This window comes from Moschus berezovskii, chromosome 24 (assembly GCF_049115385.1).
Source record: "Moschus berezovskii isolate FMDL1 chromosome 24, NW_MosBer_1.0, whole genome shotgun sequence".
Taxonomy (NCBI): Eukaryota; Metazoa; Chordata; class Mammalia; order Artiodactyla; family Moschidae; genus Moschus; species Moschus berezovskii.
This window is the reverse complement of record NC_142483.1, coordinates 14,883,361-14,954,819: the sequence shown is the minus strand read 5'-3', so window position 1 is coordinate 14,954,819 and position 71,459 is coordinate 14,883,361. Positions and strand designations below refer to the sequence as shown.

General features: G+C 47.0%; 1 protein-coding gene across 3 annotated transcripts; it reads left to right on the top strand.

Annotated features, from left to right (window-relative positions):
• The first annotated feature begins 33,354 nt into the window (after positions 1–33,354).
• On the top strand, positions 33,355–53,043 carry WNT5A (Wnt family member 5A). 3 transcript variants are annotated; one of them, XM_055414099.2, is made up of 5 exons: positions 33,355–34,790; positions 40,680–40,813; positions 42,083–42,333; positions 46,496–46,788; positions 50,155–53,043. In XM_055414099.2, the coding sequence occupies exons 1-5, from the start codon at positions 34,785–34,787 to the stop codon at positions 50,611–50,613; spliced, it is 1,143 nt and encodes a 380-aa protein (XP_055270074.1). In that variant the 5' UTR covers positions 33,355–34,784; the 3' UTR covers positions 50,614–53,043. The 3 variants fall into 3 exon arrangements, with proteins under 3 accessions (XP_055270074.1, XP_055270075.1, XP_055270076.1); XM_055414100.2 differs by lacking the exon at positions 33,355–34,790 and adding an exon at positions 38,715–39,720; XM_055414101.2 differs by lacking the exon at positions 33,355–34,790 and adding an exon at positions 40,196–40,270.
• Positions 53,044–71,459: the final 18,416 nt, after the last annotated feature.

Here is a 71,459-nt window from a genome sequence, read left to right as displayed (position 1 = left end):
TAGAGTCCCCTGCCTCTCTTTGTATATGAAAGTTTGCTAAGTAGCGTTTGCACCACGACTGTGGTCCCTTTGCAACACACCGAGGCCTTCAGCCCTTCCTGAGAAACGAGACCAATTGTCTCTGTCTCCGGGCAGCTGAATGGAGCCCTGGGTTGCAGAACCTTGGCAGTGAAGAGGTTAAGTCGCTCACCCGGTGGCAGGATCTGTGTTTTCCTGCCCGCACTTGCTCCTGGCCTCAGGCAGTGCCTGCTGTGTGGGGAGGGGGAGAGGGAGGTCTCGCCTGGACCCAGGTGGCCGGCAGGCCAACCATGTTATTAAGAAACAGGGATCGCAAAACCTTGATCTTCAAAAGAGACCCCTAATTAGTCGCCAGCCCCAAGAGTAAATGGCATTCCACCTCAGCCTGGCGATGCGGGAAGGGCGCCTTCCAATCCAGGGGACTAATTGCCATTATTGGCTCTGCGAAGATCCTGCTGTAAACACTTGTCATCCGAGCCACTTCTGGCCTGCAGACCTGAGATAGCAAACTGTTCCTTCGTGCTTCAGACTCCCTCAAATGCCTCTTCAGTTCCTTTCTCTAGGTGGGCCATCTCATTCCCGCCCCTCCCTCTTGCCCTGATGAGATTTTCCAAGATTTTCCTAAAGCTGAATCCTTGTCAAGAAGGGATTTGAAAACATGTTTTCCTTTAGTCTCATCTGAATGTGAAAACATATTCTCAAAAATAAATTTTAATTGCAAGCAGAAGAGATTTATCACGAAACTAACAGGGCATAAGCTTCTGGCCCCTCAAGTACACAGATCTTTCTCCAGGTCCTTGGAGAGGCCTTAACGGTGTGTTCTTGTGACCATGTCATTTTGTCAAGTTTGAACCAGTCAGTTATCAATCTTTTTCTCAATGAGAGCCCACCAAACGTATAAAACCAAGGTGTGCTCTGCAATACTCAGTGTGTCTCTTTTATCTCATGCACTCTGGTTGCTCTAGATAAGTATGTTTTCCCTGTTCCTAGACTTTTTGCTTCTTGGTCCTGTTTGGCATCTGTGAAGGGCAACTTCTTCAGGCTCTATGCAGGATACCAGGTTTTGTCTGAGTTTACTCTTGAACTTAGGGACTGTTTCAAGACCCTGGATCCATCCCCTTCAGGGGTAGCCCAGATAACACCAAACTCAGAGGGCGAAAGAGGCCAACCTAGAGAGAGGTTTGGGGGCCACAGGAATTTGGGGGTGTGGTTCCCATATGTCAGAGAGAGAGAGAGAGAGACGGAGGAGGATGGCAGTGAATGCTTTCTGAATGTCCTTGTGAAACTTGAGTTTTCTTCTTTAAGTTTTATCTGTTTATTTGGCTGCCTCCATTCTTGTTCTGGCCAGGGCCCCTGTAGCTGTGGAATGCGGGCTTAGTTTCTCCATGGCATGGGAATCTTAGTTCCCCAACCAGGTTTACACCTGTATCTCCTGCATTGCAAGGCAGAGTCTTAACCACTCGGCCACCAGGGAAGTCCCAGTACGTGAGTTTTCTATTCACCTTTAGGATTGGCTTTTATCAAGCATCTCGGGGCCCTGAGATGTGTATGTGTGCCACACATACGTTCATAGCAAGCTATGTGACAGGACCAAATGTCATGTAATGTCAGAGAGCCAGTTTCCTCAAAAGCTGAGCTTCAGAACTGTTTCAGGAGAGAGATAAGGAGTCACCCTTACTCAGCAATATCTCCTTTGTGTGAACAGTGCAGGGTGCGACAGGAAGGTGCAAGTTCTATATGCAAGGCTTAGGATATTTGCTCATAGGATTCCATTGTCTCCATGATGGAGCTGATGGTTTTCCTTCTGCAGGTAACCCAATAACCTCAGAAAACCGTGAGGACCCAGAGGTGCTGTATTCCCAAGATGTGGGGTTCCCCAGATGACAGGGCCATTTTCCTCCCCCTCCAGGGGCAGGGAGGGGGGGTATTGTATTTGTCGAATCATCTCCAAAAAGATTTCCAAAGCATGATTTGAACCTATACGTTTCACTGATTTGAAATGTTAGAAATTGTATGCCAAACTTTTGGTTATTTTAACTAGTTCAGAGAAGAAAGACTAACATGGGTTTTGACAACAAACAAAACCAGTTTTTGTTCTATCAGTAATGTTTAAAAGATTCCAATTTCAAACTAAACACAATGTGTGGTTATTCTGTCAGCGATTTATACAGCCACCAGGGCGCCACAGCTACACACTGCATACATCATTGTATTTTTAAAATGTACTTAATGAACTTTTTTTTTCTTTTCTAGTAACTACTTCATTGCCTTAAATGAATGCATTCCAATAGAATTTGTAACAAATGACCACTTTGTGTTTGCATTAATGCCAAACACGTTTAACAAATTTTTAACAAGGAACCCTGGCAAAATGCCAAACTCCTAGAGGGACACTGAAGGAATGCTATAAATTTAAACTAGATTTTACCTTTTCACTTAGCTCAGCAAGTGTCTTAGGTGTCTTACTATCTCAGGATTGTGGCATTTCTATTTTATGTCAGATAAGTAGTACATTTTCATTACTTTTACGACTTAGTTTGTACCTATTTCCACAGGACTTTTAAATCTATACAGCCATGTCTGAAATAATATGATGGCAGCTTTGAAATAGATCTTTACTTCTGCAAAATTTGTATCTTTTAAGGGTTGGTGGATGCATGTCTGTATATATATTTCTTACCAAAATATCTTATATAGTGGGCAATTATCTTACAAATTTTACAATGTTTATCTTATACTGGCAAGCAGTTAAATGTAAAAGCAATTGATTATACCTGTGGTTCTCAAGTGGGGGTCATTTTGCCTACCCCTACCCCAGGGGAGTTTGGCAATATTTAGAGACATTTTTTGTTGTCAAGATTGAGAGAAGGAGTGATGTTACTGGCTCCTAATGGGCAATGGCTCAGGATGCTGCTAATAAGCACCCCATAATGCACCAGACAGTCCTCACTAGTACCCGGCCCACAGTAAATGTCCTCTGGTAAATGTCCACAGTGCCAAGACTGAGAAATTGTGGAGTAGAATGACAAAGGCATTTAGCTGGTAGGCAGTCTCTTGAGTTCAGGACGGTATTATTTTAAGGAAAAAAATTACAACTAAAGCAAACTCAACCAATGTTTTCTCTTTTTTTTTTTGAAAAAATTACGTAGAGTAACTAACACTGATGTGTGGCAGATTTCTGACTTGTACTTCTTCTGCCATCTGACCACTGAGAACCAAAGCGGGCCCATGGTAGCTGGGCCTAAAGTGTCGGTGCTGGGGGTGGCTGGTGGCCCGAATGTGGCACCTGCTCAAGCCGGCCAACGCAGGCTGGGAGCTGCTGTGCCGAAGGCCACCAAAGGCAGTGGGAATGGTCTCCAGGACACACCTGGGGCAGGCAGGGGATTCTGTACCCACGAGAAGATAGTTTTAGATGTTTCACGGGCAAGCACTTTCATTTTAATAGCTATGAAATTATTATAAGATATATTAAACAAATCGTGACTCTACTGGGATAGTACAGCAAATCTTTCCTTAGAAGGAAATTTGTTTTTAAAAAAGGTTTTTGAAGAAAAATATTAGTTTACAGTGGCAGGCATTATAGAAAGATCACAAAAACTGGGACGGTAGAGCATAAAAGACCAAGCTTGAGGAAGTCCTAGCCTTAGGGTGAAGAGACTGTGCTCTGGAGTCAAGATGATGTGATTTCAAATCAAGCCCCAAGAAGCTGGGAATCTAACCAAAAGCATGTATTGCTTCTCTGGTAACTCAGATGGTAAAAGAATCTGCCTGCAGTGTGGGAGACTCAGGTTTGATCCCTGGGTCGAGAATATCCCCTGGAGAGGGAATGGCTACCCACTCTAGTATTCTTGCCTGGAGAATTCCCTGGACAGAGGAGCCTGGTGGGTTACAATCTATGTGGTCACAAAGAGTCTGAAACGACTGAGCAACTAATACACACACACACACACACACATTTCCCTTAAGCTTCTGTTTCTTCACTGCTAAGGGAGTGTCAACTAGGTCAATGTCATAGATCCGTCCAGTTTGTCAGAGATAGTTCTCTCAAAAGCACAGAGCACCCTTGCTGGCAGACAGTGTGCACACAATGTTAGTTATGAATAATTCTGACCACAATAATAATGGCAAAAATAAAATCTCAGGCACATCAGCCTATGCTGCCATTTTGTCGTACACATCTGAATTCATCCAAATCCCTTCACTTAAAGCCTTGTGGATGAGTTGCACCCCACAGCACAGAAATGGAAGGAAAAAATTAAATCTGGGGACTCTCAAGGCCCCCATCCCACCCAGCAGGCTCTACCATCCCAACAGCAGTTATCAATTCTGAGCTAAGGTCTTGCTGGGCCCACCCCCAGCCCCAGCCCTTTGGGGTCTCAAGTGTTACATTTTATTGCCCTGTGGAGCCTTAGGAGGCCACTCACAAGGTTGCATGTTACTCTCCACTCATATTTTTGAATTACGGCTTCAAGGTGGTTGCTCCTATCAAGAAAATTAAATGATTTAACATAATTTGTTGCCACTTTGATCACAACAATAATAAATAAATCTTCATGAGGAAAAGGAGAAACCCATTCCACCCCCGTTTTAAAAGATGTTAAGTAATAACACAGATGTAGTTATAGATTTTTTTTCTTTCTTTTTTTTCCGAGCAGAAACAACTCTATTGGGTTTTCCTGGGAACAGAGTTGCTGGGTGGAGTTGTCCTTCGGGATGCCCGCTACCCCAAGAATGAACAGTTCTTCTCTTCAGACTGTTGTTCACTAGCCTATCAGGCACTGGCTTTTATGTGGGCACCATGTGTGATGTCGGGGGCATCCAAAGCTGTTGTGAATGGGTGTCTGTTTTTGTACCTGGGGGCACTCTGCACACATTTGGAAAGCACATGGAGCATAATGGACATTAACCCAGATGTCAAGAATAGCCTGCGTTTTACTACTGTTATTAAACAGTTTCCCCTTTAACCCCTCCGTGTTTACCAAAGACCCCTTTCTCCCAGCCTGTTTCTGCAAATCACTACTGAAAGGGCAGGAGAAGAAAGCCATAATCCGGCAGGTGTCTTTATTCCAAAGAAAAACACTCTGAAGGGATATTTGTGAGACACCACACGTTTATAGCCTGCTCTCCTGGGGGCGCCTGTCCTGGGGCAAAATCGACTGCTGCGCTCAGCTCACCAGCATCCCCCCCACCGCTGACACCCCACCCCTGCACACCAACTGCAGGATTCCCTTAGAAAAAACCAAGTCAAGAGCATTGATCCCATTCAGTACGGATTTTTTCACAATAGAAATAGCCTTCTTTTCTGCTCTGATACTCATTACACATTCTCTGGTTTAAAAAATCCAAAAAGTGTAACCCCCCCCAAAAAAAAATCAAAAGAAGAAAATTTTAAAGTACCACCCAGAAAAGATAATTATTAACAATATTCTGGCATATGCATTTGTGAGCATGGGTATGGTGATGCAAAAATGAGATTGAACTATATGTATGGAATTATAAGTTTTTTAAAATTTATTTTGGCTTTGTTGGGTCTCTGTTGCAGCGCGTGAACTTCTCTAGTTGTGGCACGTGGGCTCAGTAGTTGGGGCACGTGGACTTCATTGCCTTGCCGCATGTAGGATCTCAGTTCCCCCAACAGGGATTGGTTGCTTGCCCCCTGCACTGGAAGGCAGATTCTTAATCACTGGGCCACCAGGGATGTCCCCTGTAATCTGCTTTTTTCATTGAAAAAATATGGACATCTTTCCATATTACAAAAATTAGAATAAAATTGTCATGTAGTCAATAAATCTTAAGCATGACTGTTACAGCTCCCTGTTACATTCCTTTCAAGCACAAAATTTTCTTATTTACTTATAACAAATAAGAAATGGATAATTTCTAATTTATTATTTGATCATTCTCTTATTTATATATCTATTTGTTTTTTCTCTTACTCTTGAAAATACTGGCTCTGTGAGGGCGCAGATGTTGTCTGTTATTTTTACTGTTGTATCCTTGGCAGCAAGCACACCATCTGGCACAGAAAGGAGGTATATTAGTTTTCTGTGCTGCATAACAAATCACCACAAACTTAGTGGCTTAAAACAATACTCATTTATTATCTCAAAGTTCTATAAGTCAGACGACCATTCATGCTGCACTGAATTCTATTCTTAGACTTATAAGGCCAAAGTCAAGATTTTGGCTAGATTTAACCTGGAGGGTCTGGGGAAGTACCCACATCTGAGCTCATTTAGGTTTTGGCAGAAATTAGTTCCTTGTGGTTGTAGGACTGAGGTTCCTATTTTCTTGTTTGCTATTAGCTACTGGCTTCTCTTGGATCTGGCAGGACACTACCAGGTCCTTGCCCTGTGGCCCCCTCCATCTCAGCACAGCAATTCCCTCTTTATGTTCCAAATTTCCCTGAGTTTCTTCTCCTACCAGCAAGAGGAAAGTTTATGCTATTAAAGGGCTCCCATGATTAAATTAAGCCCACTCATTTTCTCAAGTCAAGTGGATTAGTAACCTTAATTATATCTGTAAAGTTGTAATCATGGTGTGAGATATTCAGAGTCCCAGTGCCAGGGATTGCAGCAGGAAATCTTTGGGGTTTGGGGAACTTTAGGATTCTGCCTGTTCCAGGTGCCCTCTAATACCTATAGAAAGAGTGAGTGAAACAACTTGTTCATTGAAGCACATGGCATAGAGGATGCTAAGTGAACAAGACTGGCCTGACCCTGCTCTCATAGAGCTTGCAGCCTCGACCAATGTTGTACAGTAGAAATATATTGCAAGCCACACCTGTAGTTTTAAGTTTTCTAGTAGCCACATCGAAAAGAGTAATACGATACAGATGAAATGAACTCTAAAAATATATTTAATTTTATCCAGTATGTCCATAGCATCACCGGTGCACACTTTACACTTGCAGTACATCTCAAGTTGGACTCACCCCACTTCAAGTGCGGAGTAGACACGCGTGTCCAGTGGCTGCCATATTGGACAGTGCAAGTCTAGGGATGTCACAGAAGAGGGGCAGTGCAGCGTGTGACTTCCTGTGCACCATCCCACACTCAGGAGGGTCAGGAAAGACCTCCAGGGAAGAAGTGAAATCTAAACTGAGACTGAAGAATAAGTAGGAATCAGTCAGGTCAAGGGTTCATGTGAGTGCATGTCAGAAAGACAGGTCTGTGCAATGAGAAGGAAAGAAAGCTTTAGGACTGCAGAAGCCAGTTCAGCTTAGGGGGAACTTGAAGTGTGGAGCCGGAAAGAGAGGCCAGCAAGCCAGGAGTCCACCCTCCATCCTGACAGCCATGGGATTGTAAATGGCGGCTTAACAGGGAGCGCAGGATGAGCAGCTGCTGTTGAAATAGCACTGTTGCCTGTGCCGGTGAGAATGCAGAGTGGGTGCTGAAGGAGAGGACGCTGGGTGTGTGTGGGAGGGGTTGGGGGTTGGGGCCGCTGCGACCATCCAGGGCAGGGAGGTCAGGCCAAAGATTATCTCACTGTGGGTGGCTGCCCAGATTGCCTCCTTGGTAGAAGCCAGGATTCCTTTTTAAAAGATTTTTTAAAAGTATATGCTTCTTTGCTCCTCAATGAAGGTTCATTTGCCTTTGCAACTCCTGGCAGTGTCACCTGAGATTTCTTTTTTCCCTCAAATCCATTTAGGCCTCCTGGCAAATGGATTGTCTGATGGAAGGAGCAGTGACACTTTTTGAGAGTTCCCTTTCCCGCAGCATAAACCTTACCCTGAGGCAGTGCGTTGCAGTCTCGAGGCACTGTATTCTGCCTTGTGACCTGCTACCCAGCTGGAAATCTTTGTCTCGACTGAATAAATGATTGTTCTTTGCTACTTTATCTTGGAAAAACATCAAGGACATGGGACATTCGCTGTAATTGTTTTTCACTCATTTCCCCGATCTGTAAAATATGACCGGCGCATTTTAGTACTACTTTGGGTTTCTCTTTACCTTTTAATCATGTGGCCTTTTAATATATTGGTCAGCCCCTTAAAAGGACGATTAAGAAATGCTTAATGCACAAAAGAATTAGAGCTATGCACAGCTCATGAAGCAGAAAGCGTGCTCTGACTTAGAATTTTCATACGAAGTTCACCAAGATTTTATGTGCCAGAATGAGTAATATGATCCGCTCTAGGAACTCCCTAGCTCTCTGGCTCTGCAAAAGTCATTTTTTGCCCCGATTCAAGTTTCTTAACCAGAAGGGTTACACCAAACTCCTCAGAGTATGAATTAGCCGAGTTCATCCAAGCCACATATTTCATTTGCACTGCTTAACGAGGGTTCGAAATAACTGCCTACCTGTGCAGACGCTGGGATCTTTGGTTGGCTCATTAGTCAGTGTGACTTGAGAAATGCTATGTATCAGCCACCAAATCAGAAAGCTCAGGCTGTATATAAAAACTGGCTCACACGTGTGTGAGTTATGTGTGTGTGTGTGTGTGTCTGTGTTTGATCTTCCCCCTCCCCGCCTTCTTCCCCAGATAGCTGCACTATTGCCACGTGCCCGGAAACTCCCAACGTATTCCAAGGCAATATGTGAATGATAACCATGGAGGCACACAGCCTCCAGCATCAGTAGGGAAGAAAGTCATCATCTGAGGGTTCGACGTGGGATGGTCCTCTCTTCTTACCCATTCTACTGTTGCTTCGCAGGCAGCAGTGGTGTGCCACACCCCGGGACCCTTAATGGGGACCATGAGAAAACTTGAGGTGCTTCCGGATAGCTCTTCCCCAGGGCCTGAAATATGCACACGGCTGACTGTTGCACTTATGTTTAGGGAACATATACACACAAGTCACAGGATGGTCGGGATGATAGCCAGCTTCATTTCACTCTGCTCTGTTTAAAGAGATACCAATATTCTTTTTTAAGTTATGCTTTTATTGTGGGAAGATACACACTAAAAATTACCACTGTAACCAGTTTAAGTATACAGTTCAGTGGCATTTAATACATCCATGGCATAATTCTACCAACACCACTATCCATTTCCAGAATTTATTACCACAAACCAAAATTCTGTGCCCATTCCCCTCTCCCCTCAGCCCCTGTAATCTCTTATTTTGTGCATCTTTGAATCTGTCTATTCTAGATGTTCCATGTAAGTGGAATCATATAGTATTTGTCCTTTAGTGAATGATTTATTTCACTTATCATGATGTCTTCAGGGTTCATCCATGTGGTAGCATGAATCAGAACTTTATTTGTTTTGAGGGTTGAGTAACACTCTGTGGTGCATATATACTACCTTTTGGTTATTGTCAGTAAGGCTTCTGTGAGCATTTGTGTGCAAGCAGTCTGTGTAAGTCCCTATTTTTCATTTTTCCAGGTATATACCTTGGAATGAAATTTTCTGTGTTCTTTTTTTTTAATTTTTTTAAAAATTTTATTGGAGGCAAATTACATTAATATATTGGTTGATTTTGCCATACATTGACAGGAATCCGCCCCGGGTATACATGTGTTCCCCTCTTGAACCCCCCTCCCACCTCCCTCTTCCCCATATCTTCCCTCCAGCTCATCCCCGTGCACCAGCCCCAAGCATCCTGTATCATGCGTCGAACCTGGACTGGTGATTCATTTCACATATGATAATATACATGCTACAATGCCATTCTCCCAAATCATCCCACCTTTGCCCTCTCCCACAGAGTCCCAAAGACTGTTCTATACACCTATGTCTCTTTTGCTGTCTCGTATACCGGGTTAAGGTTACCATCTTTCTAAATTCCATATATATGCATTAGTATTGTGTTCTTTTAAGTTCTTTCTCTTACAAGGTCTGTAAGTGAATGCTAAGTTTTCTGGTGTCTCGGCCATCTTTAATTCTCTAATATCTAAAAAGTCAAGTTTAAAAATAATTTAAAAACCGTACTCATGGTAGAAAACCATGGAGAGGAAAAAATGTTGACACATGATCTGGTCACATAGAAGTAATCTCTGTAACATTTGGGCATATTTCTGTTCCCTTTCTTCTTGCTTATCAAGAGACATCTCTGTTTCTAGGGGAACTATTTTTAAAAAGGCATCTTCTTCCGATGTGTTTGCAGGACATAATTTAACTTCCTGTTCACCTCCTCACTCTATATTCTTCCTCTGCATCACCACCCTCCCTGATCCCCATTAGCCCTGATCAAAGAGAGGGGTGGCGGGTGGGCCCAGGGGTAGGGAGTGTTTGCCTGTAGTACCTCCCGTCTCACCGCCGGTTCCTCTCCCTGCTAAACTCTGTGCTTTCTTGTTGCAGCTATCAGAAGGGCTGACTAAAGGGCACGCGCAGCTCTGCAGCAATATTCTGATAATCTATTGCAGTGCAGCTCAGATCACTGTTCACCACCACCTGGAACGCTCACGGAGACCGAAGAGGAGCTTTCACTTTCATCACTGAGCACGGTTCTGTTCGACTCAGTGTTCCCTTCATCATCTCATGTCCTTTCCCATGGATCCAGACACGTTGGAGAGGAGAATGTGGAGGAGGAGGAGACAATGGCAGGTCCTCCATTTTTTGGTCGGGATTCGGGCATTTAAAATGTGTTCATCTCTTCTGAATGTCATTGATAACATTTTACTTCTGTTACTTAAACATCACTGGATGAATCTGAACTCCATGGGATCGTAACTGTGGATTCAGCTTCTGTTGGACAACTAGCTTCATCTCCCGTCTCTCTGCTGGTTCAGTCTAAGTGATCATCTCTAATGCATTAGATTATCAAACAGTGTGAATTCTGTGGGTGAGTGAGTGGCACTCGTAGCGTTTGTATACCGAGATGCATGGAGTGTTTGACAGAGAAACCAAAGCACCAAAAATGGTGAGCCTTTACCCTCCTCTATTTCTTTAATCTGCGGTTTGAAGAACCACGTTTTGATGGTGGAACCAGTCGTTACCTCTGGGCCAGGTTGGAAATGAAATCAATTTTTTAAACCACTAATACTTGCCAAGAAATCGCCTTATGAGAACATGGTGTGTGTCTCTGACAATGCATGGCGCATCTAAATTGATCATTCATAATTCTATTGACCCTGTGTTTGTACTAGGGAGTGGCTGGAGCCTGAGGCACCTGCGTATTTCTGTCCCGTGTGTGTCACACGTCCCCCACGGTGGGGCCACAGCCGAGCCTCAGACTCTCGCCATCCCCACACGTGCAGGTCTCCACGAAGAAGCTGGGACTCATTCATACTCAAAATCCAAACGCTGTCCAAGCGGCGAGTGTGCGCTTAGATCTTCTGTAAATGAAAGGTCATTTCTCATTTTTCTTTTTGAAGTAAAGTCTCCAACGTGGATTCCAAAACATTTTCAGCATCAAACATGAAAACATTGATGAGTGACGAATAATCACAAAAGCTGTGTATCTGTATATAGCTGTACACAACATGTTTGTGGTACAGAGTCATTATTTAAAGCACATGCCAGGGAGAGAGGCCACATTTTCAGGTCTTTTACATACAGTGACATGGTCCTGAGGATAATTAAACTCCTCCTACTTCCTCTGAGATTAAAAAAAAAAAAGAAATAAAGTTGTTGCAACTTCATAAAACTTGTGACCAAGTCTGGAAAACATGTGCAACTCTTGTATTGATCCATTTCCTTGTCAATGAAAGAAACCCTTCTATGTGTATGCAAGTGGGGGATGAAAATCTGCATTTCTAAAGGACAAACAGTGAATTTAAGCATGAGTGGCCTTAATAAATATAGTTGTCTTTCTTTCCTGCTGTGGAAAGGATTCTAAGCAGATGTTCCTGAAGTCTTGCATTGAATTTAGTTGTTACTATTACTTCTTAAAATGTTGGTGCAATTAACTCTGGACCTCTCTTGTGAGCCATAGAGATATTTAAAAGTCAGACACCTTATTTATCTATCTGAGAAGACAAAACTGTGTCTGGGTTGCGCTGTTCATCCTTGGTGCATTAAGAGTAGTATATTCGAGCAGGTTTCTCGCTTCTAGCTTTGTTCTTGTCCTAAGTATTGCGAATTGTGTAAAGCTTTCATGTTGCACAAGCAATCCAAATACATTCATGTTTAATAAGTTTGTCCTTTAACTATCAAGGCAATCTAGGTCTTGACTGGAGAAATGAGCAGAGTTCTTTGCAAAAGTTATTTTGCACATTTTGACATAATGTCGCCTTGAAAACCCAGGCCTCCTCCAACTCGTGGCTGTGAACAGTTTGAACATCCTAAACAGGCGGCCTCACTGCCTCCTACAGCCAGATCCTGATCTGAACTCTGCCACTGAATACTTGAAGTAGGAAAGCCACTAGGCAGTGAGTGTCCTAGAAGCAGAGAAAGCAACCGACCATGAATAGTTAGCGATTTCCCAGTGTGTGCCAATTCTGTCCCAGCTGTTGTTTTGAGGGCTCATTTTTGCCCCACTTTTGTTTGCCTAAAGTATTACAGATGTTCCTTTTATGGGACAATTATCATTTAGTCCCTTAAAAATTAAATTATGTCTAATATAGCATCTTTCCATTATGTATCATGTAATATTCTCTGATGTTGAGAGGCTACCAAAAAATTCCCTTTTCACATATTAAAAATGGTTTGTGTTTACAGCAAACAGCTGTGCTGTTGGGAAGACATTTCCTTTGCACAGACTTTAGCAGGTTTCCCCGTTGATCATAATCAAGTTGAGAAAGTTGAGGCTGACATTTAGGAGAAGTTGGTCTTCTTGCTTTATGCAAAAGCAAGCTTGTACTTTATACCCCTTTTGATTTCAGTGTACAGTCTCGATTTTGTATTTAATGATTTTTGTGTATCCAGTATGCACGTTAACAGCGTGTCAACTTTCATTTAAAAGTGGGTTTCCATTTACTTTTTAAACAGTGTTCATGACGAGACCTCAAATGTGTTGACATAAGCTCTATCTGAGATGTTTTTGTGTTGAGTGGCGTTTGAATGCTGCCAGGGGTCAGTGTATCTAATTCCCAGAGACCCTCGTTTGATAGTGCTTCTTGTAATATTTCTCCAAGTGAGTGGCATGTGGGTTGTGATATTGACCATGTGATTATGGACTTCGATATGAAAAAAAATAAATAAATAAAACTAAGGAACCCTCAGAAACTACCAGTGGGCATGTAGTAGCCAGTCATTGTAACCTTGTGTCTAGTAGAAGTACACCGTACAAGGTATGTACAGTTCATAAATTTGTTATCATGTGTATGAGAAGTACTTTGTGCTGATCGCCTTATTTATATTCATCAAATAAACTTTGTTTCTTTCTGAAGCGGGTTCATTCCATCTCGAATAAACGCTCCAACTGTGATGGTTTCTAGTCTTGTTTGGGTCATGGATCCCCATCTGAAGAAGCTATGGCTGCGAAGACAAGAGAAAGAAAAAGGGAGGCTATGGACTCAGTTTACCAGAAGAGCCAAGATGTAAACCTCCCTCTGTGCGTAGCTGGAGCTCCGGGCTTACAGTGTGTTAAGAACTCAAATTGCTGGTGGCATCTCCCTCCCTCCTTCCCTTCCCTTTTGGTCTTTCTCTGTCTCTCAGCCCCTCCCTTTTTCTCCATCTTTTTATCCCTCCCTCTCTTCCTCCTTCCTTTCCTTGCTCCCCCTTTTTTCCCTTTTTCCTCTTTTCTGCCTTGTTTCTTCGCACTTTCCATGAGGTGGACATCAGTCCTGCCAGCTTCTCTCCCCTTGGTGGTAAAGGTGACTCCCGACAGCTTTGATTGTTCTTGGGTTTTTGAGAAGAGACAGCCCTCTCTCCCAGCAGCCACATCAGGCCTCTAGAGGGACTCTTACTAGTCCTCTTGGGATCATCCATCCGACCTCACTGGATGTGGGAGATGTAGTTTTCAAAGGAAAAAAATAGAGCTCTAGTCTAGAAGAGAGACAAGAAAGCTGAGCAGGTGAAAACGGTAGCCCTGCCATCACTTGGGTACACACATAGAATCATCCAGAAAAATAGAACTGTCCATCCAAGGGCTCCCCAGCCTTTGTAGCTGGAGGGCCAGCTCCTGGTTTCTTTTTAAATTTGAGTTCCAGGAAGCAAATGATCAACTCTTGCCATTATTGCAATTAAATGGTAATTGATTACTAGTGCTAGACAGTCTATGTCATGTGACCAAATACCTTCCTTTTACAGATGGAGAAATTGGGGCCCAGTCGGAAGTAGCTGATCCAGGCATCCGCGGTAAGTTCACTGCAATCCCAGACTGTCCCTGGAGCTTCTGGGACAGGAGTATGTGTCCCTGAAGAGTATGTGTCTCTGCAGAGGTGCAGAGGAGAGGATGAGACAGATCCTCCTCCCGGTTGGCCCCAGAAGACACAGAGAAAATAGCATTTTTTTTTCTGTACTTCATGGACTCAAAGCTACCAGGTATGAAATTTTCTCACAGTCAGGGACATTTGGGGGCAACCTGCAAAGTCATGTGTCCTTTTCTTTGTGTTGCCTTTTTATGGAAAAAGAACTTTTGTTAGACAAGAATTTATTACCTCATAGAACTCCCTGAAGCAGCCGGCTTGCTTTCAGGCCTGATTATATGAGGCCAGCTGGCCATCAGACGTAACCTCTGCTCCTTTACGCACAAACTGGTCTGTTTGGAGGAAAAGTACCAGCTCAGACTTTGCAGGTCCACCTATCCTTCAGTTCCATCGAAGCATGTAGATAAGCAAAAGGTTTTTTTTTTTTTTTTTAATCTTAAAAATCCACCTTGACTGCCTTATATCTGTGAACTGCTGTTTCAAAAAGATTGGAGAGACTTTTTAAGTCTTGGGGTTGTTAATCCGTAATAATAATCATACTGATAAGTAAACAGATAAAAAATAATTGAACATGATTGTGTATTTGCTAGGAGCCAGGCCATGTCACCAAGGCCTCATGTGCGCCTACTCCTTTATTCCTGACAACAGTTCCATGAGACTGGTGCTGTCATGACCCATGTTTCACAGTGAGGGGAATGGAGGCCCACAGAGATGACCAGAAACAGTGCATATTTATAGAGCACTTACTTAGTACCAATGCTGTGCTAAATGCTGTGCCTCCGTGAAATCATTTATCCTGACAGTAATCCCTTGAGGTAGGTATTATCCTCATATATTCTGGTATTATTATTCTCCTCACCATCCAGACGAGGAGAAGGAGGCCCAGAGACCTTCCACACCTCACCCAGCATCTCCTGGATGGTACATGGATCGTGGAGACAGGCTTTGCACCCAGTGCTCAGGAAGCTCTCTGCTTCGGGCCCCAGGTCAGGTGAGTGAGGGGTGTACGGGACTGCAGTTCAGATCCTATTGCTACCCTGCACAAGCTTAGTCTCCAGCTCACAGAGGCCTGAGGGAATTGGTTGCTTCATCAGCGCCACTGCTGGTCCTTGTGAGAAGGGAACGGCAGTGGGGCCCAAGGGAAGTCAAGCCACATGTGAGAAGAGAGTGGGGATGAGCTTAGCACATCGGATTTTAACCTGCTAGTCCCAGGCCTCTCCTGTGTGTCCTAAGACCTCAGTGTCCGGGCATCGGCACCTGACCTCCTTGGGTGTGCAAGGGGGAGCATCCTGTTGACAGGCCACTGGACAGGTGTTTCCAGGGAGGCGAGGACCTCAGCTCCAGGATAAAGGGTGTAGATCTAATTATGGTGGCCACTGGTTCTCAACTCCAGTAACTGACCTCCTACTTGCCTGCTTCTTACGGTGTCAGAAGACAATACGTAGCTTGAGTTATGTACCTTATACAATTAAAAAGGCTTACTGTTTTATTTACATAAATTTAAGGAAAAAAATGCCTCCATCGTAAATGAGAAAGTAGGGTAATTTTCCATACATAGCCATCACCAACTGTAAGGGCAAAAGAGTAAAGAAAAAGAATGAAGATGAAGTTCTGAGGCTGAAGCTTTCCTTTTCTTTGGTGAAAAGGGAAACCGACAAAGGTTAGAGATGGGCTTGCGGGGCTGCACAGAGAGAGTTTCTCTGTTACTGAACGGGAAGGGCTGAAGATGGTCAGGGAAGGAATATGTACCTCTGTTGCTGAGGGGTGTTCCAGACTGTGCCTGTGGACTGCCCTGTCATCATTTCAAGGGCCCACTTTGATCTCCGAAGTTTAGGAAACACTCCTGCAGCAACAGAAATGCAGAGATGAGTTTTTAGATAAACTTTATTTTTAGAACCTTCTTAGATTTACAGACAAACTGAGCAGATAGTCCAGCGAGTTCCCATATAAACTTCCTTCCCACACAGATACGGTTTCCTCTGTTATCTTACACGTTATCTTACATTTGTGTGATATACTGCCACCAATGGAACAGGCACAAATACACTGTTATTCATGGAAGCCTATTCTTCATGCAGACTTCTTTAGTTTTAACCTAGGGTCCTTGCTCTGTTCCAGGAACTCCTCCAGAGTCTACATTGCATTTGGTTGTCACATCCCCATGAGTTACACTCTTTGTTTTTGGTGATCTTGACAGTTTTGAAGAGTACGGGTCAGTATATTGTGGGTTGCCCCTCTCCTGGGATTTGTGTGATCTTCTTCTCATGGTTAGATGGGGCGTATGGGTTATGGGCAGAAGACCACAGAGGTAAAATGACACTTTCATTACATATCAAGGGTACATAGTATCAACCATGGTTTTTGGCTGTTTGCTGTTGAGCTTGATTGACCTGACTGAGGTAGTGTTTCTCGGGCTGCTCCACTGTACTTACTTCTTCCACTTTATGATAGATTGTTCCAGAGGAGAGATAAAGGATCAACTCTCTCAGAACTTTTTGCTGGAAGTGTAGAGAACACACTGGCTAGAGAAGAAAATTACTCTTCAAGTCTTTTGGATCAAAATTGTCTAAATCGCCAGTCCATTGATTTGGTCTGTTTTTTGGACCAGTCAGTTTTCTCTTCTATCAGAGATGCCTCTGTCACCTCTAGCCTTGCATTCCCCTGTTGAGTTACTTCAGTATCTATGGCAGGAGTGAGCCTTTTGGGTGGAACAGACCATTTCCCTGGTGCAGGGCAAAGCCAGCATTTCTGTAGGTTAAAGACAGATGCTGACTATGCCAGCATTCTGGCTTCGCTTAGAAAGGACTCAGAAAAGAAACTTCGCATAAATTCAAGACAGAACCACCATATCTGCATAACTCACTGGATAAGGGTGTTATGGCTGTTTGAGAAGTGAAACATGAGTGCTTATTTGAATAAGTTTAACTGTTGGATTGTTTTATTCTTTTGCAAGTACCCATCCCCGCACCAAAGAATTCCTTCAAAGTCTTTGAAGAACGAAAACATAACACAAGACAACTTGAGCAAAAATAAATATATGCAGGCATATACACTTACATGGCTTCGGGCAGTGAACAGTTCACACGTAGTGAACTCACGTAGTGAGTTTCAGGAGTGGCTTGTTCCAGGGGCTCAAATGACTTCTTAATGTCCTTTTCTTGGTTTTGCTCCCTTCCTGGTAATCCATTCTTGAGCAGCCTCAAGGTTTCAGGTGAGACCCTAGACCCCACAACCCTCTCCCTAAGGGAGAAGTCATGTACTCTTCCCTGCTAGGTGTGGAGTCCACCTCAATCTTGTGGACTGAGAAAGGGGAAGGGATGGACTCCCAAACAAGAAAGGAAAATGGATGCTGAGGAGGCAAACATCAAAGGCACAGCAATATGACGTAGTCACAGTAAAACATCGAGGCTGGTTTATTTTACCTTTAACTAGAGCCTTGACCCAGAAGGGAGTAACAGGATATCTGTTCTGGTAGAAACAACATTAGACTGGAAATCAAGACATAAGTAAAATCTCTTCTTTTATAACCATTTTGTTAGAGCTGCTCAGTGGTAGCACGCCATCGTATAACTGCACGTACTCTCCATTTCTGAATCTGACCGGCACAAATAACGTGTCTCTCAACTACCTGATATAGTATCCGAGAAGGTAAAATAAGATAGTAAATGAGAAAATGTTTAGAAAAAATATTTTAGCAACAGAACTCTGTCCACAATTCTAACAAAGTCCTAGGATGACTTGTTTCAGTTCTGAGAACCAGTCTGCACAGAAGGTAGTCGTCCTCCTTGGTGGCTCATCTATACAGTATTCAGGTGAATATATCAAGCAATCGGTTTTAGGATAAAAGCTGTTGAGAAAGAATTACTGCTATTTGTCACAACACAGATGAATCTCCCACAGCATTAGGTGAAAGCAGATGAACACAAGAGAATACACTGTGCGATTCCGTTTACACAAGGCTCAGAAACACACGAATTTCATCTGTGGGGTTAGAAATCAGGATGATGTTTAACCTTTGGAGGGTTTGTAAGCAGTAAGGGCACAAAAGAAGGTTTGTGGGATGCTGGCCATACTTGTGATTCTTGACCTGGAAGCTGGTTACGTGGTTATGTTCCATTTATGAAGATTCATCTGGAGAAGGAAATGGCAACCCACTCCAGTGATCTTGCCTGGAGAATCCCAAGGACGGGGGACCCTGGTGGGCTTCTGTCTATGGGGTCACACAGAGTCGGACACAACTGAAATGACGCAGCAGCAGCAGCATGAAGATTCATCAGGTGACATAATTTCTGTACTCTTCTGTCTCTGCTGTCGCTCAGTTGTGTCCAACTCTTCCCGGCCCCACGGACAGTAGCCTGACAGGCTCCTCGGTCCATGGGGCTTCCCAGGCAAGAACACTGGAGCGGGTTGCCATTTCCTTCTCCAGGGGATCTTCCTGACCCAGGGATCAAACTCTTGTCTCCAGCATTGGCAGGTGAATTCTTTACCACTGAGTCACCAGGGAAGTCCTCTGTCTGTGTATCTCATTGAAAACATTTATCCTATACAGGTTTAATGTCATTACTTATGAATCCAGTTTCAGATTGCAGAGGCTGGAAAACTAGGGCCTGTGGAATGAATTTAGACTTTGGATATTTCTTGTCTGACCAGCACTGTGTCTCAGGGTTCCTCCCACCGCCCCAGGGCAATAGTGATAGGCTGGAAGTCTGGGAACTTGGAGAAGTGTTAGATGTACTTGCCATTTCTCCATAGCCCTCATTTCTGTCTCTAAAGCTACACCTGGCCAACTTCACCCCTGCCTGACCCCCTGAAGGTATTTGACTTTTCAGACTCTGGACAGGCTATAATCCTGACTCCATCAGAGCCCAGAAAGTGACCCTGGGCTGGTTACTTAGCCTCTCTGTGTCTGTCTTCTAATCCTAAAATTAGAGTACATTCCCAGAAGGTTTTCTTTTAACCAAGGATCAAATGGGCATGTAACACAATGCCAGCCATTCAATAGATTTAAAAAAAAAATGGAAAGGATAACTATTAGTAGTAGTAATTTTTAAATAATAGAATTGTTTAATGAAATAAAATTGCTGATCACCTGTGGACTCCCAACCATTGTCTCACAAGAACTGCTGCTAAGCCAGTCCTTGTTCAGATCACATTTGCCGTGTCAGTGTTTTCATCAACCATGTTTAATAACCAGTTACCAGATCTGGATATTGGGGGCTGTAAATTTCCCTGGTGACTGTTGCCAGTGGCAGGGAAGGAAAGACTTGGGTAATTACCACTTGTGTTTCCACAAAACACATGAACTCAAGTCAAAATCAAGGGGTTTGGACAATAAAACATCAGGGTCTTAAAATGCAAGAAAGAGCTGCCCAACCTGTATGATAAGAAATGGGTGCCTGGTTAGAAAACAGAAAAGGGGCTAAGACGAGTGTGGCGGAACACTGCTGGAAGCCTCTGCACTGGCAGGACCTTTTCCTTTTTGCCTTCCCAGAGGCTGCACACATCTGGCAGAAGAATTCAGGCTTTAAGGTTAGTCATGGGTTGGTTAGGAATCAGTACCTTCGCCCCAGCCACAACCCACGGCCTTGGTCTTCCGTGTTCCATTAGTGATGCAGTTGCCTTTCTTTGTTTGGCATGGTTGTTTGGAAATGAGGCGAGGCTGTTCAGTATCTTTCAAACAAGGTAGCTTAATAGGTTCCATGGAAACATCCCAAGACAGCAACAATTCAAGGACTCTTAGAAATATGCAGACACCATAACTCCAATGGAAAACGCTCAAGACAGCCCTTTGCAAGATACTGGAGTTAGATCCAAAAGTCTAGTTGAAGATTCTTTGATTTTTGAGCATCATGTTTTCAGTGTATGAGAAAAGAGGTTACAGTGGGTTCAGGGGAAAATGTCTTGTCTTTGGATTCCCCCAAAGTGTTGGAGAAGACTCTTGAGAGTCCCTTATACTGCAAGGAGATCCAACCAGTCCATTCTAAAGGAGATCAATCCTGGGTGTTCATTGGAGGGACTGATGCTAAAGCTGAAACTGCAATACTTTGGCCACCTCATGCGACGAGTTGACTCACTGGAAAAGACTCTGATGCTAGGAAAGGTTGGGGGTGGGAGGAGACGGGGACGACAGAGAATGAGATGGCTGGATGGCATCACCGACTCGATGGACATGAGTTTGAGCGAACTCCGGGAGTTGGTGATGGACAGGGAGGCCTGGAGTGCTGTGATTCACGGGGTCACGGAGAGTCGGACACAACTGAGTGACTGAACTGAACTGAACTGAACTGAAATTGTTTCATTTCTTAAGAAAGAAGAAAATGGATAAACTTTAAGCACCCCCCCCGCCCCACCCCCCCACCCCGTGCAATCTTTGTGTGTCAGCAGGCTATCATTCCTATAGTGGGTTTGTTTAGGTCAAGTTTGTGTGTCCAGAAGGAGCTGTCCACATCAGCACAGGACCAGGGGCCTGGGCGGGGGGATTGAGGGGGGGTGGGGTTGAGCAGATTGAGCAGTGATTGGAGAGAATTGAAATTTCTTAGGTTTTGGCATTGTGCTTTGTACCATTTATTAAATAAAAATTTTAAGAAAAAGAAGAAATTTCTTAGGATGACCAGTTCCAAATCTCCCGGACTTCCAGAAATTATAAAAGTCATGGGATAAAAATTTCTCCAAGAGTTTTGTTTGGTTATAGTCAAAGAAACTGAATTTCAACAAATCCAAGGTGATCACAGTGAATCCTTAAAGAACAAGCTCAGAGCATGACATGTGGCCATTTTTAGGAGTATAGATGCCCTTCTACCCAGCTAATGAAATGGCCCTATTTTCCTTCTGACAACAATGGTCAAAACTGATAACAGGGTAGTTGATTTTAAATCACCTAAGATTCAAGGAGGCAGTAAGAAATAAAAATTTGCTCCAGGTATTTGGAGGGACAAGGCTGTTTACACAACTGGACAAGAGAGCCCATTAACAGCACTTTCTCCAGAGACCAGTTTCCTGTGCCCATGCCTCCTTGCAGTTGTTCACAAGAGCATGGAATCCTCCTGGCTCACCTGGACGTGTTCTCTTTCCCTAACCTCTGACTTTGCTTCATACACTGTCACCCACCGTTAGAGGTATTTGGCTGAAAAGAATAGAGGGTATCTGACTGAAGAATGATAATAAGGGCAGAATGGATTCCAGATTTTGTATGACTCTGAGATAGTTTATGCTCCTCTTTTCTCAGTCTCAACAGAAGAGCAAATTGCAAGATGCTCCCCCATTCAAACCCCTTTACATGCTACAGTTTATCTCTGAAGGAAAGAAAACACAAGCAGAACAGCTTTGTAGAACAAATCTCCCCTTAGCCTCAGCAGTTGTAGGTACAATGAGACGTAACTGAGCTAGGCAAAACAGATACCACCTTGGGAGCAGGGAGCTGTATTTTCCTTCAGCCAAATTATGGGAAAATCTGATGTTGGTTTGGACATTGGTATTAAAACAATCCCTACAAGTTCGCGCAAACACAACTGCAGAAATCTTTAAAAGCCAGTCATTTTTGTGCTGAGGGCATCAAACTGAATATTAACACATGGTGGTAACTAGCCAGTCATTCTGTGCATGTGTTTGGACTTTCAGAAAATAATCATTTCATGTCCAGGTCTGTCTCTGGCTCATTTGACCTTGGTCTAATTGCTTAATCTCTCTTGGCTTCAGGTTTTCTATCTTGAAAGTGAGAGGAATAACAACATCCAACCACCTATCTCATCCGGGTATTGGGTGGATTAACGGGGTCATGTTTGTAAGGTCCTGGAAAACACTCAAGAGAGAAAGTTCTACCACTTTTCCACTTTCACCTGGTAATATTTTCAAGTCACAGGTGGGAAGGGCTGCACTTAATGGGGCCTTTATTACAGACGGATGTTCTCTGTTTCCTTATAACCAGAGGACGGACACCTTTTGAAATCAGAACATTTTATTACTGTGAAATCTCTGACTCTTTTGTCGACACAACAGTCTGGAACTCCTGTGGTAATCCAAGCTTTCTCCTCTAGCTAAATAATCTGTGGAGCTCTGAGGAAAGCACCATGATTTTATGGCCACAAGGAATTACCAGGACTATTTCTGCATCAGTAATACTTAGATTGACTTCTGGGGTCAAACAGGTGGGTTGAGTTCTATCTCTGCCACTTCCTGGCTGGGTGACCTGAAGCAGATCTCTCAGCCTCCCTGTTCTTTGTGTTGGAAGCACAACCTTGAGGTAGAATGCTTGCCACAGTGTGCAGCGCATGGTAAGCTCGCATTAATAGTGTGTATGACCATAACTCCACATATGTATTCTCCAGGGCCATGAAGACTTGTAATGAGTACAAGTCTCCGACTGAGCAAATCCTAACTCATTGGAGCTTGTGCTTAACCAGAACCTGGCTTGTCCTGACTGTCCGTTCACAATACCCGCATTTTGTAAGTACTCTAGATTTAGAAAAATGGGAAATTAAAAGCAAACAACTCGGCATCAGGAGTTTATGCAAATTCCTAGAGTATAATTTTTTGTCAGTACTAATCTAGTTCAATCTCTTGACTTTCTAGAGGCAATAACCGCAGAGTACTGCTCTGAGCAGATGGTGACTGCAGCTATGAAATTAAAAGATACTTGCTCCTTGGAAGAAAAGTTATGACAAACCTAGAGAGCATATTGAAAGGCAGAGATGTTACTTTGCCAACAAATGTCTGTATTGTCAAAGCTTTGGTTTTTTCCAGTAGTCATGTATGGATGTGAAAGTTGGACCATAAAGAAGGCTAAGAGCTGAAGAATTGATGCTTTTGAACTGTGATGTTGGAGAAGACTCTTGAGAGTTTCTTGGACTGCAAGGAGATCAAACCAGTCAATCCTAAAGGAAATCAATCTTCAATATTCATTGGAAGGACTGATGTTCCAGCTAAAACTCCAATACTTTGGCCACCTGATATGAAGAACTGACTCATTAAAAAAGACCCTGATGCTGGGAAAGATTGAAGGCAGGAACAGAAGGGGACGACAGAGGACAAGACGGTTGGATGCCATCACCGACTCAATGGCCATGAGTTAGAGCAGGATCCGGGAGGTGCTGAAGGACAGGGAGGCCTGGAGTGCTCAGTCCACGAGGTGGCAAAGAGTCGGACATGACTGAATGATTGAACAACAACTGCTTTGGCAGCTGACATCCACTAAGAAGGAACCACATGCCAAGCATCGCACTGAACTCTGCGAATGTATGTTCTCATTTAATGAGAAAATGCCAGTGAGGTAGGTGCCGTTAGCAACCTTTTCACAGAGAGAAACCAAGCTTTAGTGAGGCTGTTATCCATCCATACAGTTATTAAATAAAGAAGGCAGATGTCAATCCTCGACTCTGACTCCAGAGTCCTGTTCTAACCCATTACTATCCAACATAAAATAATTTGAGCCATGTATACAGTTTTAAATTTGCTAGGAGCTACATATATTTTTTTAAGTTAAAAAGAAGCAGGATAAATTAATTTCAATAATATATTTTCTTTAATCCTCTATATCTAAAATATTATCATTTCAACATAGTCAGTATAGAAGTTCTTAATGAGATATTTTGTAATCTTTTTCTTTTTTCATACTGAGGCTTTGACATTCAGTTTATATTTTGCACTTACAGCCCATCTTAATTTGGAGCAGCCGTATTTCAAGTGCTCTGCAGCCACATATGGTCCTTGACCACTGCACTGAGCAGTGTACCCTCACCCGTGCACCATCATGCCTGAGCCTTTGAAGACGGTGTCATCCAGGTTTACCAGACTGTATTTATTGAGGAAGAAGATTTTCCTTTTTTCAACAAAGGTAACAAAAAGAGGAGGTTTAGAGTTATAGCAGGAGTTTAACATGTTAATTCGTACATTCTCGGTTTGCTAAACAATTAATTTATCATCAAAGAATAGCTTTTTCCTGGAACATCCTGCTCGCTGAGCTTTCACTTTGTCATATATAATATGTGTATTTATACAAGTTAGTATAAATAGAAAACCATTACATGAATGAAAGAATGAATAGTATTCACTACCATGTAATAGGAAGATCTCTTAGGCTGGGAAGATATATAAGCACCATAAATGCAAGAACTTGATCTCATTTTTGCCCAGCTCTGTAACCCTGCCTGTAGGAAAGTGCCAGGCATGCGGGAGGCTTCCAAGACGTATTCTCTGTAGAGAAAATCAACAAATCCACCTGGAGAAATGAGTTATTTCACATTTTATTCCTAATGGGCAGAAGGAATCTGAGTTCCTTCCTTCTCTACCCTGAGTGGATTTCAATGCTCAAATGATGAATTTATTTAAACGATGTATGTTTCCAAATGAAATAGCATCACTAAGACCCCAGAAATCGAGGGTCTACTTTTAAAAGACAGTTGTTGACTTCCTCACGGATAGCCCCACATATGTCAGAGGCAGGTGTCCTGGGAGATGCTGGCATAGGTCACAGGCGGCACCGCCTGTCCCGCAGCCGAGTGTTTGGCCTCCAGGAGAACCCCCTCACATAGTCTCCCTGACGCAGGCCCCAGCGTGTGTCCTCAGAGCACTCCCAGGGCCCTCACCTGAGTCACATGAACGTTCTCCTCCCACCCCAAGGATTCCTGCGTTGGTGCTCTCCCTCCACCCCCATGGCTTCTTCCTGGTCTGACAAGATGTCAAGATGTTCTGTCTCAAGAGAACCTGAGGACTGTCTCACATCAAATCTCCTTTAGTTTTGAGGTGGCTGGTCCAAACCCCAGCAGCTGACAGGTATCCTTTAACCCTAAGCCTGGCTTTGCCTTTCTAACTTAAAAATTAATTTCCCTAAAATGACCAAACACTGTTGTATGGTCAGAGTTCTTTGAACTGCAAGTGCCAAAACCCAACTCAAACCGATTTCACAAAAGAAAGGTGAGGTTAAGATGGGCCTCAGGCATGGCTGGATCCAAAGTCTTCAACAAGGTCAGAAGGCCAGCGTCTCGTTTTGTTTCCATTTTAGGACACTGCTTACTCTTGTATCACCTTCATTTTCAACACTGCTTATGTCATGGGACGCTTCCTCACCCCTTGCCCAGAAACCACATTTATAGCCAATCAGGGTTCTTGATCTGCAGGACTCATCTTTACCCGGCTGTGTCCTGGGGCCAGTTGCTTCACTGCTCCAAGCTCAAGTTTCCCTTCTGTGACATCAGGATAATAGCAGCCTTCAGGTCAGGCTCGATACCATGTCCATAAAATGCTTAGCACAGACAAGAGTGAGTGTTTTAAGACAGAACTGTGGGGAATTCTGTTTCCCAGGGGATAGGTAGGCAAGACTGTAGGAGACAGTTTACAAGTTCTCCCAAACTCAAGCCACTCTCAGCTGACAGAGGCCAGCGTGCATCTGTGCTCACAGCCTCTGGTAAGTCCACAGTGATTGGGAGCCCTGGCAATTACATGGCCGTAGGAAGGCCTGTCTTCTGATGGCGACCCATTAGGCCAAGTAAACCCCTCCCTCTTGCTGGACGCCCCCCTGGTACTTGTAGGGTAGCCAGCCAGCAAGAGGAAAGATCCCCAGTGTTGAACTTTGGCTCTTAAGAGGCCAGAGGCCCAATGCCCTCACCCAGCAGCAGTAACAACAGATATGTTTACAGACACATTTAGGGGGCCTCCCTCTTATTCTAGAGCCTGTTCAGTTCTAGTGATTAATGTAAGTGCTCAATAACTACCTACTCACTAAAATGAACAAACCAACATGATAACATGACCCAGAACATACACTACTGCTGTGATGAATGATGCACCATAATGCTTGTTAAAGGAATAGTTGATGATCCACAGTAGATGAGCCATAATGAGTAAGAAATGAATGACTGACTGAAGAGTTTATCAGTCATGGTTTTGGCTACTGCTTTCTGTATATATTAAGCTGATATCTGACTTGTTTTCTGTAGCTGCTATTCAGTCCCAACAAATGGATGATCTAAATTTATGACTTGTTTTTATTTTCTGTTGTTGAATTTTAAAATAGATGATGCCACCATATGGATCGAATTCCATCTTCAAATAGAAAGAGATATTTTCAAACATCCTCGAATTGAGCACGCGGAATGGGGCGGCATGGTGCTTACATACCCACTAATCTCTGTTATGACATGTCTGCATGACGGAGAGGATCATGCTCCTGGGTTGAGGAAAGGAGGACTGCCCACGGATGACATGTGAGTGGAGCCATCGTGTTCCTGTATATACTCGGTAGATATATGGACAGGCTGGAATAGGTAAATCTAATCCTCTGCCATTATTCATTTCACTTTCCTGAATTCTGTGGTATTTCCAAGGAGTGACTGCTTTTCTTCTGGGTTAAGTAGAAATCTTTGCTTAAGTCAAAACCACTTACTTTAAATACATTGGGAGACACCAGGATCTCTGGCCCTAGGAGTGTTTCTCATGATTTCAAAGTCAATGAATTGTCACTTGACCTTCACGGACATTTATAGATTACTGAATTACAGATTAAGTGGAGAAAAGAAGCTTTTCTCCAAAATTCACTGATTTACTGAGACAGATTTGAGAAATCATAATAGTGTCACTTTATTGAGCATTGATGATTATAGTGGCAATGCATACAAAATTAAAAGGACTTGGGATTTCATTCTGCTACTTGGAATTATTTGTGGTCCCTTTTAAGGAGGTCAAGGATATTTGCACAGAAGAAAGGAAATCTTGTGTCAGAGTCACTCTGGTTAAAATTCAGCAAGATGTGCAGTTGCTATGATGAGTCAGACATTCTTGAAAAGTTATTGATAAAAAAATATGCCTCAGCTTCCTAGATATTTTTTGCATAGGTTGGTACACCAAATAATTGACTAAATGGTAAAATTCTGTCCCTTTCATTTAGATATGTTGCTATTATGTTTCTTTCTTACTAAAAAATTTTCTCCATCATTGGTTTGAAATTTAAAAAGGAAGTGTCACATAGCTGAAAATAACAAGAAGAGATGTTCTATTCTTAAGCAGTCTTGAGATGCCCAGGTGCACTTTTCTTCTTCAGGCAAAGTCCATCTTAACACTCACCTTCCAGGTAGGCTTTCTAGGTGGTCATGAAAGGAAGACTGTTCACTGCTTCTTACCTGGAAAGAACAGATTTGAGCTATACTGGAATCTGCTTAGAACTGAATCTGTACATGATCCATTCTAATGAGATTGTATTCTTCCACTAACTGGTTTCACCGCATGCTGAAGTCCAAAAATTTTGAAAAATAATTGCACTTTTCTAGATTTCCCTTCCAGAACTTAGCTGAAAAATTTGAAAACCTGCTCTGACATACCCAGAAGTTGGGCTGGGTAACGGGTTGTTTGGGAACAAAAGTAATTTTTAACGAGTGTAACCAAATCAGATTTCCAAGCCCTAATGTACAGATTTAGGCACATGATATTGAAATTTGTGACCAATAAATAAATAAAGCAACAATAAAATTCCAGCATTTTCTCCTGTCTCTCTGCAGAGAAAGTCAGCATCGTCTGTGCTAATAAAGGGACCTGGGTTCCACTGCAGATAGTTAATCTATATTCTCCTAAACCCAGACTCAAGAGGCGCGGTGGCCCACAGAGAATGCAGATGGGCAGCAAGACTCGCCATGCCAGCTGCCTTTTAAAAGAAAATGCCAGTTAAGGAGAAAAATAGCCTTTCCAAAGAAATGCTGTAGCAAAAGGGGAAGTAATGGAATACTGTCTTTCTTCACAAGAAACTATTTCTCTTATCAGACTCTTTCCAGTTAAGGTAAGCCTTATATGGGAGAGGTTAGAGGTGAAAGCTGGGGGCACATTTGGGGAAACAGGGAGACATTAAAAAATAGTTTTGCCTTTATAGGTAAAGTATATATACAATACTAAACTCCTAATATTTAGAGTCAGATTATCAATGCTCAGACTGCTGCTTAGCAGTTATGTGGCTATGAGCATGGCCTTTCATTCATTCTGAGTGTTTTCTCTCAGCCAGTCAATGAAGGTTACAGTCTGAAAAGAGAGAGGACACCCCTGCCCTTCTGGTGCTTACATTCTAGCAAGGGGAAGCAGAAAATAAACGTGCATGCTGATGAAAAAAGATCATTTTAGACCAGGGTAGAACAAGAAAATCATACAGAGAACCACTGGCCGGGCGAGCAGGGGTTCCCTTAGGTTAATGCGTATGCTGAGGTGGTGACCTGAATGCAGTGAGGGGACCCGGGTGGGAGGAACAGCTTTCCAGGCAGAGGGAACAGTAAGTGCAGAGGACACATTGCAGTGAAGCTGGCAGGCAGGCCACCATGTTTAGACTTTATATGGTAAACTGGGGAGAGTAAGCCCTCATGTCCTCATCCCTCACTTCAGAGTTAACACGGGAGGAACACCAGACCGAGGCCTTTGCAAAGAGCACGGAATCCAAAGGATGCTGTCCAAACACGGTCAGAATTCACGGTGAGTTGCTGAGTGTGGATGCAGTGGTTGCTGATGGTACTGCTGGAATGAAGGCAGGGAAGTTGCAGCTTCCTAGCAAGCCAGAGAGTGAAATAAGGACCTGTCTTTGACAGATCCATCAAAATGAACCGGACTTGGATCAGGCTTTCCTGGTGTGGCTTATGGAGCTTACCTGAGCTCAGTGTAAAGAATCCGCCTGCAATGCAGGAGACCTCAGTGTGGCTTATTCCGGAGGTTTCCATGTTTGGGGCATAGTGAAATGAATCAAAACATTTCAGGGAAAGACTCTTCCCACTAAGGTACATCTTTTGTGGAGCTGGCTAAGGCGAAAAGTGTGGGCACATTTGGGGAACCAGGGAGATAAATGAAAAAGCGAATAAGTTTCTCATTATTTATAGGTAAAGTATGGTGGTTAAACCTCTGTTATTTAGAGTCAGATTACCAGGGGTCAAACTCTTGGGTTTGAACACTAGAACTGCTTGGGTTTATAGAAATTGTGACCTCTTGAACCTTTCTTTTTCTCCATATTGAGCAGATAATAACAAGATCTACCCTCATGAAATAGTAAAGATGAAACAAAGCAGTGAATTTAAAGAGTTCAGACAGGGGCTGGTATCTGGTACAGAAGAAGAGGTCAACAAATGTTAGCTGCAATTATTACTATTATTCATCACTCACTATTATCTCAGCATTTATCAGCCTCATCCATATTGAATTCTACCCCACAGACCCAGCGGACCACATATAATTGTATCCCATATTTCTCTCTTCCCACACCTCCATCCATACCCTCCTCAGGCAACTCATTTGTTTCAGGATTTTACTCAAGAGACCCAGGGACACATATCCCTTGTGTTGAAATCACTGCAGCCATCTTCTCCATGGCCAGATCTGGAAAGAGGCCTTTCGGACATGATCTCAATTGTGAGAACATTCCTAACATTTTCCATATTTACAGGTGAGGAAATCGGGGCTCAGAAGGAGAAGTGACCCCGGTAGAGTCACCAGGTCAGCAAGAAGCAGAACTGAGATTCAGAGTCAGGTTTGTTTGACCTTGATGTCTTGTAAAACTCAAAAAAAAAAAAAAAAAGCATCTATTCACCACCCCCCCAAATACCCCTGACACCTACACAGAAAGTACCAGTGACTATAAAGAGGGCTTAAAATTAGAGAACTGTGATCAGGCCCAGCAAATGGCGAGCCCAAGGTTCTCAGAGACTCTCAGCCTGCCTGGTGTCACAAAGTGTCTCCCCGCTCACCCCCACCCCCACGCCCTCCCACCCAGGCCAGTGGTAACACAATGTGCTGGTATTACTTTGACTGTGGCCATGTGGTGGTGAGGAGCCCTGAGCCCCTTCCGGCCTCTTTGTCCTGTTTAGTGCTCCATCTGTGGGCCCCTCGCCGGCTGCCCGGCTGGTCTTGACTCTGAGGTGGAGGAGTAAACATCTCGGGAATCTTTATTAGTTTATTTCAGAAGATGGAGCCTGTTTGTCCCTGGGGCCCGTCCCTTTTTTATGGCCTCCAGCCCTTTTTGACAAATTCTAGTGACTGGAGAGAAAACCGCTTTCTACAGTGGATCATTAAAACACCACCATAAACCCAGAGCCATAAAATATTATTTGCTGGGCATAAAAGGAGGGTAGATTTTCCCAGAATGACAGCCCAGCCCTGCTTTCTCCCACTGAGAAAGGCAGCACAGGGATGCGATCGTTCATAAATTCCTTATCTCACACTCTGTTTTGTGAAATAACCCTGGTGGGAGAGCAGCCAAAAATATTGATTTATTTGTTCCACAGGCTCAAAAGCATTTTTAATGAGTGGAGTATGGCCATGCCTTGCCAGTGTGTCTGCAGATGACTCAATCTGTATGCACACACCCAAATGCACACACGCTTGGAAAAGGGAAACCATGGAGTTGCACAAACTGCAGGTAGGTGAGAAGAATATCTGAAGAGGGAGGTGAAGGGGCATCCATTTCCCTCATTCTGGCTGTCTGCCTGTCTGCCAGCCAAACTGACCAACACCCATGATGGGGCTGCTGCTTACAACAGGGCCCGCTTTGCAGAGGAGAACCTGATTGAAGGCTCACAGTGGATTTCACAGTTGGTTTCCCTTGACATTTTCCCCTGGAAAGAATTCCTTCATCCATTCATGCATTCATCAGATCATTCATCAAACACTACCAATCACTTACTAAGTACCAGGTACTATTCTGAGCCATAGAGTGAGTGAGAGCCGTGGAAAACACTATTACTGAGCTTACTGCATCCTCCTGGGGTATAACTCAGCACAGACATTATTAATATCATCAGATAAAGTTCACAGTCTTTTATCTGAACTCCTTGGGGATAGATTGATTTGTTGGAAATTTTAGAATTTTTTTGAAAGATAAAATGGGGGCATATGATAATTTAGTTTGCCAATAGTCCCCGTGAGGTCTGGGGAAGTACCCAGTAACCCAACACCATTCATATTTCTTCTGTGAAAAGTATGAACATTCACTTCAACTGGGATAAATTAAGACTCTAAATGATCTTGTCACAGGAGGTCCAGTTTCACAACCAAAGGAGCTTGAAAACCTGTTTTCAGAGCTGCTTTTTTAGAGGATCAGGTAATGAGTACCCTGTGCGCTGCCTGACCCCTGCTAAGTTCTCCATGAGCTCTGCTGTTCATTCTCACTGCACCCCAGATTTTCAAGGTCATCTGTTTCATTTTCATTGCTTTCCTACCAGGTAGGTCATCATATTTCTGTTTTTCTTTGTTGTGTGGTGAGGTCATTATATTTCTCTGGTTTTTGTTTGTTTATATTGTAACAAAATCAATATTTTTGTTGTCATAGGTGTGTGTTTAAGAGGATTCTGAGAGTCTAAATGACTTGTCTAAGGTTTCACAGTTAGAAAGTGGCAATTTTAGGACCAGAACTCCAGACTTCAGAGTTTATACTCAGCCATAACCCAGCTCTAGTGTCTTCTCCAGGAGAGAAAAGAGAGCAGAGCAGGAAATAAAAGTGCTGGGGCTATACACACACTAACAAAGGCAATGGGAGAGAAGCAGGCAAATGTTCGGATAATTTAGAATATAACAAGTAAAAAAAAAAGAGGTTTGTGATGAGGAAGCTGGTGTTTCTGGACTGATGGTATGTGGGGGGCAAATTCTGTGTGTAGGATCTTGTAAACATCCGCCTCCAGCACTTGGGTGACAGCCCCCACCAGGGGAACTGTGTTCTTAGCTTACTTCTGGCCACTTGTCAGAGCCTGCGTGGGTGAACTGGGTCTATGGGGCATCGCTGGGGTGCCTGCCTGGGATAAGAGTGTGCTCCCCACGGGGAGAAGCCAGGTTGCAACCGCTGGGCCAAGGAACTGGAGAGGGAACTGCGGGGGCGGGGGGGGGGCGGGAAGGGGGGCGGCATGTCCAGTGGAGACCCCTCTTTGTTTAGACCCTCCCTCCCATGAGCAGATCTAAGGCTAGATTATAAACTGGAAAATAGCCCCCCAAGTGGTCAAGGCCTAGAGAAGGTCTAGCGGAAAGGGGATTCAGGTGAATGGGCTTCGTCTCAAGGGGATCTAAGGTAAACGTGCATCTGCCCTTAGGTCTGCGCGCGCCCCTGGTGAAACGAAGCGAGCTTCATTTTGGTGCGCCCAGCAGGTCAGGGTCTTGGAGGGGTTCAGTCAGCTAGGACAAGTCAGGGTCAGGAAAGGACTTGGGAAGCACGGGAGGCGATGCCCTGGGGTAGTCCGCCAGAGATGGGAGTGGGGGATGGAAAGAACAAACAACTACCATCCCAAGGTACCTGCCGTTAGGTCAAGTACATGCTGGAGTTACTGCGGAAATGTTGTGTGTGTGTGTGGTGTGTGGTGTGTGTATGTGGTGTGTGGGTGTCCTTTCCACGAGGGCTGAGAAGAGTAACTGTGCTCCAGTGTGAGGCATGGTTTAACCTGGGTGGCGCCCTTGGCGTGCTGGGTGTAGGGGACACATCTGGCAACCCCGCCCAAGCACGACCCCCCAAACCACAGGAGTCTGGAAGTGCCTGGAAGTTGCAACGGAACCCGATTTTGCCGAACATTGCAGGCTTCTCACCTGAGGTTGGGAACCAGTCAAGATCCAACAGGCAGGACCACGGATCGCTTCTAGATGCACTGGGTCACAGCCACATGCTCAATCGCGCACCGAGAACCCAAATCTGCTACACTCGGGGCGGTGCAGGACTTGCGCACTTACCCTCTTTTCCAGCTCAGGGGCTTGGGGACCCTCCCCCAGGGATAAGAATGGGGAGGTGATCCTCCTATAGGTTCCGTGGCATGGCGGCAGCCCGGGTGAGGCCCAGTGCAAGCAGCCTTGGACCGATGAGCCAAGGGGTCCAAGCTGAAGTTGGGGTTCACCTTCCAGCGGGTAGGCTGCTTTGGAAGGAGAGCAGAGCACCCGGCGGCGGTCAGGCTGCGGCTAAGGAATGGACCTCTCTCTTTCATCAGATGCCTGGGGGATGGGAAGCCAAGAGGAGGGGGCTCCTGCTGGGAGTGTATCCTGACGCCCCCCCTGCACCCCAGCTTGTGGTACAGCTTTAAAATCCTGCGGAGTTTGTCATAGGTCGGCCTCATCACGCATGCGCAAAGGCAAAGTTGGGTGTTTTTTTTTTTTTCCCCTCCCATCCACTCCCCCCCACCCCACCGCACCCGTCCCTTCTCTTTCCAGCCGTCTTTGGTTCTGCAACTTAATTTTTTTTTTTTTCCCTGAGAACACCAGGGGAAAGAGGAGTCCGGAGAGAGGGAGGGAGAGGAGGAGGCAGTTGGCCAGGAGGGCCGGGGGGTGGGGGGGGGGACGCGGTCCCTGCGGTCGGTCAGTCTGTCTGCGGGGCGCAGGATCGCGTGGAAGTTTGCTGCAAGCTCCCAGGCGCCGCCTCCGCCACCCGGAGTCCGGTTCCGTGCAGCCTCTGCCGAGCGAGCTCCTTCGCCGCTGCCGGACCCCGACCACCCGCCGCCCGCTGCCCGCTCTCCCGCCCCTCCGGCCCCGGCGCCTAACGAGGAGGTGGGCAGCCACGCCGGCCATGGACCGCCGGAGCTGAAGAGCCTCCGCGAAGCCCCCGGCCCGCGCGCCTCTTCGCCCTTTTCCCTGGAAAGGCGGGGGGAAAGAAGGGGACTAACCAGAAGAGAGAAAGAAGAGGGTGGGGAGGGGGAACCGGTGTCTCCCCCGGGGGCACTCGCTCATCGTCCCCGAACCCACCACAGGCAGAACTTTCAGGGACGACTTTTACCAGTTTGCTCCCACCTTTTTGCCAAACCCTAAAATGAAAGGACAAAAGTTGGCGCTGACTCTGGCAGCTCGGATGACGACTGGAGCGTTTTCAGCGGCATCTCCAGGAGAAAAACCCGTGCGCGTCTGATTGTTCTGTGGCCCCCAAGCTGTAGTGCGCGTGTGTGTGGGGGGGTGTGTTTGGGTGTGTGTCTGTGTGTGTACACAGACGTCCACACACTCACTCGCGCCCGCGGGATCAGCGCCTGGAAGCAGACGTTTCGGCCACAGACTCAGACTCGTAGAGGAGGAGCTGGCGATCCGGAGGCGTGAGCCGCCAAAAGTCTGCAGGATCCTGGTGTGAATGAACCGGAGGCACCTGGGCGCAGGGATCACCTCCCCCACCCCCCCCCGCCCCGGGCCAGAGTTGAGTTGTGGGGCATTTTTTTTTTTCACCCTCTTGTGAAGAATTTTTTTTTTTTATTATTTGTTGTAAAGTCTTTTGCACAATCACGCCCACATTTGGGGTTGGAAAGCCCTAATTACCGCCGTCGCTGATGGACGTTGGAGAGGGAGCGCCCCGCCGAGGAACAGTCGCCTGCGCGCCCTCGCCGGACCCGCGGCTCCCTTGTTGCGCGCCGGCCGGGCCCTGCTCCTGCTGCCGGCAGGCGGACTTCGGCGCCCTCTCGGTTCCCGCGCGCATCCCAGCGCTACTCTGGCTCGGGCACCCAGACTCGAACGCTAGTGACGGCTTAGGCTCCAGTCCCCAGAGCCTGCCGGACGAGCCCTGGAGGAACCCGCAGCTCTGCGCAGGGTCGTCTCCGCAGGCTTAACGAGGCCGCTCCGCTTGGATTCTTCGGCTCTGGTGGCGACTTCCTCCCCGCGCCCCCCTCCCCCTCGCAATGAAGGTAGGTGTTCTGTGTGCCGCCGACGCTCGTCACTTTTTTTTCCTTTACATTGTTTTCTTTTGGAAGTTAACTGACCCCCCCCCCCAACCTGTCCCTATTCCCCCTCCATTTCTCCTAGCTCTGGAGACGCTAGAACCCCCCGCGTAGCTGGCAGAGACCCCTACCCTTTCGCCCTCCCCCCATCCCCGTGCACTACCTCGGTCTCCCAGGAGACAGACCTCTTCTTGTCCCACCAAAAGTTCTGCAGACTTTTTTAGACTTTGGAGAAAAAGTGGGGTAGAGACAGCGCAGAAAAACTGAGAGAGGTCCGCGGAAGACTTTCCTTTTGCCCTGAGAAACTCAAGTGTAGCTTACTATGTATATTTCAGTAACAGGATAATGATTCAATTCAACAAATATTTACCAAGCGCCCACTGGCGCGGACCCCGAGAGGGCGTGTGGCCGGGGCTCAGAAAGGGGAAGGGGACTCCTTGGTTGAGAGACCGTGAAGCCAGACTAGGAGCCGACTATTCCTGAGCCTTGTACCCCCGCCCTCTGCTGCCAGAGGCCAGGTTGCCGGCTCAACGCAGCCGGGGAACCCAAGCGCAGTAGGCCCTGTGCCTTTAAGAGTGCCTGGCAGGGGGCCAGCTCGCACCCTGGCGCTGGGATCGGGGTCGCGTTATTAGCATTATTAGCCGCCACTGGGTGAGCTCCGCACTTCGCAGCGGTGATGGGGGTGGGGAAGGCTGACGGTGGTGGCTCTAATTTGGTCCGCTGGGAGAGCGTACCTCGGCCCCCCGCGCGGAATCCTCCTTGTCCTTTAGAAACATTTGGGCCTCCGGGTTGGGAGAGCAGGCGGGGGGCAGTTTGTGAACTCTTGTTTGTTTTAATTGTCAGTTGTATGTTAAAGCCGAGTCACACACTCCGAGGGTCACCGAGAGTTCACTTTTACGAAAAGTTAACATTTCCTGCAGTATAACTAGCTATTTTCGAAACAATTTTTCCTCTCTATCCTCCAAGCTTCGATTCTTATTTTCATTTTTTTTTTCTCCTCTTTTAAGTTTTCTAGAAAGTAAGTTTGGGATTGGAATTCAGATGTTTCCTAAAGCAGCCCCCCCCCGCAAAAAAAAAAAAGTTTATAAAAACCCCACAACTTGGAGACCCTGTGGCCTGTTTTACTCTCCAATCGCAGCCTGGCATGGGGGCCCCTTCTCGTCTCCCGTCTTTCTTTAAATGGACAGCTCGCTGTTTGGAAGTCACTTGGAGTCAGTGGTGGGATCACACCTCCTCACCCGCTGCCCTCCTGCCAATGTTCAAGACTACTCCGGCCAGATGCAGAGATTTTGCTTCTAGACAAACTCTGCGGGGAGCCGAGGGTGTGCAGGCAGTGGAGATTGTGTGTCCGAGCGTGTGGATCTGTGCCCTGCATGTAGTGGAGAGTAAAGGGCCAGTTGTTCTCGGGGCTTGCATACACTATATCCTCAGCCAGGCCCGGTGCCACAAAGGAAGACCCTCCCTCCCCAGGAGGCTCGGTCAGAGTCCCTTGCGGTTCCCTCTGCTCAACCGAGCGCCCTGGTGCACAAGGGGTTAGCACCGTCTGCCAGAGCTCAGCTAGTCCTCTGCCTTTTTCTTTCTCGCTGTGTGGTGCCGGCTGCCCCCTGTTGGCTGCCTTGAGGTAGGACATCTTGGAGCCCGTGTCTTGACCGAGCAAGCAGCTTGCTCGCCTTTTCCTCCCACCTCTGGCTTTACAAGAACATCCCTTCGGATCGCCAGGTCCCACTCTCCCAGGAAGGCCCCGTGGAGGCCCCCAGAGGACATGCTGCACTGCGCGGCTGCATTAGTAAGGGGCCAAGTGTCCGACCCAGCGAATGGGGCTCGGGCGAGTGGAAGAAGGGTTGGTATCCCTTCTCCCGGGCACATTAAGGAGCAGGAGCTCCTAGGACCTAGACCCTAGGAAGTCTCGGGTCTGGTCTTGACGCCCTCACTGGTTCACCCTGTAGCCGAGGACCAGCGCTTCTTTTTCTCTCTCTCGGCCTCAGTTTCTTGTCTATTAAAAAGTGGAGTTGAAAATGCCTCTGAAAAATCGGTGTTGAAGCGTTCTGTAATTTTCCTTCTCTTTCCTTCCGCTGACAAACAGTTCTTTGGGACAGAGTTGAGAGGTTGTGCCTAGAGAGCTAGGCGAAACTTTTTGTGTGGGAAGGTAAAAGTGATGTTTCTCTCTCCTCCCCCGTCCCACCAGGTGTGTGTGTGTGAGAGAGAGTTGTCTTGGAGTTTGGAGATCTTGTCTGAGGATGGATGAGGTGAGGCCGGCAAGAGAACTAGGCTTGGTTACTGTCCTTCCCTCGGAGACTCCCTGGTACCCGACTTGGTGTCCCTTCTGAGTGAGGGCAGTCAGAGCTGCACACCTTTCTTGCACTGATTTGGGCTCAAGGAACTCCTTCCTCCACCTCCTCTCTTGGCTCCCCCACCCCTTCCGACCCTCAGCGCTGGCTGTGGACACATCCGGGCGGATGGGGGCAGCTCCGGCTCTCTTGCTCCAAGCTAGAGGCCTGGGGGAGCGCGGGCTCCTCCTGGGTTCCCCCAAAGCTGACCTCCTTTCAGCCCACCATCGCCTCCTGCTTCTCCCCTCGTTCCCCAGCTTTGTGGCTGCCACTGAATTTTTCTCCTGCAGTTTTCTCCATCTCTCTTTCCTTGCTTTCGGGAGAGAATGAAGTGGGGAAAACAAAATTTATCTACCACTAAGAGCTGGGATTCTTAAGAGTTTCCTGTGCTTTTCGCCACCGCGAGCCCAGGTCAATCTAATTTCTTCTTCCAGTTTCTTCATCATTTCCGCTCCCAGAGACTAGGGGCTGGGGCTGGACGTGAAGTGGAAGGGGGTGCCCAGGCCGAGTGAGGTAGCGCCAATGGTTGAGGGGCTAGAATTTTCTCCCTGCCTCGAGGGAATTTCTTTTTAGGCGCCTCTGACCTCCGACTTGGGCGTGCTTTCCCAGGCTTTCTCCTGCCCCCCCAAAGTCCTCTAAGGACTTTAGAGGATTCTCGGCCCGCACGCTAGTTGATAAAGAAGGGTTAGGGACACTTTTAATCCAGTGGGAAGGCTTTGGAGGAGAGACAATATAAGCCGACTCTACGTGGATCTGTTCTGGGGCTGGAAACAAGGGCGCGCAAACGCCCTACCCCCACCTCACCCCTCCCTTGCGCTTGAACCTCTCAAATGCCCGCAGCCCTCCTCTCTGACGCGCGCTAGAAACAGATTCCAAGTATCCTTACAAAGTCCATTTCCTCGGACCCTGAAATTGTTCCAAATTTTTAGCCTGGTCTTCGGTGAATTCAGCTTCTGCCCAGAACTTTTACCCTGCGCGTTAAGGTCTCCGGAGAGGGCTTACTTTGTCCTCTTCTCGGATCGGTTCTCTTGGTAAACAGGCAGGGACGTTTACCCTACAGTTCGATGTATCAGTGAGTTGGGTGTGGGTTCCTTCAGTCTTTAAACTTGTGGGGCCTTTTCTGGGTTGCACGGGGGATTGGAGCGGGAAGGGGGCCAAGATGTTTCCGGGCAAGCGCGCGGGTTAAGTGGAGACGCGACTCGCGGGGCTCTCCCGGCAGATTCCCTTCGGGACACCTCCGGCCTACTCCCAGCCCCGGGCTTAGAGACCCGCGTCACGGAAGCCAACTGCCCTGCTCCCACTTTGGCCCCAGTTCTGTGAATGAGTGGCTTCTCCCCGAGGTCGTCGGGCCGAGTGGGATCGGTTTGTGTGGCTTCTCCTCTAACAAAGAGATCCGCAGTAATCCGCGGAATCTGTTATCAATTTCTCCGCTGCCCGCGCCCCGCCCCGAGCGCCCCGCCCGTCGGAAAGCTGGAAAAGTGCGCGCGGCCCGAAGCGCGGTCTCTGCCTCCGCCTGGGAAGCACGTCGGAGAGCGTGTGTGTCTGTGCACGAGTGAGTGTGTGAATGAGCCAGACTGTGAGTGTGTATGAGTGTGTGCACTCGCGCGGCCTTGGCCCCTGATGGGGAGAGTTGACTTCGCAGCTTGGGCCGCGCGAGAAGGCAGCCCTCGCGAGCCACCCCCTCCCCTGGAGGAAACTTGACACTTCGGGCGGGGGTGGGGAGGAAGACCGAGCCTTCTCTCTCTCCTGGGCTGGGGAAACCCCAGGCTTCTCTTCTGCGGGATGCGCCCCCCAGCTTTGCGACGTTTTAGGGATGAGTGGGCCTCGGGCGCGGAGCCCTGGGTGGCGGGCACTGGGGACCGCATAAGCATTTCCTCTAGAGAAGCCCGGAGGAGTCCGGGCCAAAAGGGAGGCTGGCAAGGGAAAGCCAGGGCGCGCTCCTGAGCCCCTTCGCGTCTCCACCGCTGCCTCGGTCCCCCCAGTCTTTTCTGGCGCCGGTTCCAGCCCAGGCCCTTCTGCAGCCTGGAGGAGGTTCACCTTTCCTTTTCCGAGGAAGGGGCTCCCTTGGCAGCCGAGGGTGGCGCAGCGCGGCAGGGTTACTCTTATCAGAGATGTAAAAGGGGATTTTGGAAAGCCCTTCCTCCCACCCGCCTCCTTTTCGCTCCGCCGCCGCCTACAGGTGGAGAAGTCACCAGTGGGGAGGATGGCGGCGGAAGCCTCCAAGGCCGCCCCCTGCCCCCGTAATTCTTGACGACGGGAACCTTCGCTGCCGAGGCCCTCTGCACCCTGGAATCCAGGGGCTCTGCCGAGACGCGGGAGCCAGCGCATCTCTGGCCCAGCCGGGGGCTCCTTCGCACAGGCCAGGGCCTCGCCCTGCACCCTCATCTTGCGGGACTGACCCAACCGTGTCCGAATTGGGCTGGAGGGTGGGGTAGCGGAGTTTCAAGACCCCGTTGGCAAGATGATCAACTCCAGACCAGGACCAAAGGAAATTGGAGTCCCCTCGGCTTCCTTTTCCCTTTCTCCGTGGCAGCTGCTAGAAGAGGGGACTGGAGGGAGCGGTAGTGGCAGTGAGAAAAATCAGATTTTGGGGGAGCGCTGTGGGGAGGGTCGGGAAGGGAGCCCCTCTCCTCGAACAGCGCGACCCGGGGTGGCGGGGGGTGTATCCCTCCTCTGGGATACACTCCAAGGCGGAGGCTGAAGGCAGGGAGAGGGCACTGTTTTCCGGTTTCCTTCGTTGGGAGAGCAGCTCGCCCATCGCCTTATGCCCCGTGCGCCCCCATCTCCTCCCCATTCCAGTCTGGCCGAAGAGCGGTCTAAGGAAACTCAGGCTGCCTTTCCCGCTATGGAAGCGGCTAGCCCCGGAGCCGGCCGTAAACTGATCGTGAAACTGATGATGTTAATTCAGAGCTGCATTTCCCAGCTGGGCACTCCCGTGCGCTCCGCTCCCGGGGGCCTCGCCCCCCACCCCTTGCCCTTCCCTCCCGCGTGCTGCCCCCACCCCCCACCCCCGCGCCGGCCACCCCGCCTCCTCCGCAGCCGCCGGCGGCGCGCTCCACTCGCCTTCGCGCTCCTCTCGCCCATGGAATTAATTCCGGCTCCACTTGTTGCTCGGCCCAGGTCGGGGAGAGGACGAGGGTGGCAGCGGGTCCCCGAGTGAATTCCCGAGGAGGGACTCAGCACAGCTCGGAACTAGAGGGGAGCGAGGGGGTGCAGGACGCGAGCAAGCAGGAAGGAGGCAGCGCCTGGCACCGGGGCTTTGACTCAACAGCATTGAGACATGTTTGTAATCGCTGGCGTGCCCCGCGCGCAGGATCCCAGCGAAATCAGATTTCCTGGTGAGGTTGCGTGGGTGGATTAATTTGGAAAAAGAAACTGCCTATATCTTGCCATCAAAAAACTCACGGAGGAGAAGCGCAGTCAATCAACAGTAAACTTGAGAGATCCCGGATGCTTCCGTTGTTTAAACTTGTATGCTTGAAAATTATCTGAGAGGCAATAAACATCTGCTCCTTTCTTCCCTCTCCAGAAGTCGATTGGAATATTAAGCCCAGGAGTTGCTTGGGGGACGGCTGGAAGGGCAATGTCTTCCAAGTTCTTCCTAATGGCTTTGGCCATATTTCTCTCCTTCGCCCAGGTTGTAATAGAAGCTAATTCTTGGTGGTAAGTTTATCCTATATGCATATTCTTTTAATTTAAGATTCGTTTGCATTGTATAATGAATGCTGCAATATTCTCAGTCTTGAATTTGGGTGCATTTATGTAATATACGCACGTATATATATAGTATATATATTTATATATGTGTGTGTATATAAACATAAAAATGTATCTTTAAATCAAATTTTTCTTTAAATTTTGTGAATTAAAAGTTTTGCTAATTTTTAACACTGTGAAGCTTATCTTTGTTAGCTCCATAGGGAATAGAAGCTATAAATTTAAACTTTGTTTTTTTTTGAGGTTCAGATTATGCTTGTAGTACATCATGTAATTAAGGGAAACCAGAATTCACTTCTCTAATAATTGTAAGCCTATCTATAAAATGTGCTTTTTGCTACCTCTAGGTAGTAAAAGTGAGTTCTAACATTTATTTTCTGTCACTTGAGGTTACTAACTTTCAGGGTCTGAAGTAGGCAGAGTTACTAGGAAGATAGCTAAACTCCAAGTAGGGAAGTACTGGGAGCTTGAAATTTAATCAAAAGAGGTTACCTTGAGTAGTTCAGTATCCCTGAATGTGGGTTTCTTGCCGGTAGGGGCCTCGAGGTAGACTGCATTATATCTAGAGGATTATTTTTGACGGCGTTCTGGGTATTTTTTTTTTTTAACTGTAAATGAACAGCGTTTTTCTGTCAAACATGACTTCTGTTCCCTGGACACTCTGTCTTGGGTCCCTCACAGTCACATAAGGAGCCCTTTTTAAAACGTCTAGAACAGGGTGAATTTTCTTCCGTCTGTATACTTGTCCTCCTGTTCTTCCATCAGTCAAAAGGAACTGCTATCTCCTACCCGTGTCGAATTGTGTCTGCTTTCCGTATTCATACATTTTCAAGGCAGATCGGTCCAATTTGTGGGGCAAAGTGAGTCATTTTCTCTCATGTCAGAGGCCCATCCCCCCAGACTGCCTTTAGCCCCTTTTCTGGTGTGGAATATCAGAAATTTTGGTTCAGGTATATGGCAGAAAGGGGCAAGGAGGGGAGTGAAAACTCTAGCTGAGAAGCCAGATGGCGGGATAGGGGCTATACAATGCCTCCGTTTTCTGAGTGGAGTTTAAACAGAGGAGTTCTATGAAGCCCGTCTCATACTTTGTCATGAGGACAAGCAGGAGAGAAAAAGCATCTGTGTGCTTAAACTTCTGTATTGCTGACATGTTTTCAGGGGGCCCACCTTGAGAGTTCACGTAAATCTTGAATGCACATCTCCCCCCCTTTCTAGGTCGCTAGGTATGAATAACCCTGTTCAGATGTCAGAAGTATATATCATAGGAGCGCAGCCTCTCTGCAGCCAACTGGCAGGACTTTCCCAAGGACAGAAGAAACTCTGCCACTTGTATCAGGACCACATGCAGTACATCGGAGAGGGCGCCAAGACGGGCATCAAGGAGTGCCAGTATCAGTTCCGACACCGGCGGTGGAACTGCAGCACCGTGGATAACACCTCTGTCTTCGGCAGGGTCATGCAGATCGGTAGGAAACCGTTTCAGATATTGTTAAATGTATAGAAACTGTTCTCCTAGGAAACGTCTCTAGTGTTACTTTCAAGCTTCATCTGATGGGACTCTTCCAGCAGGGTGGCGGCTTGGGACTTCTGTCATTCTGGCTGTGTTCGTGCCTGTCCTCTAGATGTCTAATGATAAGTTTTGGCCTTCTTGAATTAGATCAGGAGCGGGTAGGTGTCAACGACACCTTCATTTTTTTGATCACTTAATTTTCCTGAAAAGCATTTTGTGTAAAATAGTACCAGAGCACTTATTTTGGTTTCACAAAAGTAGATGGGGAAAGCTGAGTCATTTCTGTCCTTAAACTTCAAAACCCTTAACTGTTAGAAGTTTCCTAACCTAAGCCACAATTCAGATGGCACAGGCATCAAACTGAAAATTGCCATCTTGCAGAATGCTGGATGAGCTGGACGTAAGTAAGGTTTTAATTTTCCTAATATAGATATTTCCTCAAGCTATCTATCAAGATATATGTGTTAGACACTTTACTTTTAGTCCCAGGAAGAATTTTAATTAGAAGTGATCCAATTTACATTTGTGAGTTGGCCGTTGATATAAGAACACCTGCTTCAAAGGGCAGCCTGGAAACTTAAAAGTGTTCAATGTATCGTTCACAGTCCAGTTCTTTATTTTTAAATGTGTTGTTGAACTTGTTATTCTATTCAGGGAGAAGGTGGCACTAAAACTGGGCTAGAGGCAAAGAATCTGGAAAATCAGTCTGCCTCTGGTTTGGTTGAATAGTGTAGGCTACAGTCTGACAGATGTGGTCCTGTGTGTGTTTGCTAGTGAATATTTTTGGTCTCTTTACTTTTATGCAAACAAGCCCATATAATTAATATGACTGCAGTGACTCCTAAAATAAGAAGCAATTTATCACAGCAATTAACTATTTATACTGACTGAAGATAAAAAGTTGGCTTAATGTCTGTCACGGATGGATAAAATGCTTTTTAAAAAAACCCTGAAAAGTGCATTCATTGAGAACAAAAAAGAGTTGTCAGTGGATGTTTGAGCCAAGCGGCTTCATAAACTAAAATAATACAGGACTGGAAGCCGTTCCTCTAATTGAATGGGAGAACGGTCTGCAGCCTCAGCCTACAGAGCCTCCTAGGGCTTTCCTGTTAATGATTAAAATGTGCTAATGCATATTCTGGGACCTGAATCTAGGAGTTAAGCTTCAGGAACACAGGAGTTTTCCCCAAATATGGGCTGCCTTATGTGGTTAACTCAGGGTGCAGTGAAGATTTAATTCTCCTGCATTTTGATGATATTGTGAGTGATCCAAAAACATCTTTGTCAGCTATATCACGGTAACCTCTCAGCTTTCTCTTCACCTTTGCCTTATGTGTTTCCTCTGCCTGCCTTCCTCTCAAACTTTGGGAGTTTTTCCCATGTGTATGAGTTAGTGAAAATCATACACCTCTGATGGTAACAAGGAAGGAAAACAGCAATTGGAACTGTTTTTCTGTGTAGTCACTAGAACACAGCTTTGATTTAAGATCCTCTTTGTATGTAGCCTGTTTGGGGCCAAAATGTTCAGAATAAGCTATCATTTGCTAAGTGGATTTGAGTTCTGCTGAAGATTTATTTAAAATGTGGTCCAAGATTCAAAGAGCCTGCTTCCTCAGCGAACAAGCAGAACCCTTGGTACAAAGGCCTGCGTTTAATTGTCCCCTGTAAGTAGACTCTCTTAGCTGTGTGGCACCATCTTGGTTGATGGGAAGTAGACAGGAGTGGAAGCTCGTGATGGTCCCAGAGGAGGGAGCCCTCCTGGATCCTACCATCCCCGAGGCCCTCCTCGCCAAAGGGCCCTCAGGTGTCTGAGTTCTCAGAGCAGACAGCTGTTGCAGGGTGGCTCACAGTGGAACACAGACCAGGCCTTAGAGAGAGAGACGAAAAATCAGAATCGGTTTTTATGGACGAGGAACACGAACCCCACCTCAACGGTGGAAAAGTTACTTCATTTTCACTTTTCTACTTTAGGGTTTGTTAGATGAGAATGAGCTAGGGGAAAATTTGAAACACCTCTGATGCTAAGTGTGTGGGTGCCCACTCCAGAGCATGGAGTTCACCAGGGACGTGGAAGCTGGTTATCCTGAGAGACCCTATGATGAGGCCAGTGTCTGAGACTCAGGCTGCCACCCCCAAGCGCTCACCTACTTTCTCGAGAGGCCAGTCCGGGCGCTGTACACAGTCGCCTCTTCATTATGAAAACTTCCTCATTTTTCATCTTGCTAGTCTTTCCTTCCAGCTTTTGTCTCCAGCTTGTCTTTGTTTGCCTGCTATGAAAAGATGTGTAAGAAAGGCGCCGTTTTCCCAGAGGGTGAGGACAGGAGAGGTTGATCTCTCAGGGAGGAGCTGTCACCATATGCAGTGCTGCTTCCAGGATGACTGAGTCCCCACGCTGCAGCCAAAGAGCGCTTCTCATGCTGACGTTTTCCCTGCAGTGACCAACTAGCTTAGAGATTGCTACCAGGTTTGATTTCTGGGGCAAGAAAAGAAAATGGTCAAGACAGCATTGTCCTGCTTTGTATAAAATCCCTTTGATGCTCTCTGAATGCAGGACGGTGTTTTTTCTCTTCCTCTGTCTCCAGAGGATGGTTTATCTCTCTTCCTCAAGCTACCTCTGTATTCTACAAGTCTCCCGTCCACAGGGTTTTCTTTACTATCAGTGTTAATCCTCAGATCACTCCCTAGGATCTGTCTGCTCTCCTCATTTCTCACCACTCCCTTGATGTTTTCTGCCTTGCTAATTCAACTAGATAGATGGAACACCCCCACAGGAACTTTCTGGATCCTCCTGCCAACTACCAGCACACTCCTCAAGTTATTCATTTTTTACAATGTGGGGAAGGTTTGGTAAATCAGAACCATCGCCATTTCTGAGAGGGGAATCACAAATGGTTGCAGGTTGAGGGGCAGAAGCCCAAAGGAAGGACGGTCTGCAGGTTCCCTGAGTTGGCAGACCTACCCTCCTGCAGGACTGCCCTTGAGTACTGTGGTCAGCTGTTGTTGTCATTCCCTACCCCCACCAAAAAAAAAAAATTGTTAGCAAGCTCTTTAAGAGAAACTGATCCTGGTACAGGGATCCCAGTGTCAGAAGGGGCCTTTTCCCCGCTGGGCATCTAGTTCAATACCCTTATTTTATAGTTGAGGAAAATGAGGCCCCCTCATCACCCCCTGCCCCAGGCCCAGCTTCAGCTGGCCGGGTATTAACCCTTTCTCCTTCATCATATAACTTTCATTAAGTGACTTCTTGTTCCATGTAGAAATGTGTCTAGGTACAAGTGGAAATTAAGGTAGTCTATGCTCACCTCTGTTTTTCTTCATACAAATGGGCTCCCATAGAACTGTTTGACAGGGAGATACTCTTTGCAAGTTTTAGAGGAGGAGAACCTTTTTCTTCTTTTCTCCTTAAAACTGTATTCCCCCCCCCCCTTTTTGTTGTTTTCCTGACACTTGGAGTCAGGGGCTGCTGGGGAGTCGCAGAAGTGACATTAAAGAACGGCAGGCTGTTGTGAAAGTAAGATACCTTCTTGAGTGAGAAGCATCAGGCCGGTCAGCTTGGGAACTAAGAAGAGGCGAGGATTTCATTTGTAACTCTCTAGGAACCGGTTGAGAAATATCCTCTGGGGAAGTCAGGAGCCTTTTTCTGAGTCAGACTTGATGCTGCAGATGGAGGAAGGGGAAGCCAGGTTGCTACCAGCGGGGCCACAGGAGCTGGAAGGGAAGGGGCAGCTGCAGTGTTTGGCGTCCCTGGGGGCCTAGGGCTTTCAGAGGCTCTAAGCCTCTGTGCTCCTGTTCTGTAGGTCACTCAGAATGAAAATAGTAAGAAATGTTTAAGATAAGTGTCAAGAAGTCTACCCCAATTGTGTGTTTTCTTCCCTTGGCCACTGGGTTATTTTCAGAAGAGGTGTATGGAACAGTCGCTCTCAGAGCATCCCGCCTTGGGCTCTGAAACGGCAGAGCAGAGGTGGGGTGGGTGTTACTACCCTCCTGGGCTGTTTCTGCGGTTGGGGAGGAGGGCCTGGGCCCTGGGGCCTCCTGGCTCCCGCTCTAGGAGAGCAGTGGGGTGTTCGCCGTCAGGGGCCGCAGAGTGGGGGCGCCCGCTGACCGGTCCTCGCCCGCAGGCAGCCGCGAGACGGCCTTCACGTACGCGGTGAGCGCCGCGGGGGTGGTCAACGCCATGAGCCGCGCCTGCCGCGAGGGCGAGCTGTCCACCTGCGGCTGCAGCCGCGCCGCGCGCCCCAAGGACCTGCCGCGGGACTGGCTGTGGGGCGGCTGCGGCGACAACATCGACTACGGCTACCGCTTCGCCAAGGAGTTCGTGGACGCCCGCGAGCGGGAGCGCATCCACGCCAAGGGCTCGTACGAGAGCGCACGCATCCTGATGAACCTGCACAACAACGAGGCCGGCCGCCGGGTGAGCGTCCGCCCCGTCGCCCCGAGTCTCTGCGACTCTCTTCCTGGCTCCGCCCCCACTCCTAGCTTTTCCGGTCTATTTCCCCCCTGCCCGCTCCTCTCTGTCCCTCCACTGCCCTCAGCCAGCTCCCCACAGGCCTCCCTGGAGGGGTGCACACCCCAGAAAGGCCTCCTGGAGCGGAAGCAGCCCGCTGTGGCCAGCTCCAGCCAAGGGGCGCCTGCAGTGGCCTGAGAAAGATCTTTCTCCGCCTCTTTAATTAGTCCCCAGTGCAACTGGCCAGGCCAGAGCTAAACATGCTGCTTCGGTTCGCAGCCCTCCTCCCTGGACCAAGATTGTGGCTGCGATTAAGATTAAATCGGGGAGAGGGAGTTACTTATCTCAGTAGGTGCCCAGTTGAGAAAACCCTCCACCCAGCGCCTGGGTTCCCTCCTCCCCTCTCTGTGTCCCTCCTCGTGTGTCCTCGGACAGCAGGCCTGATGGATTGAGGGTTTGTAAAAAGAGCTTTTCTAGGAAAACTTTCCAACCGTGTGGAATTTCGTAGGTCTGACGATCAGGCCCATGGAGGGAAGAGAGAGGGCCTCGGAAGTGTCCAGAGAGAAAGTCCTCCCAAGGCAGCCCGGCCCCCCACCCCATCCCCCGTTTCACTCTTTCCTTCCCCTGGTGGGGCTGTGAAAAGCTCCCTCACAATAGTTAAAAAGACCCTTTTTTCCTGCGGTTAAACACATGGCACTTTATGGCTGCTTTAAAATGAAGGGGTGAAAACTTTTCCTAACTTTGGCAGCACTGAAAACCAGGACCATTATTTTTTTCAGAGAATCCAAGGTGGGTGCCAGGAACTTTCTGGTCAGAGATCTCCCTCTTCTGTCTTTTGGGGTGAGGAACAGGAATGGTGTTCACAGAGGAACATCCAGGGGACAGGAAGGAACCTGAGAGCCCTGCAGCCGCACACCCTCATGTGATAGATGGGACACTGAGGCTGGAACCACTTCCAGGCGGGGGCAGAGGATTAGGGGATGCAGCTGTCAGCCCAGACACATTTGTGCTTACACTAAGGTGTTGCAGCAGCTCGAGGGTAAAGGGCTGCAGGTTTGGGGATTAAAGAAATCTAGGTTAACACTCTGCTCTGTTTCTGAGCCTCCCGTTGCCACATCTGCTCAGCGGTTAGATGGACATTAACGCTGTCGCTTGGAGTTGCTGTGAATCCTCACTGGGGTCATACAGTAGACTGAACCTTGTTATCAGTGCTTGGCCACTTCTGAGTTCTAATTAATAAGGCTCAACCAAAGGGCTGAGTTCAGTGTCAACCAGTGGTCAGTGCTTGATAAATGATAACTGAGTCACTAGACCTAATGAAGCAAAGCACATAGGAAAGCGGAAAATAACTCAGATCCCTCCAGGTAACCTGTTTCTTCTCAACTTTGATCTTGACCATGTGGGGGATCATGGAAGACTCCACTGTGTAGAATCTTACCTGTGATGCCTGAGGGGTCAGATGGTTGCTCCAGGGGAGTGTGGCCTCTCCTTTCTGAGGCTCCCCTTTGCTGGGGTGCCTGTACCAGGGGTGGACTTTCTGTCCCCTGCAGCCGGCCCAGGCCTTGGAGTGGGCACGGCCACCCCACAGCCTTGGGAGCCTAGCACTTTGGTCCTGTTCTCTACCCAGGACACATCACCTTAATCAGCATGCAGGGCGCCCAGCGTCTCAGACCACAAATGCCTCCAGGACAGAGGTATGGCTGACTCGGGCCCCACTGTGTCCCTCTCTGGTGGTTTCACCCTTTGGGGATTTCCTAGATTTCTCTCATGGAGAGAAATCACAGGAGCTTAGCAATCAAGAAGAGCAGGTCAAGGGACTTCCAAGGGGAGACAGGTGGGGTTGGAGAGTGGGAAAAGCACATTCGATATAATTTCATTTAACATGAGCATTTGCACATAGGTTTTTTGGAAATGTTATAGTTGGAACACTGAACCTAGCTTGATCCTTGTGGATGAGGTTACAGAGAAGATGGTTTTCCTCCAGGATTGTAGGGGTGAGAGGAGGAAAGCTGGACACTGGGTCAGGAAACCATATTAGACTCCTAGAAAGAAAATCTAGCTTCTGATTCTCCTCAACGGGGAGTGAAGGTTAGATACGTTTGCAAAACCCTTTCCCACACTAGCCAAGGGCCTGAAACCCTTCATGTGCGGGGATGGGGAGGTGCGCTTGAGCTCCCCTTTGAGGAAAGCCCCTTCTGAAGCCCTGGAGGGAGAGGGTCACTGCTGGGGCAGGAGCTGCCTCTCACAGCTCCGGCCTCCAGGTCCTGACAGGCCGCTGCCAGCAGCGCGCCAGCTCGGGAGGCTCACTGGCACAGCACCGGGCAGCCAGCACTATAAATAGGCAGTGGCCACCTCCCAGACCCGTGGGCGCTGCTACTGTAGCACCGGGGCACTGGCAGGGGCCCAGCACCATGCCCTCACCACCCTGCAGACCAGGTTTACTGATTGCATCCTGCCGGCTAAGTACCTCAAGCCAGCATCTCTAGGTTTCACCCTTGTAACACTGCCGTGAGGTTGGTGGCATCACAGTGCCCTTCACAGATGGGGAACAGAGGCCCAGAATGGTGATGCCCTTGCCTGAATTCAGGGGCAGGGGCAGGACAGAATCTGTGTCTACCTGGTCCAGGGTGGACGCTCTCAGCCTGCGCAGAGCGTAGGGGCTATGCAGGAAGCAGGAGTGAAGGTGCCTGAGATCCAGGCCTGGTCCCCCTCTGTCCGGCCTGTGACCATCTGGGCTGCTCACCTTCTCTGTGTCACTGGGCCCTCATCCAGTCCCGCCCAGGTTACAGCCTTGCTGGGAGGATTTGGTGAGAAGAGAGTGGAGAGGCTCTTAGGACAGGGCTCGCCCCGTGGTGAGCTGTAAAGAGTGAGAAAGATTTGAACCCTGACCACTTACCAGCTGGGCTGATCACGTGAGTTGGAGCCCACCTGCCTGGGTTCCAGTCACGGCCCCTCCTTCCCAGTGCTTGGGCTGGCGAAGCCCACACCTCACTGGGTCTCACTTTCCTTCTCTGAAATGCAGGCGGTAGAGCTCTTCCCTCACAGGCTGCTGCTGGCAGGAGTCCAGGTGGTCACCTGACGGCAGTCTCCTGCTTCCAAAAAAGAAGCCAAGGCAACAATTTTGTTTCTTGTTCCCATTCAAAACCAGGTAGTTTATGATGATGATGTGCAACAATGAGGGGCTAAGAACTGATTTATTTCGCAGACTAATTTTTAAAGAAGGCCACAAAAGGCTCCAGGTCTGGAGGACAAGGTGGCCCGGCCGAGCTGGTGACCAGGGTCTGGGTTCCCAGGTGAGGGTGCCCCCTACTGACTGTCCCCTTCTCTCTGCAGACGGTGTATAGCCTGGCCGACGTGGCCTGCAAGTGTCACGGGGTGTCAGGCTCGTGCAGCCTCAAGACGTGCTGGCTGCAGCTGGCCGACTTCCGCAAGGTGGGTGATGCCCTGAAGGAGAAGTACGACAGCGCGGCGGCCATGCGGCTCAACAGCCGGGGCAAGCTGGTGCAGGTCAACAGCCGCTTCAACTCGCCCACCACCCAGGACCTGGTCTACATCGACCCCAGCCCCGACTACTGCGTGCGCAACGAGAGCACCGGCTCGCTGGGCACGCAGGGCCGCCTGTGCAACAAGACGTCTGAGGGCATGGACGGCTGCGAGCTCATGTGCTGCGGCCGCGGCTACGACCAGTTCAAGACGGTGCAGACCGAGCGCTGCCACTGCAAGTTTCACTGGTGCTGCTACGTCAAGTGCAAGAAGTGCACGGAGGTCGTGGACCAGTTCGTCTGCAAGTAGCGGGCGCCCTGTGCCTGCCTGCCGCCCGGCCCCGCTCCCAGGACCCACTTATTTATAGAAAGTACAGTGATTCTGGTTTTCTTTTAATGTTTGTTTCAGCCCCAAGAATTTCAACCGGAACCATTTTTTTCCCCCTGTTCCCATCTGAGAACTCTGTGGTTAATAATATTATAATTATTATTTGGCAATAAGGGGGTTGGGAACCAAGAAATATTTATTTTGTGGATTCTTTGGAAAGGTAAGACTTGTTTTGATGGTATAATGGATGGGAGGGGATAAAACATGCCCTTGCTGAGATGTGTGCACATCTGGAAGTCAAGGAAACATCATTTTCTTTGTCTCAGCTCTCGTATGGGACAGGTAGCATCCCACTGCAAGAAAGTGGCACAGAGCTATGTATGACTCAGCACCTGTGGCCGAAAGGAGTTCTGTGCTCTGGGGAAGCCGGAAGGTCTTGAGAAACAGACAAAACAATGAGAACCCCACTCCCCTCTTTCCCAGGGGCTGCCAGCCTGAAATGTTTCCAAAATGTATTTAAAATTTAAGAACAAGAATCTCACATCCCTTTAAGAAAGAAGGTTTATCATATGTCTCACTGTCCTCCAGCATTCCATCTACAGCTGGTTCATTCTATTAGCTACTGAAACCTGGGGAGCAGGGAGAGAAGCCCTAGACATTAAAAAATAAAAACAAAAGCAACTTCTTATATTGAGTCAGTTGATTTAGCATTCAAAGCTGTTGTGAGAATCAGGTTCTCCACTTGGGAAAGGATCCCTGAATGATTCTGGTACCAGACGTTTTGTTTGGAGAAGGGCAGGGAGGTTGGCTTGGCGATAAAGGAAAATATACTGTAATTTTCTTAGGGATACTTGGTTGGTAAATGATAATAAAATAACATGAATTCCATTCACAGATCTTCAACCTGAACTTCAAGGTAATTGTGTGCAGTTCAGCCCTGCACCAAAGCAGAAAACCTATTTGAGGGAAAAAAGTGACCTCCGCCCTCCCTCCTTGACCCTGCGCCCCCTCCGATTCCGTGCCTTGCTGCGCTGCGGCCACGTTTCCAAGCAGAGCTCCACTGGGTCCCCTCTGATTGTAGGACAGGAAATGAAACCTTAGGAGCTCCTCTTGGAGAACAGCTCGCTACTTAGGGATTTTATTCCCCCTACAACTTTTATTTCGAGGGACAGCAGTTTTCTATGTTTGTATGACATCACTTGGCGAATGCACTTCCCAGAGGTGTGGCAGCATTTCTCTCTTCCGATCTCCTCTGACGCTTCCCGTTCGTCTGCAGGTGCACCTAGAACTGTGCCCAGTGGACTTGAACGGCTGGGTTTATAGGGAGGAGATTGGTTCAGCGGTACCTGATAGCTCAGTCTCTTGTAGATAACATATATATATATGTTTATATATATATATATAAATATAATTATATCTCAGTGCAGCCAGTGATTTAGATTTACAGTTTACTCTGGGGTTATTTCTTCGGTCTAGAGCCGTGTGGTCCTCCACTGCAATCCAAGTGGGATTTTCCCCAACGGTTTCTAGTTGAGCTCGGGCTGTGGCCCTGATGCCATTTCATGCTGAGCGTGACGCAGCAGCTGTGTTTCTGAGGAATCTGGAGGGTCTCGGTCATGGGCATGGTGGTTTGAAGATTTCGTCTCCCCCGCGCCATCCCCTGGTGCTCCAGCCTTGTTTCCTGCACCCTTTCTGGAGAGGGCATTCCTTGTTCGTTCCAGGGGTGGGAGTGAAGACGATACACTGTCAGCATTTCTCTTTCCTTTGCTCACTTTGCAGGTGGAACTTGGTGCCGGTTAGACCTGAGGGCACCTGTGCCGAGTCCCTAGGGAAAATCCAGCTCACAGCCTCCTCTTTGCAAAGAGTACCATCACCTGTGTTCTCATCCCAGACTTGTGCTGTTTTAGAAGTTTGGGAAGACACACGCTCTCCTGCAGCCCTCACAGGCTCAGTGGCCCTCAGGTCAGCCCGGCCACCTGTGGCTCTTATTGCACAAGGATATTCACTCTCCCTGCCCCCAGCTGCAGTGAATTGCAAGCAAAAGATCTTGAAAGTAAAAAGCACTAATTAGTTTAAAATGTCACTTTTTTGGTTTTTATTATACAAAAACCATGAAGTAATTTTTTTTTTACTTGCTAAACCAGATTTTTTGTTCCTTTCTAGTGATTCATGTTTATGAAGAGAGTTGAGTTTAACAATCCTAGTTTTTAAAAGAAACTATTTAATGTAAAATATTCTACTTGTCATTCAGATATTATGTATATCTTCTATGGCCTTTATTCTGTACTTTTAATGTACATATGTCTGTCTTGTGTGATTTGTATATTTCACTGGTTCAAAAACAAACATCGAAAGGCTCATGCCAAATGGAAGATAGAATATAAAATAAAATATTACTTGTATATTGGTAAATGGTTTCCATTGTCCTTCAGATACTTCATGTGGAGAGTTTTTGAGAAACCATGAGGGATAGTTTAGGGGTGACTGCATGTCAGAATAATAGAAGAGTGGAGAATTTTACCCAAACCAAACTATTTGGGAGCTTCAAAAGGTTTCTATATGTAACAGAACAAAAGGGGAATTCTCTTTTCCTATATATGTTCCCAAAAAAATCAAGCAGATGGCTTAAAGCTGGTTATAGGATTGCTCACATTCTTTGAGCATTATGCATGGAACTTAATTGTTTTAGAGCGTGTTGGTGTTGTAGCATCTCAGAGAAGAACTGAAAAGGCACGTGCTTTTATCCATGAACGGAATTTTAGTGCAAAAAAAGTGCATTTGTGTTCACCACTGCAGCTCGTACGCCACTCTGTTTGAACTTTCTGTGGATGGAGTGTCTCTTTGCCCCTTGGAAAGTAGTTTTATGAAAAGCAAGCCTCAATCTGCAGAGAATGAAGGAAACTGAAGGTTCGTTGTGTTAAGTGCAATTAATACGAGCCCTTGTGCTTCTTGAAGGCGCAGTGAGTCTGGGCCGCGACGCACAGATTGATACGTTAGCCCCTTGCTTTTTTCTTTCTGGATAACCTTGTAACATATTGAAACCTTTTAAGGATGCCAAGAATGCATTATTCCACAAAAAAACAGTAGACCAACATATAGAGTGTTTAAAATAGCATTTCTGGGCAAATTCAAACGCTTGTGGTTCTAGGACTCACATCTGTTTCAGTTTTTCCTCAGTTGTATATTGACCAGTGTTCTTTATTGCAAAAACATATATTCAATTTAGGAGCGTCAGCATATTTTTTTTTTTTTTTCATCTCATCCTGGACTGCATTCAAGATCTTCCCAATACAGGAAAATTAACACAAAATTTATATGCAGGCAGCAGCGGACGGGGCTATGTTCAAAATAGTAATTATGGGCTTAGGTAAAAGGAAGGCTGTTTTAAGCTTTAGTCCAGTGTATCTGTTCAGTTCTTTGAGCTGTTGACCTCCCGAGACCAGCTCTGTTTCACAGGCCATGCAAACCCTCTGCTTGTTCTATTTTCCAATACAGTTTTCAATTTGTTTTTTTAAGACCTTATTCAAACCACCGGAATCATCAAAGATGCTAGCACAGGTACCCCAAATAAGAGACTTACTTGGGGTCACAGGCTTACTCCTAGAGATCGTTAGCAAAAGCAACCCCCAAAGAGTGAGTGATCCATAATGTAAATAGAGAAAAGGGACTAATAACTTGAAGGATATATATATATGACGCAAATACACGCCAAGGCATAGGTCTGCAATACTGCATTATCGCTGTAAAATATACTTCTAAAATATTTATTTTTTTAAAAAGTATTTGTTACTCTCCCCTCTCTGTGGATTGGTGAGAGCCAGATGCAGATGCTATACTTTGAAAGTAAGACAATGAAATGCATTCTTAATATTGGAAACAGCAATGCAGGAAATAAATTGAGTACAAGAATCTTCTAATTTACCCACTCACACAGACCTTATGTTAACTCTGAGGACTGGATAATATTTTATGTTAGAGAAACAGCATCTTGTTAGCCAACTTTAAAAAATGGATGTGGAATGATTAAAGGTCGGTATGATTTTTTCTTAACAAAAATGTATCAATTTTAATCTAGAAGATTTAATTAACATGCTGTCTCTGTATTTCAGAGGCAAACAAGAAATGAGGAAAATTGCATTGTAGACCAGTTTTACGTGCAGTGTACTATTTGCTGGGCTAGAAATGAGATAAAGATTATTTATTTTTGTTCATATCTTGTACTACTTTTCTATTAAAATCATTTTATGAAATCAGTGCAGTCACGTGTTATGTTTGGCAGAGATGGTGTTCATGACGATTGAAGGTTAATGTGGGCCTACAGCTTGATGATGGCTCAGAGAATCCAGAAAAAAATATCCACATTTCAGGCATGTACATCCTATGGTCAGATTTCAAAGCTCTATTGTGGATCTGAATACTTACCCTTCTTTTTGCCTACAGCTATTTGCCACCACCCCACCCACCCACCACCATTTCTTATTTGTTCTGCTGCTACTAACGTATAAGAGAGTTGTATTTGGGAGATCATTAGACAGTGCAGGCATTTAGCACAGTGACATCAGATTATTAAGACATTCCCAGGCAAGAGAAGAAAGAATGATTTGAGAAGAGAGAACAAAGTCTTAGGGAAACAGACCAAATCACCTGGAATATTCTGCTGGCTCCCTTTTGGATGTTGCCATGGTTGCCAGCCAGCTGCTGAGATTGGGTTTCTCACCTTGGCGTTCTTGACATCTGAGGCTGGATCATTCTTTATTGTGGGGGTGCAATGTTTAGCAGCACCATTAGCCTGTACCCATGAGATGCCAGGAGGGCCCCCCATTTGTGACAAGCAATAATGTCTCCTGACACAGGGGACAGTGTACCCCCCAGGGAGTAGAATCAACCCCCAGCTGAGAAGCACGGCCTGAGGTGGAGGGACGGAGGTTCTGAGCACGCAGGGAAAGAGGGCCGATGGTGGACGGGTGCTTGCTCAGCGTGGCTCCTGAGCCCTAGAAGTCCCCTGCAAGCTTCCCTGCGTGGAGGACGGGGCTGCAGCACCCTCCAGAGGGCAGCCCGACTGGGAAAACAGGCTCTGCATCTCCAGTGGATGCCACAACTAACGATGGAAGAGCCCATGTGCTGCAAGTAAGACCTGGTGCAGCCAGACAAACAAATATTTAAAAAATACACATAGGTTCTGAAGCCAGAATCCTGCCTTCAGATCTTGGTACTGCCATTAGCGCTGTCCCAGTGGGAAGCTGTGTAACCTCTCTGAGCGCCCATGTTTGAAGTGAGAAAATATTATACTGCAGATTTTGTGGACAAGAGTTGCGTGTTCGGGGTGTTCAGATCAGGTTCGAGTCCACAGTGAGGGCTTGCTCTTGATTAGAAGAGCAAGGACAGAAGTCTGGAAAGACTACACCCTGGAGGGCGGGGCCTCTGATGTGTACAGTACCCCCAGCAGCCAGCTCAGTGCCAGGAAGGCCCTCTGAGCGTTTGGGAGAGCTTTCACGCCAGGGCCCCCTGGCTGTGTATTGCCAGATGTGTTTTCTTTGACCGGCAAAACATTAAAACTATATATATATATATATATATATATATATATCAAATTAGTTGCCAGCACTTGAAAGATGAGTATGTTCACATTCAAGTGTGCATTTCTGGCTATGACATGGGAAGAACTGGCCACCTGAGTCCACGGCACCACAAGTCCCCAGCACAGGGGACACTCAGCCGCACCCAAGCAGCCGCTTCCCGCTCCCCCAACCCCACCCGTCCAGGCTGTGTGTCCAGCTGGCCAGTTTCTGTCACCTAACTGAGCCCACAGGCTCACGCACTTGCTGTGGTCTTCACCAGTGTTTTCCTTCTAAGTCAGAGTTTCTCAATGTCATCCTTAATGACACTGTGGCCCAAGTAACTGTGAGCAGCTGCCATGTGCACTGTACCCTCGGAGGGGCGTACCACACGCCTCTTGCCTCAGAGACCCTGACCAGAGCTGCTCACCCCAGAGGTGACCCTCTGATGCTGATGCTGCCAACCCCATGCTATAGACTCAGGGCCTCGAGACTCACAGGCTTGCTTCTTCACCCTCTCTGACAAGCGTCGGCCCGTTTTACAGATGAGGACACTGAGACCAGAAGAGTCAAGTCACTCACTTTACCACTTGTCCACTGTTGAATAACACAGCGTACTCATACAAAAATTAGTGGCTTAGAACCATAGCCATTGTATCCGCTTACGGTCCTGCGAGTCACCGACATGGGCCAGGTTAGCTGCAGGGGACCAGTGTCCCGCTGCTCTTACTTGGGGCTGGAGAGGGGCAAGGGGCTGGCTGATCCTACACGGCCTCTCATACACACCAAGAGCTGGTTCTGGCTGTTGGTTGGGCCTTTCTCTCCACATGGTCTCTTATCTTTAGGGATAAGGGGCGCCCTGGGCTCTTTCACCTTGTGGTACCATATCCCCTGCAGGTGACATTGGAAGCTTCAAAGTTCCACTAGAGGCATCCCTCTGCATCCACAGGTACAGGGTGCTGACTGTGGAACTCAAACATCCTTGGATTTTGGTATCTGAGGCAGTTTCTAGAACCAATTCCCGTGGACATGGAGACGTGAATGCCTATCACATCCACTGCATTTACTGGCCAAAGCAAGCCCACACACAGCCCAGATTCAAAGAGATAGAGAAAAACACACCACCTCCCAATGAAAAGAGTGGTGAAGTCACAGTGCAAAGATCCGTACCAATTGTGAGAAGCTGCTGAAGACCTTCAGACAGTCTCCCTCACAGGCCAAGAGTCCAAGAGGTCCTCTCTCCTGCGACAGCACTTGTGATAGGATTCCTTTCTCTCACCCCCAGAAACCAACCTTAAGCATAGTGCAGTGGGCAGGATAAAGACTTTGCAGTCAAGAAAACCTGGTTCCAAGCTCTGCTCTTTTGAGCTGTGTGTCCTTTGGCCAGTTACTTAACTTCTCTGAGCTCCATTCAGTATTCTCATGTGGATCATGAGGCTATGATGCTATAGGGTGTAGGTGAGGATGGCTAATCATGGAAGTAAAGGGCGTGGCACCGAACAGGACCTCAGGCAGCGGCATGAACGGCAGTCATGGTGGCAGCAATCACCCCCCGCCCCAGGCATGGCAAGAAACCAGCCACATTCCTGTCACCCTGCTTTTGATGACTCATGAGCCTCCCTGATTCAGCAAATTGCAGGGTGCTTCCTTGGAGGCACTGGGAGGGGGCTCCTGAAGGTTCTTGATCAGGCTCAGGCTGGGGAAGCAGAGGGTGGGGAGTCAGGATGGGCTCGGCCTCAGCTCAGGCGTGCCAAGTCCTCCCCCATCCCTGGGAAACTCCAAGGAATGTTTTCCCATGTCTTAGGAGAGACCTGTACCACGAGCAGGCTGGGGACCTACGTCCTCTTTACGGAGCAAGATCCTGGGGCATAGGAGTGCAGCCTGGGCTCCTGAACCTCAGGGACACCCTGCACTGCACCCCACCTGGCTGGCGGCAGGTAGCCAACTGTGCCCTCATGGGAAGCCTTTGGGCCAACTTCGCTTCCTTTTGGGCCTCAGGTTTCTGTTTATAAAGTGTGAACAGTAAGACCTGTGCAAGTCACACCACTGATTTGTTAGCAGTTCCTCCCTTTTCCTGAACACACGTCCTGGGTGGCTTATTTTTTTAAGCTATTTTCTTTAAGTTTATTTTCTTTACATGACTGTTTGATTTCATGGCATCTGACAAAAAAAGAAGGGTCACTCTTTCCATTCTACAGACGAAAGAGAAGCCCCAGGAAATTAAGTGTCTTTCCCAAAACTACAGAGCTGGTCAGAAGCAAAGCTGGGTCCCTCTGATTACAGAGCCCTTGCTTTCATCCACAAGATAATAGCGCCTCAGGGTTACTGGGAAGAGACAAATGGCAGGCTAGAAACACGAGGAACCCAACATTTCATTCCTGACCCAGGCACTCATCCTAGTTTTCAAGCTGAGACCACCTCAGAGTCCTTCACCCGAGTTCACACACTTGTGCAAGGAGACCCTGGTGTGGGTCAGGCAAGGCTCCCCTCCACACATGAACGAGGCCAGGGAGACCCCAACGCTGGCTTTACCACCGACCAACGGGACTTTCACTGTCTGGATGGTGCCCCACTCTGGCCACCACTTTGCTGTGTGGCTTTGGGCGAATCCCTCCCCTTCTCTGGGCCTTACTTCCTGACATGGGCACAAGAGTTTGGTCAGGGTCACATGACTGAGTTTGATTTCCTGTTCTGTAGTTTCACCTCCCAGGAATTTGAAGGCACGTGGAGATGGAGAACAGGCCTCAAACCCCATTATGTGGAAAGAGAATGCACATGAAAACTGGGGCGACTCAAGGAAAGCATGTCACTGGCACGCGTCCTCCTCCGGGGCACACGCTCTCACACCCACAGGTCCCTGCCGCGAGGCCCGGCGGGCATAAGGTGGCGGCACAGGACAACTCTGAGCGTCTAAATCAGAAACGCCTGAACAATCTTGGGCAAGAGCCTCGACCTTTCTGAGCTCCCATTACCTGGTCTGTGAAAGGGGCAAACCCTGCGCAGGGTGGCGGGCCGGGAAGGATCACCTGCGAAAGGGTTCACCTAGCGGTAGGCGAGCAGTGACCACTCATTAAACAGAAGCTCCTATCTTACTATCCTAACCCGCAGGCCCTCCTTTCTGCCGGGATCCCTCCCGCCCTGCAGAGAGAAGCCTGGGGCAATTTCTTAGTGGCAGATGGCTCCCGAGTTATTCCAACACACTGGCTTCTCCGCACGCAGCTGGGCACCAGGCCTTCCACAAGGTGAGAGAGAGAGGACCCCCTCGTGTGCCTCCAGCTACTCCCTGTGACCCCGAGGTCATCCAGGCCGAACCTTCCAGAGGCTGCAGGCGCCGGCAGGAAAGCCACACTCTGAGCACGTTCTCAACGAGCAGTGTAAACCACTTGAATTCGGGTCTCGCAAACCAAGAAACCAGTTCTAAGTGTTTTCACCTCTCCCACTGCTTCCTTCTAAATTTCATTAGGGCTGACAATTTGTATATCCACTTACAGTGTAATGTGATTTAAATGGCTGACCGTAACTGCTAGCGATGGAGTTTTCCCGGGCGCGGGGAGCGAGAGGAAGCGGGGACCTTTTTCCAGCGCGGCCGGCCCGCTCCGCACCTGGGCGCTCGTTTTATAGCCTGGATGTGGCTCGTCGGACGCGGTGCCCGTCCTCGGAGATGGGAGGGCCTGCCTCTTGGCCCGCTTCCCTCTTCACCCCACAGTCACTTTTGTTCTTGGAGGCCGAGCTGTCTTGCAGTTTTCGGCATGCAATAAAACACACCCGACCGCAGGCCCCGCGTCGAGCCAGGACGGCTGGGGGGAAGCCAAGCCCCTTGGCCGGCCGGCTGCATGGTGAGGCGGAACTGAGAGTGTTTGTCCTGCTCTGCGGCTTTCCTTTCTGTTTTGGCTTTGTAACTAAAACAGAGCCGATGCCTCGGAGATGGGCTGTTCAGCTTTATTTTATTCCCATCAGTGTTTCACACACGTTGTGTGTGTTTGTGTGTGTGTTTGCGGGGGAGGTAAGCAGTTATCATGGACTGAATTTGGGTTTGAATCCTCGCCCTGTCTCGCTTGGGGACGTCAGGCACGACCTTCTGCCTCTCTGAGTATCCATTTCCTCATCTGGAACAGGAAGCTGGGTGTTCCTGCCATGCAATAATTAATTAGGTGAAGTATCTAGAACTGAATTGTCCAGTGCAGGAGCCACTAGCCACATACAGCTATTTCAATTTAAGTAAAATAAAAAAGTAAGATCCCACATGCTGCAACTAAGACCCGACACAGTCAAATAAAAAGAAGATGCCATTCGTTTAAAAAACAGTAACAGGAAGATATCCAGTTCCTCGGGTGCACTAATTGCGCTTCCCATGCTCAACAGCCACACGTCCAAAGTGACGGTGACGCCACAGGACTTTCCCACACTGAGAACAGCTCTGCTGGGAGCACTGGCCTGGAACCACACCCTGACCCACTAGACGCTCAAGATGGACCAGCAGAAGGAACCGGGGGCCACCCCACCAGAACCAGCGCCAACACCTGCAGTGGACAGGGGAGGACTCAAACCAGAAAAACGCCATCCACAGTGCAGCTTCCCCGGGATGGAGAACGCGAAACTCACAAATCGGCTGTCTTGTTGCAAGCACCCGTTTCTCGTATGTAGAATGCCCAAACGGGGACAATACTCCACAGAGAGGCAGAGGCAACAAGAACAGCCAAGACTGCAAAGTGCAAAATGGAGGCTGTCACTGCACAGGTGTGCAGAGGGCCATCGGTTCTGGACCACGTTAGTTACGGGTCTTTTGGCGGCAGTCCCAGAATCCCGCTCCAGCTGGAGGAAACCACCGCTCCGTGGAAGGCGGTGTCATGTCTCCTGGAAGCCAACGAGGCCTCGAGCCATGGGGTGGCTCCGGGGACCTCAGATCAGAGATACGCAGACCTGCCTTCTGCTGGGTGCTCCATATTTGTCAGTGCTCCAGGCACCGGGAGCTGGAATATCCAGCTGGAATATCCAGAATCTGCTGGGATTTTCTAAGATACAGATGCTGGAGCCCTCTTTTGGACATCAGACTCATTGTGCTAAGAGAGAGTCTGGGAGTCTGTTCCTTCTGGGCGCCTTGGGTGAGGCTGAAACCTCTGCTCCAGATGTTCACTCCCAGGTCTCCTGTTTCTAGAAATCTCCCTGTCAGGTTGAATGCCAGGACCCTGAGTGGGGACCTGCCATTGTTCAGTCAGCACACTTGGGGGTGGGGGTTGGGAGCTGAGCCCGACGCCTGGGGTCTACATTCCTAGAATTAATATGGGCCCCTGCAATCCCCATTCTGGGTCTTTATTCAAAAGAACCTGAATCAGGATCTCAAAAAGCTATCTGCACTCCCATATTCACTGCAGGTTTATTCACAACAGCCAAGATCTGAAAAGAGCCTAAACGTCCATCAACAGATGAATGGATAACATACATACACAAGGAAATAGTATTCAGCTTCAAAAATAAAACATAAAACCCAGAAATCCTGCCATACGTGACAACACAGATGAAACTGGAGGACAGACGCTATGCTAAGTGAAGGAAGCCAGTCACAGGACAGGTACCGCGTGATTCCACTTACATGAAACATCCAAAATAGTCCAACGCCTACAGAGACTAGAAGGGCAGTTGCCAGGGGACGGAGGGGAGGGGGAGATGGGGGCTGCTGCTCAAGGGTATAGGGTTTCAGGCATGCAAGAAGAATAAATTCCAGCGACCTGCTGTACACCCATGCGCCTGCCGTTAACAATACTGTATTGTACAGTTAAAATTTGTTAAGAGGTAGATCTCATGTTAAGTGTTCTTACCACAATTTAAAGGGGGGGGAAAGAGAGAGAGAGAGGATTCTGATGAGGTGTCCAGAGAGCGCAGACATGGCCCCTGCAGGGCAGCGCCGTTTCAGGGCTGCGCTTTGTGGCATCGAGCGGTGGCGAGGTGGGCTGTCATGCAGTCACAGACAACTGATTCACAGAGCTATATTTGATTTTCTTTTGGGGGGAAACCATTTCTCTTACCATTTAATGTGTTGTTGATTTTGCAACTTTTCAGTGAAAAACTTAATCCTGAGAACACGTGATTTTAACGGGTGCATCACATGCCTGACTTGCTGATATCCAGGGGTCTTCATCTCATTTTTGCCCTTAGACTAAATGCTCTATTTCATAATGGAAATGAATGGGGAAAACTTCGTGTGTGTGTGGGTGGGGAATGTCTGAATAGCAGTGCACAAAAGTGTTCACAGCAGCAGAGTCAGTTTTTAATCTGATTAATGTTTATGTTATAATACTGATAATTAATTTTTTCAAATAAGTCACTTTAACATATAAAAGGATCTATGAAATAATGGTTGACGTATGTGATTATGCCTGGGAAAACTGTGGAAAGCCATCTCTGTTGGCTACCTTCAGGCTTGAAGTTAGACAAGTTTTGGGTCCCAAGGGTGGAGGGTCGCTCAAGAGTTCGGCAGTTATTATCACACTCCTCCCTGCCCGGGAGTCAGAGAAGCAGGATGTGCTAGGATGGCTCCTGAACATCAGACTAAAGAATCTTAAGGAGTTTTTTCTTTGTATTTGGGACAGTGCTCTGTGCTGATAATTTTGTAAAAGTGCTGAGGGAACAGTTAAAGAAAGAATTTAAGTCAGACTCACAGGGTGAAGCTTGGAGACGGGGGAGAATCAGAGTGCTAGTGGTAAAGAACTCGCCTGCCAGTGCAGGAGATGTAAAAGATGTGGGTTCGATCCCTGGGTCAGGAAGATCCCCTGAGCATGGCAAGCCACTCCAGGATTCTTGGCTGGAGAATCGCATGGACAGAGGAGCCTGGTGGGCTGCAGTCCGTAGGGTCACATAGAGTCAGACAGTACTGAAGGGACTAAGCATATACACACACATACATGGTGAAGCTTGGAGAGGAGTGAAAATTGGAGGACGTTTCCTCGACACAGAGCATCTGGGTTCCCTTACATCTCTGACCTGGGGCTGGAAGAACAGGGGACCGAGGACGTGTGGCTGAGCAGTTGTGGCTTTCAGTGGGGGTGACTGAGGAACTGTGCCATACTGTAGTGGAAATCGATCCACTCGGCCAGCAGTCAAGGGAAGCGAAGCTGTGGTGAGCACGGGGAGGTCCTTCCATTCGAGGCTGCGGTAAAGCGGGATGGCAGGCTCCTAACAGGCAGTGCATCCCAGCCAATGGAGGAAGCTGGGCAGGAGCTCCCCCTTGGTTTCAACAGAGCTGCCTGCCCCCTTGCCATGGACGTGTTTTCTCAATGACTTGAAGATACAAATGAATTAATGGCATCTTACTCATTTGTTCACTTGCTATCTTGCTTGCCAACAGGAACTTCCCTTACTATTATTATTCATAATTGTAAACTTATAATTTGTATGTACAATTATTTATATCAAATAATGTTTTGCACCTCAAAGTCTATTGGGTTTGGTATCAATATGGCTATGGTTGTCTTCTTTTGGTTGGCACTTGTCTCTTTCAGTCCTTTTATTCAACTGCTCTGAACCTTTAGATTTTGACTGTTTCTTTTAAACATCTTGAGTTGGATTTTCTTTACTCTGACAATCTTTACTCTTTGTCTTTTAACTGAAAACTCAGTTCATTATAGTGACCGTGATCATTGATATATTTTGAGCTTTCTATTTGTCCTACTTTTTTTCTTTGGGCTTCCCTGGTGACTCAGCTGGTAAAGAATCCACCTGGTTTGATCCCTGGGTTGGGAAGATCCCCTGGAGAAGCGAACAGCTACCCATTCCAGTATTCTGGTCTGGAGAATTCCATGGACTATTCCATGGGGTCTCAAAGAGTCAGACATGACTGAGAGACTTCCACTCACTCTCTTTCTTTCGTTTATCTTCCTTTTTCTTTGGGGTGAGTAGTGTTTCTTTTTCCTCATTCCATTTTCTGGCTTTTTGTTTTGAAAACCACGTTTCCTATTTTTTGACAATGTGGATACACAATATGCTTAAACGTTTATATTGAAGACAGTCTAATATTAATCAGTACCTTGATCCTCATCTCAAACAATACGAGGTTCTTAGATCATTTCAATTTTAGTTTTTCTCCTAATGTGTATGCTCTTATTTGACCAGTGTGTTAGTTCTTTAATGCCCTATAATAGACACTGAAAGTATTATTTTAAACAGTCAGTGTTCATTTAGATTTTCCAACATATTTGCCAAGATCTGGTTTCTCAGACCATCTGTGATCTGTACTGACCTTGCCTAGTGCTGGAAGTACAGCCTTCAGATGTTCTTTTAGTGAGTTATTTAGTGGGAATTAGCTTCTATTTTATGGAAAATGTTTTTATTTAACCATCAGTCTTCAGTGGATGTTTTTCTGGGTATAAATGACAGTTCTTCATCCATTTCTTTACTCACAAAATGTTATGATAACCAAGCTGTGTGCTAGACACTGAGGAATCAGGTGTAGACTAGTGCACGCTCTGTCCATGTTCCTATGGGATTAACCTGATGGGAAAACAGACACTCAAACCACTACCCCCACAAACATGACAGTGCCATCGATAACCGACATGAAGGGTTCACGGTGCTCTGGGAGTTTGTACGAGGGAGCTCGTCCAAGTCGGGGGACCAGGGAAGGTTTCCCTCAAAGAAATGAAAATTGAGTTGGGGATTAAACCAAAGCTCAGTGAATAAGTAGGAGGTACCCTGGGCACAGGCAGAGTTGGAAAGAGTGGAGTCGGGAGAGTATTCCAGCCATCAGTTCAGTTCAGTTCAGTTGCTCAGTCGTGTCCGACTCTTTGCGACCCCGTAAATCACAGCACGCCAGGCCTCCCTGTCCATCACCAACTCCCAGAGTTCACTCAAACTCATGTCCATCGAGTCGGTGATGCCATCCAGCCATCTCATTCTCTGTCGTCCCCGTCTCTTCCCACCCCCAATTCCTCCCAGCATCAGACTCTTTTCCAGTGAGTCAACTCGTCGCATGAGGTGGCCAAAGTATTAGAGTTTCAGCTTTAGCATCAGTCCTTCCAATGAACACCCAGGATTGATCTCCTCTAGAATGGAGCAAATGCAAAGGTCCTGTGTGGTATGGCATGTCTGAGAAGCTGGAAGATGGCCAGTGGGACTAGATGACCAAGAATGGAAGTAACAGCGGCCAGCGAGGCTGAAAAGTTCATCTGGAGGTCAAGAAGAGCTTGCAGATTGTGGCGAAGATTTGGGGCTTCTAAATCACTGCGGATGCTGATTGCGGCCATGAAATTAAAAGATGTTTACTCCTTGGAAGGAAAGTTATGACCAACCTAGATAGCATATTAACAAGCAGAGACTTTACTTTGCCAATCAAGGTCCATCTAGTCAAGGCTATGGTTTTTCCAGTGGTCATGTATGGATGTGAGAGTTGGACTGTGAAGAAAGCTGATTGCCTAAGAATTGATGCTTTTGAACTGTGGTGTTGGAGAAGACTCTTGAGAGTCCCTTATACTGCAAGGAGATCCCACCAGTCCATTCTAAAGGAGATCAATCCTGGGTGTTCATTGGAAGGACTGATGCTAAAGCTGAAACTCCAATACTTTGGCCACCTCAAGCGACGAGTTGACTCACTGGAAAAGACTCTGATGCTGAGAGGGATTGGGGGCGGGAGGAGAAGGGGACGACAGAGAATGAGATGGCTGGATGGCATCACCGACTTGATGGACATGAGTCTGAGTGAGCTCTGGGAGTTGGTGATGGACAGGGAGGCCTGGCGTGCTGTGATTCATGGGGTCGCAAAGAGTCGGACACGACTGAGCGACTGAACTGACTGACTGACTGACTGATTTATAATAGGAATCCAAGGAGAAGAAAACAGACAAAATGGGATAAAAAATGTATTTCAGGAAACTATAACTTCCTTTGTGGGATGGGAGACAAGATGGCGAAGTATCAACATGTTAGGTAGTTAGAATAGGAAAAAAGAGTCCAAAATGGCGGTGGCTAAAAGGCAAAGAAAGGGAAAAGCCTGCAAAAATGGAACAAAAGGAAAACCATGCACCAAAGTGAGAACCTCAGGTGAAACAAACATGCCCCCTTCCTGTGGCTGGCCCAATTTGCACAGGGCAGGCTCAGGGCGGGAGGAACAAAACATAAAAAGAGGAAGTCAAGACAGGTTGAGGTCTCTCCTTTGGGGTCAGCCTGCCCTCACACTTCGAGGATATACTATCCTTTGTTTCCTTAATAAAACTCAGAACTGTAACTGAGCTGTAACACTGGTCCACCATTTCAAATCTTTACTGTGGTAAGACAGAACCGAGGAAATTACACGCTCTCCCAACAAACAGAAGAGCTTTGAGCTCACTCCTCTCATGACCACACCAAAATCACAATTAACTGCTAAAGAGCCATCAACTAAAAAACATTCAGTTCAGTTGCTCAGTCATGTCTGACTCTTTGTGACCCCATGGACTGCTGCACGCCAGGCCTCCCTGTCCCTCACTAACTCCTGGAGCTTACTCAAACTCATGTCCATTGAGTCAGTGATACCATCCAACCATCTCATCCTCTGTCATCCGCTTCTCCTCCTGCCTTCAATCTTTCCCAGAATCAGGGTCTTTCAAATAAGTCAGTCCTTTGCATCAGGTGGCCAAAGTATTGGAGTTTCAGCTTCAACATCAGTCCTTCCAATAAACACTCAGGACTGATTTCCTTTAGGATGGACTGGTTGGATCTCCTTGCAGCCCAAGAGACTCTCAAGACTCTTCTCCAACACCACAGTTCAAAAGCATCAATTCTTTGGTGCTCAGCTTTCTTTATAGTCCAACTCTCACATCCATACATGACAACTGGAGAAACCATAGCCTTGACTAAACAGACCTTTGTTGGCAAAGTATTGTCTCTGCTTTTTAATATGCTGTCTAGGTTGGTCATAACTTTTCTTCCAAGGAGCAAGCGTCTTTTAATCTCATGGCTTCAGTCACCATCTGCAGTGATTTTGGAGCCCCCCAAAATAATCTGCCACTGTTTCCACTGTTTCCCCATCTATTTGCCATGAAGTGATGGGACTGGATGCCATGATCTTAGTTTTCTGAATGTTGAGATTTAAGCCAACTTTTTCACTCTCCTCTTTCACCCAAGATGGATGGGTCATGGTGGACAGTTCTGACAAAATGTGGTACACTGGAGAAGGGAATGGCAAACAACTTCAGTATTCTTGCCTTGAGAACCCCATGAACAATATGAAAAGGCAAAAAGATAGGACACTGAAAGATGAACTCCCCGGGTGGGTAGGTGCCCAATATGCTACTGGAGATCAGTGGAGAAATAACTGCAGCAAGAATGAAGAGACGAAACCAACGCAAAAACAACACCCAGTTGTGGATGTGACTGGTCATGAAAGGAAGGTCTGATGCTATAAAGAGCAATATTGCATAGGGACCTGGAATGTTAGGTCCATGAATCAAGGCAAACTGGAAGTGGTCAAACAGGAGATGGCAAGAGTGAACGTCAACATTTTAGGAATCAGCGAACTAAAATGGACTGGAATGGGGGAATTTAACTCAGATGACCATTATATCTACTACTGTGGGCAAGAATCCCTTAGAAGAAATGGAGTAGCCCTCATAGTCAACAAAAGAGTCCACAGCGCAGTACTTGGATGCAATCTCAAAAACAACAGAATGATCTCTGTTCATTTCCAAGGCAAACCATTCAATATCATGGTGATCCAAGTCTAAGCCCTGACCAGTAACGCTGAAGAAGCTGAAGTTGAACAGTTCTATGAAGACCTACAAGACCTTCTAGAACTAACACCCAAAAAAGATGTCTTTTTCATTATAGGGGAATGGAATGCAAAAGTAGGAAGTCAAGAAACACCTGGAATAACAGGCAAGTTTGGCCTTGGAGTACAGAATGAAGCAGGGCAAAGGCTAACAGGGTTTTGCCAAGAGAATGCACTCATAAGCACTCGTCATAGCAAACACCCTCTTCCAACAACACAAGAGAAGACTCTACACATGGACATCACCAGATGGTCAACACCAAAATCAGATTGATTCTATTCTTTGTAGCCAATGGTGGAGAAACTCTATACAGTCAGCAAAAACAAGACTGGGAGTTGACTGTGGCTCAAATCATGAACTCCTTATTGCCAAATTCAGACTTAAATTGAAGAAAGTAGGGAAAACCACTAGATCATTCAGGTATGACCTAAATCAAATCCTTTATGATTATACAGTGGAAGTGAGAAATAGATTTAAGGGACTAGATCTGATAGAGTGCCTCATGAACTATGGATGGAGGTTCGTGACATTGTAAAGCAGACAGGGATCAAGACCATCCCCAACAAAAAGAAATGCAAAAAAGCAAAATGGCTGTCTGAAGAGGCCTTACAAATAGCTATGAAAAGAAGAGAAGTGAAAGGCAAAGGAGAAAAGGAAAGATATACCCATTTGAATGCAGAGTTCCAAAGAATAGCAAGGAGAGATAAGAAAGTCTTCCCCAGAGATCAGTGCAAAGAAATAGAGGAAAACAATAGAATGGGAAAGACTAGAGATCTCTTCAAGAAGGTTAGAGATACCAAGGGAACATTTCATGCAAAGATGGGCTCAATAAAAAACACTAGAATCTATCAACAATGATATTCTACATCCAAAGACATAAAGAAGAAACCACAATGATATGGTAGGAGGGGCACATACACAATATAATCAAATCCCACATCCCCTGGATGGGTGATCTACAAATGGGAATAATTACATCATAGAAGTTCTCGCACAGAAGTGAGAGTTCTGAGTTTGATGTCAGGCTCCCCAGCCTGGGGGCCCAGCATTGAGAGGAGGCACCCCCAGAGCATTTGGCTTTGAAGGCCAATGAGGCTTGTCTGCAGAAGCTCCATAGGACTGGGGGAAACAGAGACTCCACTGTTGAAGGGTATACAGAAAGTCTCATTGCACCAGGAACCAGGGCAAAAGCTTCATAGGAGTCTGGGCCAGACCTACTTGCTATTCTTGGGGGGTGCCCTGGGTAGTTGCGGGGGACCTGTTGTGGCTCACCCTGGGGACATAGAAACTGCTGGCAGAGATTATGGGAGTATTCATCTGCATAAATTCTCGCTGGAGGCTGACATTTTACTGGGTCATTAGGACCAAGACCTGGCCCTACTGCCATAGGCTCCAGGGATGCCTCAGGTCAAACAAAAATCAGGGTGGGAACATATCCACACCCATTAGCAGACAAGCTGCCTAAACACTTCCTAAACCCATAGCCACCTCTAGACATGCCCTTTGACATGGCCCTGCCCAGAGGGCCCAGACTCAGCTCCACCCACCAGTGGGCAGGCAAGAGCCCCTCAACCCAGGTAGCCTGCACAAGCCTCTAGATCAACCTCATCCACCAGGGTGCACCAGAGGCAGAAATCTACAAGCCTGCAGCCTGTGAAACTGAGTCCGCAAACAAAGCCCAAAACCTACTCTGGGGCCAGCCGGTCCCTAGCCCTTGGGTGACAAGAAGGGAGTGTATTGTTGGGACACATAGGACTTCCCCTAAAGAGGGCCACTTCTCCAAGGTTGAGAAACAAAACATACCACATCGTGAAAATACAAATAGTTATTTAGGCAAAAATTAGATGGGACAGGAATATGTTCCAGATGAAGGAACAAGATAAAACCCCAGAAGATCAACTGAACGGCATGGAGACAGGCGATCTACCCGGAAAAGGAAATCCACACAAGAAAGAGTTCAGAGTAACGATCATAAAGATGTTCAAAGAGGATGCGAGAAGTAACAAAGTGAGAAGTTACATGTAGTTTTTCACAAAAAGAAAATATTAACAACCAAACAGAGTTGAAGAATAAAATACATGAAATGAAAAAATACACAGAAGGAATCAATAGAAGAATAAATAAATAAGAATAGATCAGTGAGCTGGAAGACATAGAAGTGGAAATCACTGCAGTGGAACACAATATAGAAAAAAGAATCAAGGGATCACGACCTGCTGCCACCTCCCTCCTGGAGCAATTGTGAACTGCTGCCTCCATCTGCCTGAACACCAGGAACAAACACAAAGTGCTGTCTGTGCCCACCTGGACTCCACACGTGGTTGTGAGCTGCCTCCACTCCCATCACGTGCTCCAGGGGTCCCCTGAGCCTCCACCACCACTGAGCACTTCAAGACCTGGCATCAACTGCCACACCTGCATATCCCTACCAAGCGCACAAAGATCAGCGCATGCTAAGAAGCAATGGGCATCTGTACCAAAAACAACCCTGGCACCAAATATATGAAACTCAGACAAGCTACTCGGTGATGTCCACACACACAAAGGCCACAGTAGATAACTGTTTCTTCTAAACTCAGAAGGTAAGAGATATATAAATAAAATACAGAAGCTGAGAAACCACTCCCAGTTAAAAGACTATGAGAACCACCCTGAAAGGCCAAAAAAGGCAACAGACCTCTTCTAATAGACACTGATTTTAAAAAGGATATAATGAAAATGGTGCAATGATAAAGAATCTGTCTGCCAAGCAGGAGACACAAGAGATACAAGTTCGATTCCAGGGTTGGAAAGACACCCTGAAGGAGGAAGTGGCAACCCACTCCAGTATTCTCACCTAGAAATTTCCATGGTCAGAGAAGTCTGGCAGCCTGTAGTCCATGGGATTGCAAGGAGCTGGACACAACTGAGTGACTGAGCTCATATACAATGAGAATATTTAAGGAATTAAGAAAGGCTGTTGACCGAAATGCAGAGTACTGTAAAAAGGAACTAGAAACTACAAAGAGGAACCAAGAAAAAACAGAAAACTCATTTGCAGAGACAGGAACTGCAGATGAATGAATACCAGAATAAGTAATTCAGAAGAACAAATAAGTGACCTGGAAGAAAGAATAATGGAAATCACCAAATCAGGACAGCAGAAAAGCCAAAAGTGAACCAATCTACTCATAGCAGTGATTCCAGAATGGGAAGAAAGAAAAAGGAAATGGAAAATATATTTGAAGAAATTATAGTGGAAAGCTTCCTAAGTCCAAAGGAAATAGTATACCAGTACAGAGGGTTCCAAACAAGATGAACCCAGACAGGCCTATACCAAGACGTATGTTAATAAATGGCAAAAGTTAAGGATAAAGAGGATTCTAAAGGCAGCAAGATAAAAATAAAGAGCTAATTACAAGGGAACCCCCATAAGGCTATCATTTTATTTCTCTACAGAAACATTGCAGGTCAGAAAGGAGTGGCAAGATATATTCAAAGTTATGAAAGGGAAAAATCTACAATATAGGATACTCTAGTGAGCAAGATTATCATTCAG

Coding starts and splice junctions, on each gene's coding strand:
- WNT5A (XM_055414099.2), top strand. Junction 40,814..42,082: donor ATAGAAGCTAATTCTTGGTG/GTAAGTTTATCC, acceptor CCCCCTTTCTAG/GTCGCTAGGTATGAATAACC. Junction 46,789..50,154: donor ACAACGAGGCCGGCCGCCGG/GTGAGCGTCCGC, acceptor TTCTCTCTGCAG/ACGGTGTATAGCCTGGCCGA.